At 37.1% G+C, this 72,089-nt stretch overlaps 2 protein-coding genes and 3 pseudogenes across 2 annotated transcripts in view; 3 read left to right on the top strand and 2 right to left on the bottom strand.

The window, feature by feature from the left end:
• Positions 1 to 26,042: 26,042 nt before the first annotated feature.
• On the bottom strand, positions 26,043 to 26,990 carry LOC104652626 (olfactory receptor 11H12-like; annotated as a pseudogene).
• A 14,730-nt stretch (positions 26,991 to 41,720) lies between these two features.
• LOC101050791 (cyclin-C pseudogene) lies at positions 41,721 to 42,379 on the top strand (annotated as a pseudogene).
• Positions 42,380 to 44,811: 2,432 nt separating this feature from the next.
• Positions 44,812 to 45,478, bottom strand: LOC101042200 (olfactory receptor 11G2-like; annotated as a pseudogene).
• A 15,562-nt stretch (positions 45,479 to 61,040) lies between these two features.
• On the top strand, positions 61,041 to 62,003 carry LOC101051110 (olfactory receptor 4Q3). The gene has a single exon (XM_010346271.2). The coding sequence runs from the start codon at positions 61,062 to 61,064 to the stop codon at positions 62,001 to 62,003; it is 942 nt and encodes a 313-aa protein (XP_010344573.1). The 5' UTR covers positions 61,041 to 61,061.
• Positions 62,004 to 68,155: 6,152 nt separating this feature from the next.
• The window catches only part of LOC101041889 (olfactory receptor 4S2-like), a 4,931-nt gene continuing 997 nt past the window's right edge, over positions 68,156 to 72,089 (top strand). The window contains exon 1 of the mRNA XM_003935821.1: positions 68,156 to 68,171. Coding sequence (XP_003935870.1) covers positions 68,156 to 68,171 — 16 coding nt within the window. The remainder of the gene's footprint in view (positions 68,172 to 72,089) is intronic.

Raw genomic sequence — 72,089 nt, 5'->3', positions numbered from 1 at the left:
GAAGGAGAAAAGAAAATGTGAGAGAAAGGAGCAGATTTTCTTCCAAATACTTAGCTGAGATACAACTTGGAGCTATTCTTGCTGCTCTTCCATCTGGATTTTCCTGATTCAGGAGCAGGCTTTTGCTCTTTGAGAGTGTTACACACTGAGGGCCATTCTCTTCTTGCCTTGGGTCATTGTGGATTGTACCACAATTATTTTTTTCTTTCACTGCAAATATAGGAATTAGAAAATCTTAATTATACTTAATAAAAATAACGGCCCATTACTTACAAATGTTTTCTCTTCTCTGAAATATATACAGCTCACTGGCTTCTGTTACCTTTTTATTTGGAAGAAAAGGCAAAACAGAGGTGTCAACTCAGATTTTTCTGATAGTGTTTTCAAGCAAGTATTTTCTTGATAGACATTTCAGATGCTTGCAAAGAGGAAGGGAAACCGTGTGAAACAATTATATATTATTTTATATACTACTTTGTAATAAATATATTTAGATAAATAAATACAAAGAAAACTTTGCACTCCTGTTTTTGTAGCAACATTATACACTCAGTGGAAATTGCAGCCAGCAGTCATGGGGCTCCCACCTATCACCTAAGTGTGCAGCATTTTGGATTCCTGGGGATACCTGCCACACTTTGAGCTTCATGAACAATTCTCTTTAGCTGTTATACAAAAAGGAGTGAAATGTCAGGAAACATTCCTTTCTTTTACTATGCATTCCTTTTTGGCCACGGATTGTCCCTAGAGGGCATCCCTCAGGAGCAACAGGGACAATCACAGTGCATCACTCAGTCGCCCAGTGTGTTTTACTTCCAGTGATAAACTCAGAGGTGAAAGGGCCTTCTTGAATCCATGGTGATACTGTTACCTAGTAATGGCCCTACTGGCTTGCTGCCCAACTGGCACCTCCAAAGTGGCTATGGATTAAAACAAAACAAAACAAAACGACAGACCCATATTGGATGTCATCAGGTGCTTCAGGCTCTTGGAGTTCCCATTCCATCATATGTATTTCATTGAGTGACAGTTAAAATCCACTAACAAATCCCCGTGTCCTGTGTACCTTCCAAATCACCCACTGAGAATTACCTCCCTGCCAGCTTTATCACTCAGTGTAGTAGTATTAAAAGTTGGTCTCCTGTACTCCTGCTGTAGACTTCTGGAGCAGGAACTGATGCCCACTGGCACTGCCCGATTGCTTCCAGACTTTGTGAGTATAAGAACACCTGGGATCTATTATCACATTCAGGCTTCCTCTCCTATCTTGTCCCCAGGAAGTCTATGTTCTTTTTAAAAGTTATGTTTTCTCTGATCCAATGGATATAAACACTCTGTCCAGGGTTTTTTTTTTTTTCATGTTGAAATGATTGTTTTTAGTTTCTATTATGTGCCAATTACTGTGCCAGTATATTCCACATGCATTATCTAATACTCATAAAATTCTTTTGAAGACAGCTTTATCATTTAAAAATGATTAAACAGAAGCTTACAGGGAGTAAGAATTTAGATATGGCTATAATTTAACTTGATTTATTTTCTTTTTACAAAGAGGATACCTGGATTCTAATATATTTAGTCTTCTGATGTCTTCCGCTTGTTATGTTTTTCTGGTCACTATTATGCCTTTTAGTCGCCATGGAAAACTTATATTAACATGATTTGGCTTCTTTTCTTTAAATGTATATTACTTTAAACATTGTTTGATTAATTTGTTCAATAGCTCTGTCTATGGCTTAAATTCCTGCTTATTCAGGTACAACAAATTTTGCTGAAAAAGGAGTCCTCATTTTGAACAAAGATTTATTTGAAATGACCATTGCCCACAAGGAGCTTTCAGGGTCATGAGCTACTTTGGCAACAGTTTCAGCAACAGCCTGTGCAAAAGAGTCTTAGATCCTTGTTCTCTGCTGTTTAAGTAGAACCATGGTAGTATCCTGCATTGACAATGATGTGCATTTGAACTTTTGGGCATAGTTCATAGAAAGGTGGAAGACATACCAGTTTCAGATGTCACATTCGTTAGACTCTCTATAACTTGCTTTATGTTCTTTCTTTTCCAAGCTTTGGTTATTTTAGCAGAGCTAAGAAGTGAAGTGGCAGGATGCAGCCAGAATGTATCTAATACAAGCTGACAAAGGCAGTGACACTGGAAGCAGTCTACTCATTCACCAGTTGCTGCTGGGAGCAACTTTTAACCGATAGGTCCTTGAGTAGCATTAGCCAAATTCTTTTACACATCCTGTGTTTTCTCCAAGTGGAAACTTGAAGATACTCTAATTTTCCATCTTGGAAACACCACTGAAAAATTTAGACTTTTTTGGGCCTGCTAATGCTTTTATTTTGCACTTGGAGGATCTTCTGTAACCTCCTTCTCCAATGACCTACTTATGAAAAACTTCTGTTGATTCTTTGTCACTTTGATGATGACTGTCTGGCTTCTTTGGCACAATTCCTTATGCACACACATGCACTGGCATATATGTAAAATTGATAATATTTATGTTGGGATTCCATTAGTACATGACTCCCCAAATCAGATATGACTATTTGTAATTTTGGAAAAAACTAACAATCTTCTCTGACATATCATCTGCTCCAAGAAGACATTCATTCTGGAAACAAAATTAGAATTTTCTCACTGTTTCAGTTTCAGATAAATTCTTCAAATATAAGTTTGAATCCCATATGTTTTTCTTTCTTCATAATTCTTAAATTTTTCTCTTTTTCCATTCTCTGCTTCCCTTTCTCTGTGTTCTCTTCCTGGAATCGCTGACATGGTAACCAACTAAGTTTCAGTGAGATCTCCGATTAGCTTATTGCCTCTCATCTCACTCATCAGTGGGCAGCTGAGCTCAGACTGTAAAGCTCTGGAGGGTACCCAAACCATGTCATTCTGGATGTCACAGGACAAGGCTAAACTCAGGCCAAACAGGATATTTTATTGCTGAAGAGAAAACATCCAACAGGCCCGGAAGTCACTGACTAAGTTAGGAGTACTCATGGGAAACCAAGTACTGATTAGGTTTCTGGCCTCAAAACTCTGGGAGAAAACTGGACATGGAAGTCATTGACAAGAAATGATGCATCTGGGGTAAACCTGATCATCTTACCCTCTTTGTCAACCAGTATGTTTTGGAAGGTGTACTGTGGCTAAGGCAGCATGACCCAGAAAACTTGGGCCCCTCTCTTTTCATAACTTTCCCCAGGCCATACGTAAAGGCTCTTAGGGTTACTATGAGCCCTGTGGAATTCAAGCAGGAGAAAGACGTGTGGCCCAATGTACAAATTTGTTGTGCCATAACTGACTTTATGGCAATGATGTTCAAATCTGGAGTTGTTGCAGGTAGTGCTTACTTTCAACATATTGTGTCTATTGTTCTCCCTAAACATGCTCTATATATTATATAACAAATTCCCAAATAAAAGTAGATTTAATTAATTTAATTTTCAGAATTTTCTGAGATTTTGAGAGTATCACACGTCTTTCTTCATTTACATTTTTATTGACTCATAATAATCATATTTATAGTGTACATGTGATAGTTTGATGTATATATACAATGTATAATGATGAAATCAGGGTAACTAGGACATCTGTCACCTCAAATACATCATTTCTTTGTGTTGGGAACGTTTGAAATGTTCTCTTCTACCTATTCTGAAATATACAATAAATTGTTGTTAACTATATTCACCCAGTATGCTATGCTGTCAAACACTATAACTTATTTCACTGGCTTATTTCACTTAATAAGCCCTGTGGAATTCAAATTTTTTAATGATTGCCATTCTAACTGGCGTGAGATGGTATCTCAATGTAGTTTTGATTTGCATTTCTCTAATGACCAGTGATGATGAGCATTGTTTCATATGTTTGTTGGCCTCATGTATGTCTTCTTTTGTAAAGTGTCTGTTCATATCCTTAGCCCACTTTTGAATGGGCTTGTTTGTTTTTTTCTTGTAAACCTGTTTTAGTTCTTTGTAAATTCTGGATATCAGCCTTTTGTCAGATGGGTAGCGTGCAAAAATTTTTTCCCATTCTGTTAGTTGCTGATTCACTCTAATGACTGTTTCTTTTGCCGTGCAGAAGCTGTGGAGTTTGATTAGGTCCCATTTGTCTATTTTGGCTTTTATTGTCAATGCTTTTGGTGTTTTGGTCAGGAAGTCCTTGCCTATGCCTATGTCCTGAATGGTTTTGCCTAGATTTTCTTCTAGGATTTTTATGGTGTTAGGTCCTATGTTTAAGTCTTTAATCCATCTGGAGTTAATTTTAGTGTAAGGTGTAAGGAAAGGGTTCAGTTTCAGCTTTCTGCACATGGCTAGCCAGTTTTCCCAACACCATTTGATAAAACAGGGAATCCTTTCCCCATTGCTTGTTTTTGTCAGGTTTGTCAAAGATCAGATGATTGTAGATGTGTGGTGTTAACTCTGAGGCCTCTGTTCTGTTCCATTTGTCTATATCTCTGTTTTGGTACCAGTATCATGCTGTTTTGATTACTGTAGCCTTGTAGTATAGTTTGAAGTCAGGTAGCATGATGCCTCCAGCTTTTTTTTTTTTTTTTTTTTTTTCTGCTTAGGATTGTCTTGTCTATGCAGGCTCTTTTTTGGTTCCATATGAAGGGTTTCTGCCAAGAGATTTGCTGTAAGTCTGAGGGGCTTCCCTTTGTGGGTAACCTGACCTTTTTTCTGGTTGCCCTTAGTATTTTTTCCTTCATTTCAACCCTGGTGAATCTGACGATTATGTACCTTGAGATTGTTCTTCTTGAGAAGTATCTTTGTGGTGTTCTCTATATTTCCTGTATTTGAATGTTGGCCTGCCTTGCTAGGTTGAGAAAGTTCTGGATAATATCCTGAAGAGTGTTTTCTAGTTTGGTTTCATTCTCCCCATCACATTCAGGTACATTGATCAAACATAAATTAGGACTTTTCACATAATTCCATATTTCTTGGAGGCTTTGTTCATTTCTTTTCACTCTTTTTTCTCTAATCTTGCCTTCTCATTTTATTTCATTGAGTTGATTTTCAACTTCTGATATCCTTTCTTCTGTTTGATCAATTCAGCTATTAAAACTTGTGTATGCTTCGTGAAGTTCTTGTGCTGTGTTTTTCAGCTCCATCAAGTCGTTTATGTTCTTCTCTAAGCTGATTATTCTAGTTAGTATTTTATCTAACCTTTTTTCAAGGTTCTTAGTTTTTTGCATTGGGTTAGAACATGTTCCTTTAGCTCAGAGACGTTTGTGATTTTCTATCTTCTGTAGCCTGCTTCTGTCAATTCGTCAAAGTCATTCTCTATCCAGTTTTGTTCCTTATTGGTGAGGAGTTGTGATCCCTTGGAGGAGGAGAGGTGTTTTGTTTGTTGGTGATTTTATCCTTTTTTGTGCTGGTTTCTTCCCATCTTCGTGGATTTATCTACCTTTGGTCTTTGACGTTGGTGACTTTCAGATGGGGTCTCTGAGCTTATGTCCTTTCTGTTTATGTTGAAGCTATTTCTTTCTGTTTTTTAGTTTTCCTTCTAACAGACAGGACTGTTAGTCCCACCCTCTGCTGTAGGACTGCTGTAGGTCCACTCCAGACCTTGCTTGCCTGGGAATCACCTGTGGGGGCCAAAAAGCTGCAAGGATTGCTGCCTCTTCCTTCCTCTGGTAGCCTTGTTCCAGAGGGGTGCTAGCCGGATGTTAGCCAGAGCTCTCCTGTATGAATCATCTCTCTGGATATACAGGGATCAAGGAGCCACTCGAGGAGGCAATTTGTCCCTTATCAGAGCTCAAGTGCTATGCTGGGAGCTCCGTTCCTCCCTGCAGAGCTGCTCAGCAGATATGTTTAAGTCTGCTGAAGTGGAACTCACAACTGCCCCTTTCCCCAGGTGCTCTGTCCTGGCAAGGTGAACCTTTATTTATAAGTCCTTGACAGGCTGCTGCCTTTTTTTAGAGATGCTGTGCCCTGCAAGGAGGGAGTCTAGTCACAATCTGCCTGCAGAAGCCTTGCTGAGCTGCCTGGGGGGGGGCTCTGCCCAGCTGCTCTATAAACTTCCTTGTGATTTTGTTTACATAGGCAAGATTAGAACTGCCTCGGTAATGGCGGAGCCCCTCCCCCCCACTGGGCTTGATCATCCCAGGTCAAGCTCAAACTGCTGTGCTGGCTGTGAAACATCTCAATCCAGTGGGTTTCAGTTTGCTGGTCTTTGTGGGAGTGGGATCCGCCAAGCCGGATTACTTGGCTCTCTGCCATCAGCCCCCTTTTTCTCAGGGGAATGGGCAGTTCTGTCTTGCAGGCATTCCGGGAGCTGGCTAAAACCGCCGCCCAGTTTTGTGCTGGAAACCGCAGTGCTAGCGGTGTCAGCATTGGTGGGAATCTCCTGGTCTGTGGGCTCTATAGACCATGGAAAAAGTGCAGTAACTGAGCTGGAGGGCTGGAGTGTCCGGAAAAGTCCCTGATGGCCTCCCTTGGGTAGAAGAGTGAGTCCTTGCACTTCCCAGGTGGGGCAATGCCCCACCCTGCCTTGATTTGCCCTTCTTGGGCTACACCCACTGTCCAACCAGGCCCATTAAGATGAACCTGGTACCTCAGTTGGAAATGTGGAGATAACTCGCCTTCTGCGTGGCTCTCGCTGGGAAGTGCGCTCTGGAGATGTTCCTATTTGGCCATCTTTACAACTCAACTTTAATCACATAAAAAGCTCTACACTTTTACTTTCCCCCCACTTTGTTGTCACAATCACTTATTTTATGTGTCACAATTAGTTCTTTTATATATGTATATCTACTATCATACTTCTGTAGTTGTAATAGTTTCTATGTTGTCTTGTGACTTTCATATTAGAAAAAGGTAATTTTCACACCATCATTCCAATGTCGCACTATGTTGTATTTGTTTAAATAACTAGCTTTTCCAGTAAATTTTATGTTTTAATATGCTTAGTTTTGCTATTTATCTTTTTATTTGAGTTTAAGAACTCAAATGTCATTTATTTTATAACAAATCTAATGGTGATGAAGTGGTCTCAGCTTGTTTTGGAAAGTCATTATTTGTTCTTCAGTTTTGAAGAACAATTTTTCCAGAAATTTAATTGTTAGTTGAGAATTTTCTCTTTCACAATTGTCTTGCTGCTTCAAAATTCACTTTTTTTTGGACTTTTGACCTTTAATTAAAATGCGCCTTTCTGTGGACTTCTCTTGAATTTGTTTTATTTGGGTTCCATTTGGCCTCATGTATCTGTATATCCTTTTCCTTCAACAGATTTGGCAAGTTTTTAGCCAGCACTGTGCTTTCCTTCTTATTTTTCTCTCCTCCATCTGGAACTTTTGTGATCGGTATATTATTTCACTTTACCATGTCTCGTAAGTTCATAGGTTCATTTGCTCTTTTTTAAAATTCTTCTTTCTTTTGCTCCTTTGTCTATGCGATTTCAAAGGACTAGTGTCTGGGTTAGCTGATTCCTTCTTTTATTTGATCAAGTCTACTCCTGAACCCTCCCTATTTCATTTTGCTCATAGAATTCTTATCTCCATAATTTCGAATTGCTTTTTATTTTTTATTTTTTATATATATATATTTTATTGCATTGTATGTTTTGGGGTACATGTGAAGAGCATGCAAGATTGTTGCAAAGGTACACACATGGCAGTGTGATTTGCTGCCTTCCTTCCCTTCACCTATATCTGACATGTTTCTTTTTAATACATTTCTATTTCTTTATTTCAATATTGTTATCTTGCTCATTTATCATTATTGTGATTTCATTTAATTGTCTCTCTGTGCTCTCTTCTGGCATACTGAATTATCATGGGGCCCTGGAGCTCTCCCTCCCTCATATGTGCTTCATCTTTCATATGTGATAATTAAAATGAACTTTAACAAATCTCCAATTTGAGAGCTGTCCCAATCACCTGCTAAAAGTATCCTCCCAGCCTCCTCTTATTCCTCAGATGTGGTGGTTTGAAAGTTGTTCCCCTTGATCACACCTACAGGCCAACCAGAGGGGACCCATGGTTACTGGCATAGCGTAGTGACCTTAATACTTCAGTGTGTGTAAGAATCACCTGGGATCCTATTTAGCATTCAAGTTTCTGAGCCTTCCCCTAGCCAGGCTCTGTGCCAGTAGATTTTATATACAAAATGTGAGGGAAGCATTACACTTTCTAAGTGGTTAAAAAAAAAATCAGAGGTGAAGCAATTAGATTTGGCTACACTTAATTTGATGTTATATCTTTCAAGAGATTGGGGTGGTTCTAGTGAAAATTATAGCTAACCTGAATATGGCTTCTGTTATTGAGTGTTTATGCTTTTTCTTTACTCTGGTCAAAAATCCTGGGCAGGTATAGTGGCTCATGCCCATAATCTCAGCACTTTAAGAGGCCAAGGTGGGAGGTTCTCTTGATCCCAGGAGTTCAAGACCAGCCTGGACACCCTAGGGAGACCCCCGTCCCTGCAAAATACAACAAACAAACAAACAAACAAAATACATAAAACTCCTAGCTGGTCTTGGTGGTATATACTTGTGGTCCCAGCTACTGGGGATGCTGAGGTAGGAGGATCACTTGAGCCCCAAGGTCAATGCTCCAGAGAGCATTGTGCCCCCGCACTCTAACCTGGGTATCAGAGGAAGACTGTCTCAAAAAACAAACAGTATATGTATTTTTGTTTTGTTTGCTTATTTCTGAAATAATCTTGTTAGTAAAGCATCATACTTGATAAACAGGCCGATTTAATGAACAAGGATTTGAACTTTAGACTTTGGAGAGACAAGATTAATTACTCTTTGATCACAAGGGGTTCACTGTGAAACAAGCTGCTCCGGCAGGACAAAAGTCTTAGGAGGGCTGTATCAGCAAAATCGCACTCAAGGGCTGAACTTTAAGCCCTCTTCACTTTTAGCTAATCAAGTGATGGGCAAGTTGGCTTCTATGGGGAAAGAGAGAAGAGCATGTGTTTCTGCACTTTCCTTCTTCAGTCAGGCAAGTCCGTGATTCCATCATTTCCTCCCTTCCTTCTCCAAGCCCTGGCATGTTGGCCCAGAGCCACAAGGTGGCAGGATAACCCTTATCAGTTCATTCTGACCAACTGAAGCCCTGCAGGGGCTCTGAAGTTCACACACTCTGCCCGCCTTCCACATACTGATGCTGGAAGCAATTTAGAGCAAACATCATCTAGCGTCATATGACTAGATAACTAGATTCCTTCTTTCTTCCCTCAATCCTACTCTCCTTTCAGTTCTAACTCAAGGAAATGCTAAGTTTACACTATGCAGGAGCCCCTGGAATATTTAAGGCTTAACACCATTTCACGTTCAACTCAATGATCCGTTACAGAAAATACTTGTTGATTTCCTGTCATTTTAATGGCGACCTAGTTTCCTTTTATAAATGTATTGGTATTACAATAGTCTGTGTACTTCCAAATCAGTCCCATGCCTTTTATTTTTAGAATAAGACAAAATGTAGCTCAGACACCTTTCTTCCATGTAACCACATCTCTCCAAGAAGATGCTGGAAAGTCTGTCTTTCTCAAAAAGCAGTTCTCCCCTCAAGTTTCAACACATTACTCTCCTCTAAGTTTAGATATTTATTTTATATATTATATATACATATATATTACTATAATATTATGCTTCAGCTTTTCCTGCATTTTTTTCTTTCCTTTCTCTTATCCTTGTCTATGATCTTGTCTGACAATCACTGCTATGGCAACCGATCCTCTGTGACATTTCCAGCAAGCTCACTGCCTTCTCTTCAATAAACTTTAGTTAGCAGCTGGTCTCAGTCAATAACACTCTGGGAGGGCTCCAACCACATCACCAAATGTGCCAGGATAGCCTTGAACTCATCGATTGCTGGGTAAAACAAAGCATTTTAATGCAATGGCAAACAGCCAATCAAACAAGCAAACAAAAACAACAAACCCTTCCTTGAGGACCAAGAAGCCGTTAATTAGCTAACCTAAGAGCTGCAGGTGGAGACCGAGGTCCTGACTGGGTTTCTGAATTTGACCATTTGGCAGAAACTAGCACCCAAAACCAGTTGGAATAAAATTGCCCACCCGCAGTGGAGCCAAGGCCCCCAGATCCTTTTTGTCAGGTAAGAATAGAAATAGCGGCCGGGCGCGGTGGCTCAAGCCTGTAATCCCAGCACTTTGGGAGGCCGAGGCGGGTGGATCACGAGGTCAAGAGATCGAGACCATCCTGGTCAACATGCTGAAACCCCGTCTCTAATAAAAATACAAAACACTAGCTGGGCATGGTGGCGCGTGCCTGTAATCCCAGCTACTCAGGAGGCTGAGACAGGAGAATTGCCTGAACCCAGGAGGCGGAGGTTGCAGTGAGCCGAGATCGCGCCATTGCACTCCAGCCTGGGTAACAAGAGCGAAACTCCGTCTCAAAAAAAAAAAAAAAAAAAAAAAAAAAGAATAGAAATAGCCCAGCTGGATGTGGGACAGGCCCCCTCTGTGAGCAGTGCAGTTCAGGACACCCAGACTGCCCGTTCACTCTGCCTTCCCTGTGTGATGTGTATGGCTCCTAGTCTTTCATGTCCTCTTCTGTAATTTGGTAGAAGGAAGAGAAGAGACTCACCACACGTATTGTGTCAGTTAATACTAACCTGAGAGCAATAATTTACCATCTTTGAAGTGAGGTTTGATTTTTACCATTCTGCTGTTCCTGTCTCCTAATATGTTGTATCAGATTGTAACTAATTCGAGATGAGAATGAATTGAGGAGTATATAGTTGAGACTCCTTAGAGTCTCATCCGCTTTGAGGCAACTTCAAATTTTAGGTTTTCTCAAGTCAGAGGCTTGAGTCCTTAAATCAGTGTATGTTGGGCAGTGAAAAACATTGGTACACTAAGGTAATTGCCTAAGCTTAGTGAACAGCAGGGGTGGGGGTGGGAGTGAGGCAGGACTTTAACGGTCTGTGGAGTTTTGTGCTGAAAAGGGCTTGAGGCTCAGACTCAGCCCACAGCTCTCTGCACTCCCTCCACCTCCCTTCTGCCCTTTCCATGCACAGCCTTCATAGCAATTATTTGTGAATTATTTCCCTTTTTTGAGCTCTCTCTTAAGGTTAATTTTTCTTAAGAAATATTTACTCTCAATATTATACAAGTGTAGACATTTATTGCAGAGAAATGTCAGAAAACATATTGGCAAAAAGAATATAAGGATAAAACCATTTAAGATTTTTTTCTTCCATCTATACTTATATTTATAGTCGGACTCATAACTGCATTCAAATGTAAAATTTAATATACATGTTTATATTTTTAATATTAATTGATTAGTTATTTTAACAATAATTGTTAACATTCCAGACACTACTCTAAATGCTCATGAATACAGCAGTGAACAAAATGGATAAAAATTACTGATTTGTGGAAGTTATATTCTAATGGGAAAGACAAGGTCAACTACATGGTATGCTGGGGGGCTGATGAGTAAAGATGGAGAAAACTTAGAAAGGTCAGGCCAATAGGAAGTGTGTGTGGCAGGCAGAAGTGTAGCAGGGGTGCATTCTTCCCTCAGTTTAATTAAGGTTTAAATGCAAAACACTGTATATATTTATGGTATACAAGGTGATACATATATACACATTGCATAATGATTAAATCATACTAAATTAACATATTTGTTGCCTCACATGCTTGCCAGTTTATTGTGAGAACATTTAAGATCAACTCTTAGCAATTTTCAGATATGCTGTTGGCCCTTGGTAACTGTGGTTCTGCATCTGCAGATTCAATCAGTCATGGATGGAAAATATTTGGAAAAAAATACAAATAACAACATAACAATAATTCAAATTTATAAATACAGCATAATTATTTACATAGCATTTACATTGTCTTACTATTATAAGTAATGTAGAGCTTACTCAAGCTACATGGAAGGATGTGTGTAGGTTATAGGCAAATACTGCGCCATTTTACATGAGGCGGTTGAGCGTCTGCTGATTTTGTTGCCTCCAGGGTGTCCTGGAACTAGTCTCCCCTGGATACCCAGAGACAACTGTACAACATGTTATTACTAATTACAGTCACCATGCTATACAGTAGATCTCCAGAACTTACTCATCTTGTTTAGCTGAGACTTTGAGCTCTTTAACCAATATCTCCCTATCTCCACTGGGTGTAATTTTCAATAACTAGTCAGGGAAGGCCTCACTGAAAAGGTGATATTTGGGAAAAGCAGGAAGCGTTGGGGCAAGAAATAGAAATATCTAGCCAAAGAGTGTTCCAGGCAGAGGAGATGGTATGTATAGGTGCCACAAGGCAGGGGTATGCCAGGCATGCTTAAGAGACAGCAAGGAAGCCTCACGTCTTCCTCATGCCCGCCTCACATTCAATATAGTTAAATACGGTTTTCTCCCACAACACCCCTGCAATGGTCATTGCAGAAATCACCAATAACATTCACGTCTCTAAGTCTTACGGCCTTTTTTTTTTTTTTTTCCAAGATATACCTCTTCTCAGCAGAATTCAGCACTGCTGTTCCAATATATATTTTTTTCCTTTGGCTTCAGTGACCACTCTGTTTTACTTTCTGATTTCCCAGAAAATCCCCACCTTTCTGGCTACAACTCCTCTGTTTAATTTGTGGGCTTGTTTTCATCTACTGGCCCTTAAACTCTGAAGTTCCGCAAGGCTGAGTTTCAGCCCTTCACATCTAACCTTTATGTTCTTGGATTCCTCATATGTCATATAGGATCACAACTATTGTTCTCACAATACTACTATTGTGAGGACCTCATGAGTTAAACTCTGAATTTGCAATTTAGCTTTAGACACTGACAAATAGCTCAATGATTCTTGCCTCATTCCTCCGTAATAAAGTAGCTTTTCATCAAACGAGTGAACACATTGCTTTCAATGGAGGCAGAAGGAATTCATTTTGAAAAACGCACATAGCATTCTACAAACCATTTTTGCACATTATTTTTTAAGGGAATGCCTTGTGTGAGAGGACTAGCAGGTATCAGAACTGTTTTTTGAATGAACACGTTGTTTCCAGGGGCTTTCAAATATGTTGTTTTCAACTATCATTTTCAGTGCAGAAAGTGGGCTTGGAGTAAGCCCTGCCTAAAGACCACCTGTGTGAGCCCTCCCTGCAGTGATGTGGTGGCCTCGAGGCTCCTGCTGGGAGAGATTTCTGCCTGGTTAAACCTCTCACACTCTCTGTTCCTCTCTTTCTCATATGGCTTTCCCTAGCCTTCTCTGAAGTGGCTCACCGAAGGCATCCCACTCAACCTCATCTTGTGGTAAATCAAAATCGTCCTCCTCTGAAGTTAGGCGGGAGAAGCTGTGCAGCTGCCGCTGATCAGTAGGCTTCAGACATAGCAGCAGGAAGTGAGCAGTCCTGGGGTTGGCCACCAAGTGGTAGGTGGCCAGCCTTAACTCCAGATTGCACCAGGGACTTCCCAGAGCCTGGCAGCTGAGCACACAGAGAGTGGCTCTGCTGCTCTCCATGCTGGCAGCCATTGCATCATCTTGAGCTGCCCAACCCCAAAGTACCTCTCAGGCAGGCAGAGTCTTAGGCCCTCACCAGCTGGGGGAGGCTTTTCCAGGGCAGGAACCAGTTTTTCCAGCACCAGGCTTGGTCTTGTTTAGGGTAGGATATAAAAACATCATAGTAGAATTGCCTTTTGGGGTCTCACCCACACAATTTCCACCACCGGGCATGAAAGATAGTCCAGGGATGGTGAAGCCACAGCCATTTGGGATAGCAAAGCAATGCAAGGATGGTCAGCAGAAGCACCAGACTGAAGTTGGCAAGAAAGCCCTGAAACTCAGCATTATATGGGTAGTGATCAGAAAGAAAGGAGAGCTGTGGACTCTTGGAGTAGTCCGAGGCATTGGTCACGCAGATGGATTTCTCCAGACCATACACAAAGGTGTTTGGGGCCCGTGTTGGCCAGGGTCCCACCCAAGAGCTTTCACACTGAAAGCTGAAAATGAACGTGACATCTGAGTAACAGACATATTGAGGCATCTGGGGGATTAGCTCCTGGAGGCTGCTGTCCAACCTCAGGGCCCATTCAGAGTTGAGCAACAACAGCTGGAGGCCCCTCAAGTTTCTAAAGCTAGAGACTGAGAGTTTCCCAAGGTTTGGGATGCTCAAAGCCATCACCTGTAACTGAGGTAGCTCCTTTATGAGCACCTTCAGTTTCACTAACCTTGACACATAGAAGTCCAGGTCTCGAAGCTTCAGCGATCGCAGTCTGGGAATCCCAAATAGACACACATTTTCTGTACCCTCATGATCAGACCAGAAGTACAAGTGCTCCAGGAGACGAAGCTGTGGGAAGAATCTCTGGGACTGATGGCTAAAGAAAATGGAGGGGCTGCACACCCTTGCAGGGTGAGGTAACGCAGGGAAGGGAAATGGACGGTTGTGTTGTTCGGAACTAGCAACACATAGGAAGTCTGTAAGGTAAGGTTCTCCAAGAAAAGAAGGGTTGTCCACTGGGGACACTCAACTGGATGTACTGCTTTTCTCATACCTCTAAGTTGAGTAGTGCTAAAGGGCAGGGATGGTAGATCTCCATCACCTCAGGAGAACCCAGATGCAGATGGCTAAACTTCTGGGAACAGTGAAGTCGCCTGCCTGAGATATGCTCTAAATGGGTACCCAGGAGGCTCAGTGAGGTGAGGGCCGGAAGAGAGGAAATCCAGCCTGAATTTAGCACCTTAATTTGGTTCCAACTCAGGTCTAGGTTCTTCAGTCATCTCAGATCCTTCAGGCTCTCACTGGATGAGGTGGAGATGTTATTGCCACTCAGCCAGAGCTCCTAGAGTGGAGGAAGAGAGGAGAAGGCCTTGTAGGGCAGAACACAGAGCACATGGTGGGACAGATCTGGCACACTCAGGTTCGAGCTTACCAGCCCTTCTGGGAGCAAGGTTGGATCCAGCTTATTCATGGACAGGTTGAGCCTCTGAAGCTGGGGCAGGGTGCTTGGGAATCTGGTGGAAAGAAACCACAGGCCATTGGCATGAGGCTGAGGAGTTCCAGGGAGCGGCAGCTTGGAAGACCCCCCTCCTCAATGTTCTGGATTTGGTTTCCCTCAAGGTTGAGTGCACAAAGCTCAAAGTAACTTGTCACATTCCCAGGAAGTATTTTAATACATGTACCCACAAGGGAGAGGGGGGCCAGGTGGACCAGTCCTGAGTCTAAAAGGCCTAGTACACCTAGTGGGGTGCCATCCGATCTCAGGGAATAGAGCTGGATGCCGTGCAAGGCTCTGACACCCACCTGGCTCAGCTGCACGTTGGCAGATAGATTCAGCACCTCCTGGAGGGATCTGACCATGGTCTGGGGCTGGCTGTGGGAGAGGAATCGGGAACGAGGTCTGGGAAAAGCCCTTGTAGTTCTTGCAGCCCTGCCTAACAGCTGGGCCTCAGGGTCGGATGACTAAGGCTGACAGGCAACTGGACGTTTTGGCTATTTTTCAGGCAGTAACCTTGAAAGGAAAGGCTGTTGAGGAATCCAAGGGGCTCCAGCACATCTGGAGAGAGGAACAGACTCAGGCAACAGGGAGCATGATGCTCAAATGAAAGGTGCTATAGCTGTTCCAAACCTTGAAATGCCCCAGATGTAATCCTGATGATGTCCAGCTGTAGCTTCAGAAGCTGTAAGGAGGGGAAGTGACCAAAGGCATCAGCTGGCAGGATGGGAACTGTGCCTTGCAGACATAATGCTTCTATATCCTGGGGCACTGCCATCGGGGTCTGAGGTAGGTCTTTAACACTGGAGCATGATGCAAAAATGTGCAGTCCTGTTGGCAAGGAGCAGAATGGGATGTAGCAGGAGAGGTTAGGCAACAGGGAGCTTTCTGCTATGGTGCAGTTAGGGGCAGTCCGTACCCAGCTCATCAAGATGAAGCTTATCAAGGCCAGCACTGAGAGAGGCAGGAGAGAGGAGGAGAAAGGAGGTCTTCCCATCCTTGGCACTGCTTTTAGAAAAAGAGGAGAAAGAATAGGGATGTCAGATCTCACAATAGCAGATAATCCCAGCTCGGGGTTTTCTTCTACACATAACTTCCTTGGGAGTCCTGAGACATATTGGAGAAACAGTTATGTGATTGCCATATGAGGAAGACATTTGGCCAAGTAGGGAACTCAGGTTGTACAGGTTCAGTTGTGCCTCCCTGCCGGTAGAAAGCCAGTGGAGACAGAACCATGGAAAGGGCAGCAACAAGAGCCAGATACTCATGACTCATGACAGATTCCAGAGACACTGGTGACACTTCCCTATCTTCCTGCTGGGGGAGATTAGTTCATGTTACTAAGCTCTTGGGAGGAGAGACCTCAGGTATTAAATTGGCTACTTCCAAGACTTGGCAACAAATATACTTGATTCATTGCACAATGAATTGGATGAGATAAAAATGGTAATGACAGAAACATAAAAAGACCGAAACATACACTTTTCTTTGATCCTTAATCAAGAGGCACACATTGGACCAATTTCTTGGCTTTATTTTGGGCCAGTTGAGGCAGTCAAATGTCAAAGAAGTTATTGTTTGCCTGAGGTCAAAGAAGTAGAAAGTGGCAGAGTTATGATTACAGTCTAGGTTTTCTGTTTCTAAGATTGGTGGTTCCATTATGAAGTTTTAAGGGAAGACTAAAAAGAACATTTAAAGTGAATTCTACCGGGGAATTTATGGAAAAGAAGAAGCTTCAAAAGTTCAGGTAAAATATCAAGAAAGTAGAGAAAATCAGTAGGGTAAAGATGAGGTTGGGAAAACAAAGGAAACATGAAATACTGATGCTTTTGTCTTCACAACTAGATCTGGAGGTAGAAGGTTGCTTTGACCCTTTTACCGTTTACTTACCCTCTCATGGTAAGGCCTCCAATTTCCTCTTAAGAAGTCAGCAGTAATCATATGATTCCTATCTGGGTCCCTGAAAAGATGGAAGGAGGCAGATCAGGCTGGTGCTATGAGAATGACAGACGTCAGTAAAACAAAAATGACAAGTATGTCCCTCCTGAGAGAGTTTGGACTTACTCAGTTACTCATACCCATGAGCAAAGGAGGATTTTCTATCAAAAGACATGGATTTCTCTGTCTTTCTCTTGAGATAACATGCGTGGGTGACCACAGAAAGCTGGCGCTGGAAGCACAGAAGCTGCCTTTCCTTGAATAATATCTCTTTAAAGGGATCTGGAGCATGAGAAGTGTACATGCCTCAGATTTCAGTGAAAAGTTCAGAGGAGGCCTGAGAAGAAGGACCTGGGAATGAATCATCTAGATGACTCAGCCTTGCAAAGCCATCCACCTCATTGTGGATATCATTCAATACAATTGGTGCTCCATTATTTCCATGGCTATTTCCTCACTTTTTTGAAAGTATGTTTCTTGAGCCCTGCCTGAATGTGTCAAATAGCATGCCCTGTTATTCCTGGGCTTCCCTCTCTATTGTAGTATCTATGGAGATTTCAGAGGCCGGTATAGATCTCAGACCAAGGAAACACAATGATCTCATGGGAGAGATCCTAGGAATATAGAATTCTGAGCTATGCAGTGGTCCTTTGCTTTCAGGAAATCAACTTTGATGATACTACCTAAGGCATACTTACATTATCCACACACAACAGCCCCTCATTTGACCAGTTAAATTGTGGCAAGCCTTAACACACAGATTCCTCTTATATGCCACCGAATCCCTGCCTGGCTTCAGGCCCCTGGCTTCCCTTGGAGAGGGGCTGGGTCTTTCTGTGGGAGAGATTCTTCATTTCTGCTTTCTGCCCTGTCAGTTTCTACTTACTTGCCCTTCCACCTTGTTCACAAGGCTTACCTGGCAGCTGTTTATCTCTGAGCAGAGAAAATGGAAGTCAGTGGAGATAGGGTTGAAATTTCTCAGGAAGGATTTTTTTTTTGACTTATCCTGGAGCAAGAGTAAAGCTGTTTTTTCTGTGATTCTTTCCTCCGCAGTGGCCAGTGGCTGCCCTCTGTCACACACAGGTGTAACTCCCTTGCTATTAACTGTCAGGTGGGAATTTCTAGGGAAGGAGGAGAGTGCTTTGTTAACCTCTTAACATCTCCCCAAATTGCATTATATTCTCTCCCTTTCCCCTCCCAGCTACCTTTTCTATGTCGTGATTTCTCTTTTTTCAGTTTGGTTTGGGGATTTCAGTTTTCACTAACTTTGTATCATATCCTCCTAATCTTTGAAAGAACAAGTTCCAGTTCTATTTCTAGGAGAGTTCTTTTCCTCGCACTAAGCACAGGCCACAATCTCCATCATTTTCAGCTCCCTACCCCAGTGCTCCCTTTATAGCGTACAATTGAAGAGGGACTCACAGTCTTGCCAACAGGAGCTCAACCTTCCCACTTAAGTTGGGAGTGCAGCACAGAAGGGAGAAGAGGAAAGGTGGATTTTTATCTGAATGGTCGGATCTTGTTTTCCAGAGGATACCGACTAAAAAAATCAAAGCCAGAACAGGGTTTTAGTGATTCAATCTCCCGAAGAGAGAAGGGTCCCCATACTCTAATTCATATTTTGCTTGACTTGACTGAAACCCTTTTTGAATATTTTTCCTGCTTCTGTTCTGTTCTTGCAATAACGATGACATAAGTTTGCTTCTGGAGACATTAAAATAGTTACCTTATCTCTTGTTCCAAGCATATATTTTTCAGTGACCAGGTGTGAGCCTTTTGTTCTATGAACTGGGGAAAGAAATTGAAATTTGTTTTTTTCCATACACATTTGCAAGAGTTTTTGTAGTCTCTTTTTTTTTTTTTTTTTTTTTTTTTTTTGCTTATCAACATTTTTGTTTTTTAAAAAACTTTCTATCCACCAAATCTGTCTCTTTTGCTGTTCATTGGGGTATAGAGATTTGTTTAAGAGGTGTCTCAACCCACAACCCTTGTGTATATGCAGCACAAGATTACTGGGGAGGATAAGGTTACTAAAATAGTTACTGTAATTAAAATGGTCTTGATATGGTTTGGCTGTGTCTCCAACCAAAGTCTGATCTTGAATTGCAATCCCTATAATCACAATAATTTCCACGTGTCAAGGGAGACGCAAGCTGGAGGCAATTGAATCATGGGTGTGGCTTTCCCCAAGATGGTCTCGTGATAGTGAGTTCTCACGAGATCTGATGGCTTTATAAGTGTTTGGCAGTTCCACCTGTGCTCATTCTGCTTCCTGACACCCTGTGAGCAAGTTGCCTTGCTTCTCCTTTGCCTTCCACCATGATTCTAAGTTTTTTGAGGCCTCCCCAGCCGTGCTGAACTGTGAGTCAATTAAACCTCTTTCCTTTTTTTAAAAAAACAAAAAAACCAAAAGTAACTTTATTGATATATAATTTGCACACCTTAAAATCAATCCATTTTAAGTGTGCAATTCAGTAAATTTTGGCATATTACAAAGCCTTTACTCTTATGTGTACAACTCTTATTGAGAACTCTTGATCTTATCTGTCTTACAGTGTTGTAGGAATTTAGACTCATTCATGAGTTCCAACTGTACACTGGCTGGTAAAACACAAAAACTGTAATTTGTGTTCCATTTTAAATAAAGAATGGAAATTTAAAGGAATAATAGAGAAATATCAGTGTTTGGGGCTGCAATAACATTATTATACATCATGTGGAATGAGGCAAATGCCTTAGTTGCTGTTGTAACTTGTACAATGGATGATTAATAAGCCACACTGTATAAATAAAAAACTTTTATTTTTTACTATTAATAATCTATATGTGGAAAAAAAAGAAAAACCTAATTGTAACTCATATAACCTCTCTTCCTTATCAATATATGTTATACATACAATCATAAGAGAAGGTATTTCAGTAACATAGGTAACAAATAATGTCTACATTAGATTAGATGGTAAACTCAACATACAAATAAGAAAATCAATTTATGTCATTTAGAGATGTGTAATTAGAAAAGTTACAGAGAATATATTGTGTATTTCTGGCTTAGAAACTGCTGGATCCAGTGATCCAATTCTGTTAAATTCCTTATCTCTCACATTTGGAAAACCTTTCTTTTTTATCCAATGCCAATTTCTAAAATGTTGTTTAAATAAATGACCATCCTTATTTATATTAAAAAAAAGAGGTGTATCAACCTCCTAGAGTGAGACTTTTGAGAAAAGGGGCTACTTCTAAACTTCTATCACTATGTCCATTTTCTAAATTTTATACCCAATACATGTATGGCAAAGTTTGTTAGCTGCATACTTAATACTCAATTTTATTATCTTCCTGACTAATGCAACCTCAATTTTGTTCAATTTGAGAATGTGCCCAGTTTAATACATTAGATGTTGCAGTCTCTCTTGTTTGTGATGGTTATCATTTGACAGGCTTATATTTAGAAATATAAATGGAATGTGCTTTTGCCTCTTTCTTGTTGTCTGATACTTCAGATGGCATCTTCAGATAATAAGGTGAGCCTAAGGATGGAAACATATACTACAAAAGGCTTGTCAAAAAGGCAGGGAAGCCTAGGTCCCTGATGACATCTTGACACCTCTGGACTGCAGTGGACTGATTATCTTTAGAAACACATATGAGAGAAGAAAACAAAACCTTTATGTTGCATGAATTACTGTTACTTGAGTTTCTATTATAGGCAGCTGAATATAAGTCTACTATGTGACGCAAATTTGAGTCCCTGGATAGATTTCAAGTTTCTAACACTTAGCTTGGTAAAATGTGGAGTAATTGAATTACTTAAGAAGAAGAAGTAATTATTTATTCCAACTATAGATTCTTTGCTTCTTTGGATATAATTTATTATCTTTTAAAAATGGTTCTGCTTTTATGAAGATGATTAATAGTAAACGTTTTGATAGATGAATGGTTTATGTTCTTTTTTATTTTTATTCTTTAAGTTCTGAGGTACATGTGTAGATTGTGCAGTATGGTTACATATGTATACACATGCCATGGTGGTTTGCTGCCTCCACCCCCATCAGCTACATTAGGTATTTCTCCTGATATTATCCCTCCCCAATCTCCACCCACCCCCGCTATCCCTCCCTTAGCACCCCACCTCCCAACAGACCCCAGTGTGTGATATTTCCCTTTCTATGTCCATGTGCTCCCATTGTTCAACACCCACTTATGAGTGAGAACATTTGGTGTTTGGGTTTCTGTTCTTGTGTCAGTTTGCTGAGAATGATGGTTTCCAGATTCATCCATGTACCTGCAAAGGACACAAACTCATCCTTTTTATGGCTACATAGTATTCCATGGTATAGATGTACACATTTTCTTTATCCAGTCTATCTTTGATGGGCATTTGTGTTGGTTCCAAGTCTTTGCTATTGTAAACAGTGCTGCAGTGAACATATGTGTGCATGTGTCTTTATAATAGAATGATTTATAATCCTTTGGGCATATACCCAGTAATGGGATTGCTGGGTCAAATGGTATTTCTATTTCTAGGTCCTTGAGGAATTGCCACACTGTCTTCCACAATGGTTAAACTAATTTATACTCCCACCAACAGTGTAAAAGCGTTCCTATTTCTCTGCATCCTCTCCAGTGTCTGTTGTCTCCAGATTTTTTTAATGATTGCCATTCTAACTGCCATGAGATGGTATCTCGATGTGGTTTTGATTTGCATTTCTCTAATGACCAGTGATGATGAGCACTTTTTCATTTGTTTCCTGGCTGTGTAAATGTCTTCTTTTGAAAAGTGTCTGGTCATATCTTTTGCCCACTTTTTTGATGGGGCTGTTTTTTTCTTGTATATTTGTTTTAGTTCTTTGTAGATTCTGGATATTAGGCTTTTGTCAGATGGGTAGCTTGCAAAAATTTTTTTCCTATTCTGTTGGTTGCCAGTTCACTCTAATAGCCAAGGACTTCATGACGAAAACACCAAAAGCAATGGCAACAAAAGCCAAAATAGACAAATGGGATGTAATTAAACTTAAGAACTTCTGCATAGCAAAAGAAACTATCACTATGTTCTTTAAAAGAGATGAGTGTCCAGTTTGATTGCTCATAAAAAATTCAAAAAAGATAAAGGTTTAAAATATGTTGTTATAATATACACAGACAAATAAAGGTAGGTATCCAAAACATGACAATTCAAACTCTCTTTTAATTAAGGTTGGTTCTTGTATTAGTGGCAGTCAGGGTGCTTGCAGGGAGAGAGAGACAAGTGTAGATGGGAGTTCCCTGGGTAAAGTTCTTGTTTGGGAAGGTTTTTGATTGTATGGCCTGTTCCTCCATTCTGTCTCGCTCTGCCTTTTGTTGTTGTTGTTGTTGTTCCAAGCATCTAGTATGAAAATCACAAGGCCAGTGTTTCCTACCAAGAACCACTCTCTCCTTTGCAGAAAGAGCTGATTCTGAGTGAAATAGAAGGACTAGGGTGCCAAATTAACTCCTCCCCACAAAGTAACCCCACAGGGAAAAGTACTTGAGAAGCTCTGTAAAGGCATGCTAAAGGCTTACCAAAGACTTTCTTTGGTAAGAAAGTCTTACCAAAGACTTTATCCTTTCTTTACACATAAAGCATTATCCTTTCTTTACACATAAAGTAGAGGGGAGGCTTGTGTAACTGGTGTGTCTAAAAGCATTGCTTTACATTATACCTCTTTTTAAAAAATATTAATCTTTCTTAACTCCACGTCTTTTGTAAATTGGATGAAGAATGCACATTTGTCATGGAAAAATTAGGAAATAAAGATGTTAGCATAAAAGAGGAAAAAAGGAATCTAAATTACCCATAAATCCATGACTCCATGTTTGTGTACAATTTAATAATATTGTTTCATGATCTGCCATTTTCACTCAATAACATATGTTGCATGTGGAATATATTTTACATAAATGTTTGTATAATTTGTGTAGTTATTACCGTAAGACTACTAAAAAGAAATCCCTTAGTTCTTCTACTGCCCTTGTTTCTCCTCTACAGTATTCCTTTCTGGGATAAATCCAGCTCTTTGTCTTGCATGGCCATGTAGTTCTGAAGTTAGCTATGTGGGACTTAGCCACATTTCCCAGAGTAGGATGTATGGTACAGCAGAATTCTTATTAGACTTGAATTCAGAGGAACTGTTTCCTCCACTTACTATGTGTGACTTTGGACAGTAAACTTGATTTCTTTGAACCTCATCTGCAAAATGAGTATGGAAATATCTCCCTTAACTATATGACTGAATTTGTGAGAATGAACTGAACAACTATGTAAAAGTGTTTGGGAAATGCTGAAGAGCTCTACAAATGAAAAACATTAGTAATATTAACTGAAATAGATTCCATAAATACTATGTATGAGATCCTATCTTGATTTACCTCATTTATTCATTAAATCCACTATCTGACAAAAATATGATCATTAGTTCTATTTTATAGTCTAAACACATCTAGGCAGAAAGATCAAATAATTTGCATAAGCTCACACAATTACTGACTTAGATTTTATGTGATCTATTTCATTCTATAATGCTGGTCCTTTCCCCCAACAATAGTAATATGCGTGGGCTCCATTGTTAGCCTGCCTGGGATCAGATACTATCTCCAACTAGGTTACGTTATGCTTTGTGCCTGTTGGACTCTTCATAAATTAGAGATACAATAGTACTGACCCAATCTCTTCAAGTTGCATAAGTAGGAAATAAAATTATACATAGAAAAGACTTGGAACATTGCCTTATACAAAGTAGGTGGCTTAAAATGTTATTATTTTCGATGTTGCCAAGAGAGCAAACCCTGTGGTGGTGAATTTGGATATGTAAATCTGTTAAACTAATGAGCACTCCTTTCTCATAATATTGTCGCACTTGCACGTTATGTCGTAAGTATGCTAGTAATCTTGACTGTACATGTTTGGTTGTACAAATAAATTTTGCTTTGTGAGGGAATTAGTTGTAGTTGAGGGGAGATTCAAAGTTTGCTCAGCTTAACAAGCATTTAAAGGCAGCTAATAAACATCATGACTTGTATTTGAAAGTAGAAAATACTGACTTTCTTTTTATTTTTAAACCTCACATTCACAAGTTGTCTCAATTTTATTTTTTTATTACAATTTTCATTTCTCCCAAGGAAACTACTAACCATCACAGTTATTTTTAAATATCAACCTGCTGTGTTCTTTTGAAAGTCTAAGTATTAAGGAAAAAATAACACTGTACTTTTACTGCTACCCGTGATATTTTTTCTCTCTCCTTCTCTCCCTTTGGGATACAGTTTGGTTTTGGAAAAATACGGTATATATGCAGTGTTTGGTCAAATAATTTAGTGTGATGGAAAATGTTGTGAACCAGTCATGGTATCTGAGATTGTAAGAAGAGGCATTGAAAAGCTAGTGGCTGCACAAATGTATTAACTTAGTAACACAAAGTAGGGAGTTCTGAAATTGTGGTGGAAATATTGCCTGCCTTGACTACCTGTTCTTGAGTCCATTTGCTGATCAGATCTCAGGTTACAGAAAAGTCATATACCCTGGAAAGGGGTATAGGTATGAAACAGGAAACATCCTCAGCAGTCTATACAAGTGAGAGATATGACAGAGTTCTGATAAGACTGACTAAAAACTTGATACTTTCTTATATCAAAGGAGCAAATAATTGTTTTACCTGGGATGTCCGGGCCCAAATTTATAATGCATTCCTACCTTTTAATAAGTGAATAATGATCCCTTTCCCAAGAAACTGTTCTGAGACAAAAAACCTAAAAGGGAAATTGTTATACACACATAATATTCTTACATTCTGTATTTTCTGGGATAGTCTGTTTTGGATTAGATGATGAGTCCTAATTTAGGCTTGTAAAATATTATCAAGGAAAATCTTTATGAAGATTTTATTGAGATATTATTTTGTAACAAAAATGGGATAACTGTAATGTTCAACAAAAAGATAGGTGGTAGAAGGAAGGAAGGTGTTGGAGTGTTCAGTAACCTTACCCCGTAATGCCTTGGTACAAATTCTGTGAGAAGTCATTCTTGTGTAATAGAGGCATTCATTTTTCTCCTAATGTCTCTTTGGAAAATTCCCTTTCTTAAATCCTTTACTAGTGAGCTCTTAGCTTCTTGGAAGGAAGGCCCTTTATCTAGGAGAGTGTTCATCTCGCCACATAAAAATTCACAGTTAATGGCACATTAGTTCAATAAAATACTGTGCTTTCTAAAAATGATAATTATAAACACTTGCTATAAATGGGAGGAAGTTCAACATTAAATCACATGAAACAGACATCTAAACAAAAAATTGCATTAAAGCAATTGAATTCTGAATGCTTTTTTCCTTTAAAAATTTTCCTTCATGTTATTTTCACATTCTTTTATCAACAAATGACAATGAACTGCCATTGATTTTATTTTATTTTTTGAACTTAGGCACTGTATCCACAAGTACATCATTGCCCTCTCCAATTTTTAGGGGAAGATATTCTATTAACTAAAACCCAATAAATTTTGACCCATTATGTTTTTGGCACTACCTTATTTAGGTAAAAATATTAAGCATTTAGAATAATGCGTTTCAGAATATTTTGACTGGTGTTACTATTCATCGAATTAGATAGAATCTGCCTTTAAGGGGCTCAGAAGGAGGTAATGTTTGGATGTCATGAGGGTAGAATATTTTATTGTCCTACAAAAATGTTGATCAATTGCTTATAAGGGCTCATTTTTTACTAAGGACCATGTCACCAAAATAATAAAGCCAAATATGATAAGAATCACAATCAGAAAATATATTTTTCTTCTTTTATTTACAACCTACCAAGCAAAATAACATAGCTCTAATTTTGTCAGTCTCAGAACTATAAATGTAATTCAAATAGAACATAAAGAATTTTTATCACAGATGAATCAGATGAAAACTATCCAGAAAATACCCAAATATGTACATTACTCAGTTAATAGTCTAGGTACCAAAGGGAAACCAAATGCTTCTATTTATCTCTCTATGTATAATTTGGCAATTTTAATTTATAAGGGGCCCAACAGATGTTTAATTTCATAGGCTGATATAGTCAATATCACTAGATCCATATTTTTAGATTTACTTAGCTATATAATTCTGATTTCTCTTTGTTAGACTGTACTGACCTGATCATGGAGAAATAATCTAAAATGCCTTAAATTATGTTGGAACTCCCCAGAACTTTCCTCAGGGTTGCCTTTATCTCTTTATTCTAGAGGCTATAGATGAGGGGATTGAAGAGAGGGGTCACCATAGCATAGAAAAAAGTTCTAATTTTCAGCATCCCCATAGAATGTCCGAGTCCTGGGCTCACATACATGACCATAAGAGAGCAATAGAACAGTGATCCCACAGCCAAATGAGACCCACAGTTAGAGAAGGCCTTGTGTTTCCCAGTGCTTGAAGGCATACTCAACACAAGTTTCATGACAAGAGTGCAGGATCCAATAATAAAGGGGAAGTTCCTAAAATAACTAATGAACTTACAGTGTAACAAAACAGTTGGGGTTTGGGGGCAGCGGCACATGCCAATGCAAATACTGGCCCTGGGTCACACACGACATGGTCAGTAATGTCTGGACCACAGAGGGGCAGCTGAGAGATAACAGTGGGGATCAGGAACCACAGAAATCCACAAACCCAGCACATTAGGGCCAGTTTGGCACAGAGATGCCCAGTCATGATTTTAGGATTGTGAAAGGGATGGTAGATAGCAAGGTACCGATCAAAGGCCATCACAATAAAAGCAAGCATTCAGATATACTCAAAGAAAAAGAAAAAGAATTGGAGAAAGCATCCAGCAAAGGAGACATTTTTTTTCTCTGAAAGGAAGTTGACCAACATCTTGGGAATTGTAGAAGAGACATACCGTATCTCTAAAGAGGAGAAATTTCCCAGGAACATGGGATTGTGGTCACTAGTCACACCACAGGGCACAAGCAATGGCTCCATTCTCTGTTATGGTCAGTGCATATGTTGTAGTGAAGAGTGAGAAGAGGAAGCTTTGAATTATCCACTTACAAGAGAAACCTTGGAGTATAAATTGATTTACAAAAGCAAAGCTGGAAATGGGCTTAGAGACATTCATTGGGTCAGTGACCAGCAAGGTCGAGACACATTATCAGTTAGGACTCTTTTACAAATTGTGTTTCTATTTTAAGAATGCAGAGACAATGAACATGAAGTCATTTTTCAAAAGAATGATTAGGAAGAGAATGTAGTTTACTTTTTCTTGGCTATATAGTAGATGAGATTTGGGCATAGTAGGTAGCTGATTGAAAAAAAAAACAAACTTCTGTCAGCTCCTAAATCTCTCCTTAATATGCAATCATAATAGAACTAGGCAAAGTTAAACTCCTTTCGTCAGCTCATTATTTTGGGACAGAAATGATTTATGATGGTTTCTGGATAGCATACGCCTCAAAGTTAGTACTTTGAGAAGGCACAAGTATGTTAGTTTCTTACTGCAAATCCAGCTTATAGTGCAATAGACTCAGTAAAGAAAGTTTTGACCATTTACATTTCAGCTAAACATATTACTTAACATTTACATATGCAAAAGAAATGCACATATTTTAAAATAAATGGGTAGTAATCACATTAAAGCCATTATCTCTGAATTTCTATTGCTGCTGTTAGCCTAAGTTATTGTCTAATGTTACTTACTAATATTGACTTTTAATATTAATGTGAAAATGCTGCAATGTTTTCTGTAGAAAGCAAAGACTTTAAGTTTTTGATTAATATTTCACCTTACATAAACTGATATCGTGATTATTGATAAAATCAGTATCATATTGATTTAGTCATTATGTACAAAAGTTTGCAGAGATGTAGACCTTAAACTTTATTTTTTGAAGTTTTTTTCGTAAAATTTTGAGATTGATTTTCCTTGTATGCTTTTTGTAAAACTGAAAATTTCTACTAAATGACAGAAATCACTTTTTTTTTGTTATATGTAAACTTCCTCCTACGTTCTGTTTTTTTTTAAAAAAATTATGTGTGTATATGTGTGTGTGTGTGTGTGTGTGTGTGTGTGTATATATATATGTATATATATATATAATTGCACTTTAGGTTCTAGAGCACATGTGCAGAACATGCAGGATTGTTGCATAAGTACAAACATGGCAATGTGGTTTGCTGCCTCCATCACCCCCATCACCTGTATCTGGCATTTCTCCCCATGTTATCCTTCCCAACCTCCCTAGTCCCCACTGTCCCTCCTCTATTCCCCCCGAACTGATCCACTGTGTGATGCTTGCCTCCCTGTGTCCATGTGTTCTCATTGTTCAGTACCCTATGAGTGAGAACGAGTGGTGTTTGATTTTCTGTTTTTGTGTCAGTTTCCTGAGAATGATGGTTTCCAGGTACATCCATGTCCCTGTAAAGGATACAAACTCATCATTTTTTTATGGCTGCATAGTATTTCATGGCATATATGTGCCACAGTTTCCTTGTCCAGTCTATCATCGATGGGTTTGGGTTGGTTCCAGGTCTTTGCTACTGTAAACAGTGCTGCAATGAACATCTATGTGCATGTGTCTTTATAATAGAATGATTTATAATCCTTTGGATATATACCCAGTAATGGGATTGCTGGGTCAAATGGAATTTCTATTTCTAGGTACTTGAGGAATTGTCACATTGTCTTCCACAATGGTTGAACTAATTTACACTCCCATCAACAGTGTAAAAGTGTTCCTATTTCTCCCCATCCTCTCCAGCATCTGTTGTCTCAAGATTTTTTAATGATCGCCATTCTAACTGGCATGAGATGGTATCTCAATGTGGTTTTGATTTGCATTTCTCTAATGACCAGTGATGATGAGCACTTTTTCATATGTTTGTTGGCCTCATAAATGTCTTCTTTTGAAAGGTCTCTGTTCATGTTGTTCACCCACTTTTGAATGGGCTTGTTTGTTTTTTTTCTTGTAAATCTGTTTTAGTTCTTTGTAGATTCTGGATATTAGCCCTTTGTGAGATGGGTAGATTGCAAATAATTTTTTCCATTCTGTTGGTTACTGGTGCACTCTAATGATTGTTTCTTTTGCTGTACAGAAATTCTAGAGTTTAATTAGATCCCATTTGTCTATTTTGGCTTTTATTGCCAACGCTTTTGGTGTTTTAGTCATGAAGTCCTTGCCTATGCCTATGTCCTGAATGGTTTTGCCTAGGTTTTCTTCCAGGATTTTTTATGGTGTTAGTTCTTATGTTTAAGTCTTTAATCCATCTTGAGTTAATTTTAGCTTAAGGTGTCAGGAAGTGGTCCAGTTTCTGCTTTCTGCACATGACTAGCCAGTTTTCCCAAAACCATTTATTAAATAAGGAATGCTTTCCCCATTGCTTGTTTTTGTGAGGTTTGTCAAAGATCAGATGGTTGTAGATGTCTGGCGTTTCCTCTGAGGCCTCTGTTCTGATCCATTTGTCTATATCTCTGTTTTGGTACCAGTACCATGTTGTTTTTATTACTGTAGCCTTGAGGTATAGTTTGAAGTCAGGTAGCATGATGCCTCCAGCTTTGTTCTTTTTGCTTAGAATTGTCTTGGCTATGCAGGCTGTCTTTTGGTTCTATATGAAGATTAAGGTGGTTTTTTCCAGTTCTGTGAAGAGAGTCATAGGTAGCTTGATGGGGATAGCGTTGAATCTACAAATTACTTTGGGCAGTATGACTATTTTCACGATATTGATTCTTCCTAACCATGAACATGGAATGTTTCTTCATCTGTTTGTGTCCTCTCTTATTTCTCTGAGCAGTGGTTTGTAGTTCTCCTTGAAGAGGTCCTTTACATCCTTTGTTAGTTGTATTCCTAGATATTTTATTCTCTTGTAGCAATTGTGAATGGCAGTTCGTTCTTGGTTTGGCTTTCTTTAAGTTTGTTATTGGTCTATAGGAATGCTTGTGATTTCTGCACATTGATTTTGTATCCTGAGACTTTGCTGAAGTTGCTTACCAGTTTTGGGAGATTGTGGGTTGAGAGATGGGGTCTTCTAAATATGCAATCATGTTGTCTGCAAACAGAGACATTTTGACTTTCTCCTTTTTGAATTGAATATCTTTTATTTCTTTTTCTTACCTGATTGCTCTGGCTAGAAATTCCTATACTATATTGAATAGGAGTGGTGAGAGAGGGCATCCTTGTCTAGTGCCAGATTTCAAAGGGAATGCTTCTGGTTTCTGCCCATTCAGTATGATATTGGCTGTGGGTTTTTTGTAAGTAGCTTTTATTATTTTGAGGTACGTTCTGTCCATACCTAGTTTATTCATAGTTTTTAGCATAAAGGACTGTTGAATTTTGTTGAAGGTCTTCTCTGCATCTATTGAGATAATCATGTGGTTTTGTCTTTGGTTCCGTTTATGTGGTGGATTACATTTATAGATTTGCATATGTTGAACCAGCCTTGGATCCCTGGGATGAAGCCCACTTGTTCGTGATGGAAAAGCTTTTTGATGTGCTGTTGCAAACGGATTGCCAGTACTTTCTTGAAGATTTTTGCATCTATGTTCATCATAGATATTGGCCTGAAGTTTTCTTTTTTCTTTTCTTTTTTTTTTTTTTTTTGAGTGTCTGTCAGGTTTTGGTATCAGGATGATCCTGGTCTCATAAAATGATTTGGGAAGGCTTCCCTCTTTTTGTATTGTTTGGAGTAGTTTGAGAAGGAGTGGTACCAGCTCCTTTTTGTATGTCTGGTAGAACTCGGCTGTGAACCCATCTGGACCTGGACTTTATTTGGGTGGTAGGCTCGTAATTGCTGCCTCAACTTGTTTATTTGCATAAAGTTGTTTGGAGTAATCTCTGATGGTAGTTTGTATTTCTGTGGGATTGGTGGTGATATCCCCTTCACTGTTTTTTGTTTCATCTATTTGATTCTTCTCTCTTTTCTTTTTTATTACTCAGGCTAGCAGGCTGTCTATTTATTGATTTTTTTCAAAAAGCAGCTCATGGATTTATTGATTTTTTTGAAAGGTTTTTTGTGTCTCTATCTCCTTCAGTTTTGCTCTGATCTTAGTTATTTCTTGTCTTCTGCTAGCTTTCGAGTTTTTTTGATCTGGCTCTTCTAGCTCTTTCAATTTTGATGATAGGGTGTAGATTTTAGATCTTTCCTTGCTTCTCATGTGGGCATTTATTGCTATAAATTTTCCTTTAGACACTGCTTTAAATGTATCCCAGAGATTTTGATACATTGTGTCTTTGTTTTCATTGGTTTTGAAGAACATCTTTATTTCTGCCTTTGTTTCATTGTGTATCCAGTCAATATTCAATAGCCAGTTGTTCAGTTTCCATGAAGTTGTGTGTTTCTGAGTGAGTTTCTTAATCCTGAGTTCTAATTTGATTGCACTGTGGTCTGAGAGACTGTTATGATTTCTGTTGTTTTGCATTTGCTGAGGAGTGATTTACTTCCAATTATGTGGTCAGTTTTAGAGTAGATGTGATGCAGTACTGAGAAGAATGTACATTCTGTGGATTTGGGGTGGAGAGTTCTGTAAATGTCTATTAGGTTTGCTTGGTCCAGGTCTGAGTTCAAGTCCTGGATATCCTTGTTAATTTTCTGTCTCATTGATCTGTCTTATATTTACAGAGGAGTGTTAAAGTCTCCCACTATTATTGTGTGGGAGTCTAAGTCTCTTTGTAGGTTATTAAGAACTTGCTTTATATATCTGGGTGCTCCTGTATTGGGTGCATATGTATTTAGGATCATTAGCTCTTCTTGATGCATTGATCCTTTTACCATTATGTAATGCCATTCTTTGTCTCTTTTGATATTTGTTCATTTAAAGTCTATTTTATCAGAGACTAGGACTGCAACCCCTGCTTTTTTTTTTTTTTTTTTTTTTTTTTTTTTTTTTTGCTCTCCATTTGCTTGGTAAATCTGCTGCTGTGGGACTCATAACCACCTTTTTTCCCAGGAACTCTGTCCTGGGAAGTTGGGGCTTTATTTCTAAGTTCCTGATGTGCTGCCTCCTTTTCTCAGAGATGCCCTGCCCAGCTAGGAGGTAGCCTAGTCACAGTCTGCCAGCAAAGGCATTGCTGAACTGCCATGTGCTCTGCCTGCTGCTGTTTGAACTTCCTTGTGGTTCTGTTTATAGAGGTATAGTTAGAACTGCCTTGGTAGTGGTGGTCTGCCTCAGTAATGGTGACTGCCTAGGTAGTGGTGGATGCCCTTCCCCCCACAGAGCTGGACCATCCCTGGACGGAGCCAGATCACATGGCTCGCTGTTTCAGCCCCCTTTTTTTTCAGTTGAATGGGTGGCTCTGTCTCCCAGGCATTCCAGGTGCCAATTGAAATGGCCACCCAGATTTCTGTGAGTTTTTGTGAGGAGACCTTCTGCACCAGCTGAAACAGCCTTGTTGGAAACTTGTGGTGCTTTTCAGCCCGGGAAGCTCCTGGTCTGTGGGCAGCAATAAGTCATTTGGAAATGTGTTGATCACTCACCCTCTGTGTTGTTCCCACTGGGAACTGTGCTCCAGAGCTATTCCTATTTGGCCATCTTGAATCTGCCTCCCTCCTACATTCTTGTAAAATTATATTAGGGATTTGTGTTACCTGAAAAAAAACCTTTTTTTTTTTTTCTCACAAATACAGAGGGATATGAGTCCTGGAAGTCATGAGGGCATATATTTTGAGCACAAACACAATTTTCAAAAGTTTTCTTCCAATTTACTCTCTACACCAGTGCTCTGGGAAGTCTAGAGCATGACTAGTTAGCAGCTATGTTTGTGCTTCTTTTAATAATATGTGACTCTTTATGATAGGTTTCCAACCAGAATCATTAATAAACCAGCATTAAGAAATTATGGAATGAAAAGGGATTGACACAGGAGTGTCATGATTCTTGGCAGTGCTCAAAAGGTGAAGTCATCGTCGTTTTGACATGAACCAAATCTCTAAATGATCTATTTTATAAACCATATTCTGCCTCCAGCTAGACAGTTTTACTGTGGCCCCAAAATTAAAAATGCAATTTTAAAAACTCATGGTCTCTTGGGATGTAGCCTCTATAGCATTAGAAAATTTATCTTCCAAGCCAATGAATCTTTAAAAAGTTAATGATTACACATGCTCTGAAGAATCAGCAAAGAGTAATGACAATTTTTCTAAGGCATCATTATTTTATAAAAAGCTTTCCCACCAGATGGATTCTAAAAAAACTTTTGGAAGACACAGTCTGAGGAGAAATAAGATACAAAATGTCACCAAAAGTTCTGACATAATGTTTAGGAACATTTCAAGTGTTACTATGGGTATGTTGGAGGATATGGAGCCCAGTGAGGAATATACTGAGGTTCCAACATTGTAGCATGTTAAATAGAGATTGATAGAATTTAGAAATAACTTATACAAGGATGGCACCACAGAGTTCTTTAGCTATGAGAAGAAAGTATAGGAAGTAACAACATTTACGTTAATTGACAGAAATACTTCAGAGGAACATATGACTTCCCAATTAATATGAGAGAGATACTTATCTTTATTGATTAGTGTCCCTTCCATTTTTACTTTATGGCATTTAGGAACCGACATAGTGTAACTAAACACTCACGTGGGAGTGAATGCTCACACCATGTATTGTGAAGTAGTTGAGGACATCAGGGGTGTATGTCCTAGGACCACAGAAATCTTATGTCTAAAATCAGACTTCCACTTTGAGATACTATGGAGGAAAATGTTTATTAAGAAGTTTATTATCACTTAGTCAGAATACTTAGGAACTCCTAAAACATAGCTTTAATCTTGTTGTCTGCTCAAAGGCCATCAATAATTTCAAGTTCCTAAGTTCTCCACAAATTGACTTCAAATTACTTTCCTGGTGTTATCTTTCCCTACTCTCTTTTACAGATAAATTAGATGGTAGACAGCATTTCATTCTTTGAATAGCTTCAGTTTCCTATGTTCTGTTCTTTACGATCATTTTCTGTATTTGGAATTCTATTTATCTCCATCTACACCTGTGAAAAACCCTCCTTCAAGGTCCAGTTCAAAAGACATCTTGTTTTCTCAGAATGCTTTCCCCTCTTCCCCTAAACAAAGCACCTTTTCCATCCTTGCGCTTTTTTGTTGTTGGTGCTTTTGTTTTTGGACGAAGTCTTTCTCTGTCACCAGGCTGGAGTGCAGTGGCGCAATCTTGGCTAACTGCAACCTCTGCCTCTAGGGTTCAAGAGATTCTCCTGCCTCAGCTTCTCAAGTAGCTGGGATTACAGGTGCATGCCACCACGCCCAGCTAATTTTTGTATTTTTAGTAGAGACGGTGTTTCTCCATATTAGCCAGGATGGTCTCGATCTCCTGAACTTGTAATCTGCCTGCCTTGGTGCTGGGATTATAGTTTTGAGCCATCATATCTGGCCCCCTCCTTGCATTTTAATTTTACCATCTTTGTGTCTTTGTCATGATACAATTCACAAGCTGTGATATCAATGCTCATCTATGATATTGTCCTCTTTGTGTGTGTGTCTGTGTGTGTGTGTGTGTGTGTGTGTGTGTGTGTGTGTTTGTGTACGTGTGTGTGTGTCTCCATGAGGTTTTGGCATCAGGATGATGCTGGCCTCATAGAATGAGTTGGGCAGAGGTCCTTCTCAATTCTTTGGAATCATTTCAGCAGAAATGGTACTGACTTTTCTTTGTATATCTGGTGTAATTCAGCTGTGAATTCATCTAGTCCTGAGCTTTTACAATTTTTTTTTGATTGGTAGGCTATTTATTACTGATGCAAGTTTGGAGCACATTATTGTGTGTCCAGGAATTTATCCATCACTTACAGGTTTTCTAGTTTGTGTGTATAGAGGTGTGTGTAGTAGTTTCTGATGGTTATTTTTTATTTCTGTGGGTTCAGTGGTAACATGGCCTTTTTCATTTCTAATTCTGATGTTTCTTACAAAAGATTAGGATGACTAGCCAAAATCATGCAATCTGAATATGTAAAAAATATGTAATCAGAATATGGCTTCTAGTTATTATTAAATGTGTTTGCCTTTAATTTACTCTGGTCAACAATGTGAGTTATCTTTGGGACTTTTTTCTTAAATAATCTAAATAAATAATACTAAAGCACTATACTTAATAAACAGCCTTGTTAAATGAACATGCATTTGACCATTAGACTCAGGAGAAACAAGATTAATTAACATTTGACACAAGCTGTGATATCAATGCTCATCTATGATATTGTCCTGAAGTTCTCTTTGTGTGTGTGTGTGTGTGTGTGTGTGTGTGTGTGTATGAGGTTTTGGCATCAGGATGAATATACAAAAGATATAGATAAATTAAAAATTCAGAAATCTCATAAAGATATTTGGATAAAAACTTGAAGGAAATGTGGAGGCAAGAAATAGAAACGTCTGGGGAAAGAGGGTTCCAGGCAGAGGAGATGGCATGTATAGGTGCCAGGAGACAGGAGCACCCCTGACATGATTGAGACAGCAGGGAGTCCTCATCTCTTTCTCACCTCCACTATATTTAAATATGGCTTCCACCCACCACACCTCTGAAATGGCCATTTCAAAAATCATGTAATTTATTTACGTAAATTTATCTTAACAAATACTTTCGATATTTTACAAGTATAACTATACTTTATTAGAGAAAATAAACACTTATTAAAGAAAAATTTGAGAAAACATAGCCACAAGAATACAATATCACTAACATTTAATGTTTTTCCTTTCATCATACTTTCATTTCATTTCATTTCTATTTCATTATTAAGAACTGATTAGTTAATCCAATAATAACAATTGATTGTGAATGTTCCAGTGACCATTCTAAATGCTCTTGCACATAGCAGTGAATGAAATGTACAAAAATCCCTATGTGGAACTTAGATTCCAAGGAAGGCAGGTGGTAAATACATTAGTAAACTACATAGTATTTTAGGGACTGATGAGTCAACATGGAGAAATATTAGAAGTGTAAGTCAATAGGGAGTGTGTGGGAGATGGCAGGGGTGCATTTTCCCCCCATCCTTATTAAGGTATAATTGACAAAACCAGTATATAGATTTACATGAGAAGAAAAAGCAATTCACAGAACTAGCATTGCTTTACTTCTGTCTTTTCAGAGATATATTTGGCTGTTTAGTGAGACATTCTGGAGTTTAAACCAGTTACAGTTTTCCATAGGGAGCTAGTCTGTCACTTGGGTCTTTTCCCAATTAAGGAAGACTACTTTCCATGGAATCACTATCCAGTATGTGAGGTTAACTTGGCATTTATTCAATATGCCTGCTTTATAATAGGTAATTTTTTATTATTTTATATTAAAAATAACTCTATGGCATACAAGATGGTTTTTTTGAATATGTATACATGGTGAAATGATTAGTTCAAACTAATAAACATATTTATCACTTCCACATATGTTTTACTGTTGTGAGAACATTAGATTTTTTTTTTAACAATTTCAAGTATACTTTTGGGCATATGTATCCATGAGTTCCACCTTCAGGCATTCAATCAACTGGACAGAAAATATTAGGACAAAACCCCCCACAAAAATACAATAAAAATGAAAAACAATACAAATAGCAACTATTTATAAAACATTTATGGCCAAGCACGGTGGCTCACGCCTGTAATCCCAGCACTTTGGGAGGCTGAGACAGGTGAATCGTGAAGTCAAGAGATCAAGACCATCCTGGTAAACATGATGAAACTCGGTCTCTACTAAAAATACAAAAATTAGTTGGGTGTGGTGGTAGGCACCTGTAATCTCAGCTACTTGGGAGGCTGAGGCAGGAGAATTGCTTGAACTCGGGAGGTGAAGGTTGCAGTGAGCCCAGATCATGCCACTGCACTCCAGCCTGGGCGAGAGAGTGAGACTCCATCTCAAAACAAAACAAAACAAAACAAAAAACATTTATATTTTACTAGTATTATAAGTAATCTATAGATGATTTAAAGAATATGGGAGAATGTGCATCGGTTACATGCAAATATAAAATAATATCATTTTATGTAAGGAGCTTGAGCATCCCAGGATTTTGGTGTCCTTGGGGAGTCCTGGAACCAGTTGCTCCCCAGATATTGCAAATATTTAGGGACAATGGTCTAACGTATGACTATTAACTGTAGTTGTCCTGCTGTACAGTAGATCTCCAAAACTCATTCATCCTGTTTAGCTGAAAGATTGTACCTTTTGACCAATGTCTCTCAATTCCCCTGGGTGGAATTTCCAATGTCTAGTCAGGAAAGGCCTCTCTGAAAAGGTGATATTTAGTCAAGGATTTGAAGGGAGTGTGGGGGAAAGAAACATGAATATCTGGGAAAAGAGCATTCCAGGCAGAGGAAATGGCATGTATAGGGGCCATGAGGCAGGGATGTGCCTGTCATGCTTAAGAGACAGTAAGGAGTCTTCATCTTTTCCTCATGTCACCTCCAATATATTTAAATGTGGCTTTCCCTACCACACCCTTAAAATGGCCGTTGCATAAATCAAGAATAACCTTTGTGTTAGTCCATTTTACTCTGCTATAAAGGAATACCTGAGACGGAATAATTTATAAGGAAAAGTTTATTTGGCTCATGGTCCTGCAGGAGGTACAAGCATGGCATCAGCATCCACTCAGCTTCTGAAGCCTCAGGAAGCTTTCACTCATTGCAGAAAGCAAAGGGAGAGCAGGTGTGTCACATGGTAAGAGAGGGAGCAAAGTGGGAGTAGGGGGCTGTCCCATACTCTTTTTAACCATCAGATCTGATGGTAACTCTCCCCTGGGTAGGATACCAACCCATCCATGAGGGTTGGTTGGATACCATCACCATCCCATGAGGGATTCACCCCCATAACCCAGACACCTCCCACTAGGCACTCCCTCTGACATGGAAGATCACAATTCAACCTGAGATTTGGAGGGTACATTGAGTATTATGTGAGCTGTAGGCTTGTCAGAGATGGTCTTTATTGTGTTGAAGTGTATTTCTTCTAAACCAACTTTGTTGAGAATCTTTTCATGAAACAATGTTGAATTTTTCAAATGCAATTTCTGTGTCTAATTAGATGATTATCTAATTTTTGGGCTTCGTTTTGTTAATATCATGTATCGCATTTATAGACTTATGTATGTTGATCCTCCTTGTATCCTTGGGGTAAATCCATTCAAGCATGGTAAATTATCTTTTTAGTGTGCTATTGAATTAATTGTGCTAGTATTTGATTGAGAATTCTTGCATCTATGTTCATCAGGAATATTGGCCTGTAATTTTTCTTTTTCTTGTTCTTGTCTGGCTTTGCTATCAGAGTAATGTTGGCCATATAAAAAAAGTGTGGAAGTATTCCTTCCTCTTAGATTTTTTGGAGGAGTTTGAGGATTGCTAATTATTTAAATGTTTGATAGAATACATCAGTAAAGCTATTCTGGGCTTTTCTTTGATGGGAAACTTTATTATAATTCAATATTCTTACTCATTTTTGGTCTGTTCGACTTTTCATGATTCAGTCTTGGTATCTTGTATGTATCTTGGAATTTATTTCTTCTACTTTATTCAACTTGTTAGTATAAAATTGTTCATAGAACCCTCGTAGGAACTTTTCTTATGAACTTTTATATTTCTGTGGTATCAGTTGTAATGTCTCCCTTTCACTTTTGATTATATTAATATTTGAGTCCTTTCTCTTTTTTTCTTGGTTTGGCTAAAGGTTTGTTGATTTGTTTATCCTTCTGAAAAACCACTATTTCATTGAGTTCTTTTCTGTTGTAGTTTTAGCCTCTATTTTATTTATTTCTGTTCTGATCCTTGTTATTTCTTTCCTTCTGCTGACTTTGGGTTTAGTTTGTTCTTCTTTTATTAGGCACTTGAGTTGTAATATCAGATTGTTATTTTATATTTTAAAAAATTTTTTTAAAAATTATTTTGGTATAGGCATACAATGTATAATAATTACATCAGGGTAAATGGGATATCCATTACCTCAAGCATTTACCCTTTCTTTGTGTTAAAAACCATGCAATTATACTCTTTTAGTTATTTTAAAATGTGCTATAGTCACCCTGTCATGCTATCAAATACTAGATCTTATTTATTCCATCTAACTGTGTTTTTATAACCATTATCCATTCGTCCCCTTAACCCTAGTATTCTCCCCAGTCTCTGGTAACCATTACTCTATTCTCTATCTCCATGAGTTCAGTTATTTTAAGTTCTAGCTCCCATAAATAAGTGAGAACATGGAATATTTGTCTTTCTGTCTCTGGCTTATTTTATTTAACATAATAACCTCCAGTTCTATTTATTTTGTTGCAAATAACAGGATCTCATTCTTTTTCATGGCTGAATATTACTCCATTTTGTATATGAACCACATTTTCTTTATTTATTCATCTGTTCATAGACACACAGTTTGCTTCCAAATCATGGCTATTATGAATAGTGCTGCAATATACATGGGAGGGCAAATGTCTCTCCAATATCCTGATTTCCTTTCTTTTGTGTATATACCTAGCAATGGCATTGCTGGGTCATACAGTAGCTCTATTTTTAGTTTTTATGAGAAACCTCCAGACTGTTCTCTGTAGTGGTTGTACTAATTTACATTCCCATCGACAGTGGGTTCCCTTTTCTCCATATCCTAGCCAGCATTTCTTACTGCCTGTCTTTTGGATATAAGCCATTTTAACTGGGGTTAGGTGATTCCTCTTGTAGTGCTGGTTTGCATTTCTCTGATCATCAGTGATGTTGAGCACATTTTCGCGTGCCTCTTTGCCATTTATATGTCGTTTTTTCTGAGAAAGATCTTTTGTCCATTTTTAAATTGGATGATCAGACTTTTCCTATAGAGTTGTTTGAGTGCCTTATATTTTCTGGTTATTAATCCCTTGTCAGACATATAGTTTACAAATATTTTCTCCTATCCTATAGTTGTGTTTTTCAACATTGATTGAAATGATTCTATAGTTTTTGTTTTTAACTTCGTTTATGTGATGAATCACATTCATTGATTTACATACGTTGAACCATCCTAGCATTTCTGAAATAAAACTCACTTGATCATGGTGAATTAATTTTTTAATGTGATTTTGGATTTCATTTGCTAGTATTTTGTTGAGAATTTTTACATTAGTGTTCAACAGGGATATCAGTCTGTGTTTTCTTTTGTTGATGTGTCTCTTTCTGGTTTTGTATCAGGGTAATACTGGCCTAATAGAATGAATTTGGATGTATTGTATGTTACTGTATTTTTTGGAATAGTTTAAGTAGGGTTGGTATTAATTCTTCTATAGATATTTGGTAAAATTCAGCAGAGAAGCCATCATGTCATGGGCTTTCTTTGCTGTGAGACTTTTTATTAGGGCTTTGATCTCATTACTTGTTATTGGTTTGTTCAGGTTTTGAATTTCTTCATGGCTCAAACTTGGCAGGTTGCATGTATCTAAGAATTTGTTTTTTCTGGATTTTCCAGTGTATTGGCATATGGTTGGAAGTGATCCTTTTAATTTCTGCAGTATTGGTTTTATGTCTCAGTTTTATTTATTTGGGTCTTTCTCTTTTTTTCTTAGGTAAAGTTTTGTTGATTTCGTTTACTTTTTCAAAAAACAAACATTTCGCTTTGTGGATGTTCTATATTGTATGCTTTCCTTTCATTTTATTTATTACGACTCTGATCTTATTTTCTTCTAATAATTTGAATTTGTTTGCTTTTGCTTTTTTAGTTTTTTAAGATACATCACTATGTTATTTTAAATTTTTCTACTTTTTTGGTGTAGGCACTTGTGGCTATAAACTTTCACTTGCCAGGTTTTGGTACCAAGGAGATGCTGGCTTCATAGAATGAGTTAGGGAGGATTTCATTCTCCTCATTTTTGGGAATGGTTTCAGTAGAATTGGTACTAGCCCTTCTTTGTATGTCTGGTAGGATTTGGTTATGAGACTGGTCTAGGTTTCTTGATTGGCAGATATTTATTGCTGTTTCTATTTTGGAGCTTAATATTGGTCTTTTAGGATTTTAATTTCTCCAGGATTCAGTCTTGGGAGGTTGTTTGTTTCTAGAAATTTAGTGAAGCTTCCTACAACAATCATTATTCTATACATATTCTTATCTTGCATAGCAAGCTATTTCTCCTAACACTCAAAGTGGACAACTAGGTATATTGCTCCCAAATCATTGGTTTATGAGGATTTCCTCCACCGTTAGCCTCTGGCTATCCTTGAGAGGTGTTAAGTTGCAGCATTAGTCAATTTTTTTCTTGCCAAATATATATACAGACAATCCATTTGTGAGCCAAGCCTGAGGCTCTTTCTTCCTTTATTAGGGAAATCTATTTCTCACCATGAAGCCATAGGTGAGATATTATGACAAAGGAAGAGATATTGTCACAATAAAGGCATATCTGTATCTCATAGAAATGCTTTTTACTGTATCAAATAGTTTTCAATTCATTCTATCAAGTGACAGCAAGCTCAGTATGAGATAGTATTTAATATTGGTAATATAAAATTGAATAATGATTAACTTGAAGACAATTACAAATATGGGCACTGTACATGTTTATAATAATTGACATTATATTTTATTAAGAATTTCTATCCCTGGATTTGATCGAGGAGTGCGGTTACTGGACGACTGGGTTTATGGTCCCTCCGAGAGCTGCTGCATCGGAGGGTGCTTTTTTTTTTTTATCAGGGCAAGCTGTGTTCCATAGCAGGGAACTTTTGGCAGAGCTCCCACTATTTGCAAAGGATTTTGGATAAATAAGATCTGTTGAAGGAGCACCAAAAGGATTTAAAGTTTCTCTCTGAAGGAGAATATTGGAAGCTACAAATATTTTTTACAAATGTTATCCGAGCATTAGGTGAACATCTTAAATTAAGACAAGTTACTGCCACTGCTATGGTATATTTCAAGAGATTCTATGCCAGGTATTCTCTGAAAAGTATAGATCTTGTATTAATGGCTCCTACATGTCTGTTTTTGGAATCCAAAGTTGAGGAATTTGGAGTAGTTTCAAATACAAAATTGACTGCTGCTGCTACTTCTGTATTAAAAACTAGATTTTCACATGCCTTTCCAAAGGAATTTCCTTATAGGATGAATCATATATTAGAATGTGAATTCTACCTGTTAGAACTAATGGATTGTTGCTTGATAGTGTATCATCCTTATAGTCCTTTGCTCCAGCATGTGCAGGACGTGGGCCAAGAAGACATGTTGCTTCCCCTTGCATGGAGGATAGTGAATGATGCCTACAGGATGGATCTTTGCCTACTGTATCCTCCTCTCATGATAGCTTTAGCTTGCCTACATATAGCCTGTGTTGTTCAGCAGAAAGATGCCAGGCAATGGTTTGCTGAGCTTTATGTGGATATCGAAAAGATTTTGAAAATAATCAGGGTTATTTTAAAACTATATGAACAGCGGAAGAATTTTGATGAAAGAAAAGAGATGGCAACTATTCTTAGTAAAATGCCAAAACCCAAACCGTCTCCAAACAGTGAAGGAGAGCAGGGTCCAAATGGAAGTCAGAACTCTAGCTACAGCCAATATTAAAAGATTCCGAAGAATTCCATAGTGGACCACTCGGGAAATAAACCACTGGACAGATTTCAGTAATGTCTTCAGTGGAACACAAATGAAAATGAATAGCTTGTTTCTGTCAAGCATATTGGAAAGTGATTTTATTTTTGCAAAATAAGTTTTTCTTTAGTATGATTCTAGTACATAATTCATTAAAATCTCTTGATTATAAATGCTTGGAAAGGTTCTAAGGGGACCTACAGACAGCCATACATAGATGTTTCAAAATTAATAGCTTCTGATTCATATAATATTTCTTAATTTGGATTATAGAAATTGTAGCTTTTTATTAAGCCAGGAAATATGAAGCATAATTTGTTTAAAATTCTCTTTAGCCATTGAGGGACTAAAAAAGGACATAAAATTTACAGTCAGTATATGAGGGATTTTTTCCCCTCCATAAATTTAACTTTAAAACTGCATTTAAGGAATCAAATCTTACAAAGTCCTGGAAGATTTTGGTAACGATGTTGATAATTTCAGGGAAATTAATCAAGTACCTATATTGATTTAAAAGTGCATTTTATTCAATAGTTTGAGGATCTTGCCATGGAAGATACTAGCCCAGCCTAGCAGAAAAGTGCAACATGTATAGCGTACTTTGACATTTTAAAAGCTATATTCCATAACCATTTTGAAAGACTGGGCAAACTACATGAAGTTATTTATAATTAAATCACAGCTCATCAGGCATTTTGAAAGCTTAATTGGATTAAAAAACCATATGTTGGAATTTGATAAAATTTTAATGTTGATTTTTACTGTGAAAAGTTTTTTATAAGATATACACATCCTAGTTTAATTTTGTGTCTTGGTGTAGATTTACAAATTTGCTACAGGTATTCTGAGCCAGGAACACAATCAGGTTTCAGGCCAGTTTGATACTGGCTGTCCTTAATTTTAATATGAGAGTAGGATATCATACTAAATGTTATGTCAGTGGGACATACTGTCAGTGGGATGTATTGTCTGTGGAACTTAGCAAATTAATCATTTTCTTCAGACTTGAAGGAGAGTGATAAATAAAATTTGGAGTCATAGGATATTGATGTAAATTGAAGAATTAAATATTTTTAATCGATTGTGGACAGTGGCTTATTAAATTGAATGTTGACTTCCTAGTATAAAACTGCAAGAATAAAAGTAAGTTCTCTAGCTTAAAAAAAAAAAAAAGAATTTCTATTCCTTTTTTTTCTCATGTAATTAAGAAAGATAAAACTGGCATGGACAGGTGAAACTCAGCATTAAATTTGTCAGCACTTTAAAGAGAGCCCACCATTGAAGTTAGTTTGAATGAAGTTCTAAATTGTTCATATTTTCTTCCTATATAAAAGAGTTTTCCAGGCAAGTACTTAGCTATTTAATTTACATTTCACATGTGAAGTATAATAAAACAGCCACTCTTTTTCCTAGAACTCACATAAATCCTGCCTTTCAAATTCAGAAAATATTCTCAACTCAGGTTCTTTTTGACACAAAAACTAACTGCACTATGAGGGCTTACAAATTAAAATTCTGTAAATTACATTTCATATTGCGATTCCTTTTCATTATGTTTTTGAAATTTGTATTTGAAAAAAAATGGCCATAGAACAAAACAAAAATCAAAATGAAAGCTATATGTTAGTCAAATATTTATAGAATGGATTTTAAGAATTTTATTTTAGTATTGCCCAGCAGTACTCACATAAGTCACACAGTATTAATGCTAAACTAATTACATCAAAACCTGTGTTTAAACTGGGTTTACAGCAAAACAAGCTGTATCCTGAGTCGTGCTCACCTTGTTGCTTAGGTCTTATCTGTGCTATATTCCAGGTAACTAATCTGCTTTAAATTCCTAATTCTAGTTTTGTGTTCTCTCTGAAAAAACACTAAATATCAAACTAAGGTTATTAGTTTATTTCCATAATGTAAGGACCACTTGCTACATTTTGACAAGCTGGACTTCTTAAAACTTGGCTTTTTCTCAGCCAGTATCTCCTACTGCACAATTACTGGATTACAGTGTTAATTGTGAGAGCAGTCTATATTATCTGTTACATGTGTTATCAATTACTTTAGCTCAATAATACAAAAAGGATATCTGTATTCTTTTTAAAAAGTTGAATTACATATAGAGGTTCTGACTAGCTTAGACATAGAATTTTACATACTCTTTATTCATTTCAACACAAAATAAGACCACAGTATTGCAAATTGTGATGAGTGGTGTTTAAGATGTTAATGAGTCATTATTATAGGAGTTCTTAAATGAATTTGTAGACAAATATTCACGTCTAATTAAAGTTATATTTGATAAATAGAAATTATCGCATTGATATTTTATTAACACATTTTCCAGTCCTGAAGGTTTTCTTCAGAGAATCTTTCATCTCTTTGTTCCTGAGACTATATATTAGAGGATTGCAGAGAGGTGTTATCACAGAATAAAACAAGGTAATGATTTTTTGCATTTTTGCTGGGTGTCCGGATCCAGGACTAACATACCTCATCATGACAGAGCCATAAAACAGGGTGACAACTGCCAAATGAGAAGTACAAGTGGAGAAAGCCTTTCGTTTGCCAGCCTCTGAGGGAACCCGCATTACAGCCAGAATCACCAGAGCATAGGAACAAAGGATAAAGAGAAAGGTGCCAATCATGAAGATAGAATTGAATGTGGAGTAAATGAGCCGGGTGATAATGTCTTCAGAACAGGACAGCATCATCAGTGGGACAGGATCACAGACAAAATGGTTGATAATATTTGGGCCACAGTAGGATAGCTGTGAAATGAAAATAACTGGAGTTAGGAAGATTACGAACCCACAGGACCACGCAAAGATGATGAGGCCAGTGCATAATTGTTTAGTCATGATGCGTGGATAATGTAGAGGGCGGCAGATGGCAAGATACCTGTCAAAGGCCATGATGCAAAGAAAGAAGCCCTCATCGCACCCAAAAGAGAAGAAGAAGTAGAACTGTGCAAAACAACTCATGAATGAGATGGACTTGCTTGTGAAGAGGAAGTTGGCCAACATTTTAGGAACAGTTGTAGTAACATAACATATTTCCAGGAGAGAGAAATTTCCCAAGAGGATATACATGGGAGTGTGAAGGTGCTGGTCGCACCACACAGAACAGACAATGGCTGCATTTCCCGTCAGGGTGAGAGTATAGGCTACTGAGAAGAGACTGAAGTAGAGGAGCTGCATTTCTGGACTTGAGGGAAAACCCATGAGGATAAAGTAGCTAACAAAGTTGATAGTTTCTATGCTGGACACATTCATTAGTCTGAAAGACATGGAGATGACAGAGGTCACTGAAACATGAAATGGAACATTCTGGAAACACCAGAATTCTTTACCATGTATATTATAAAGCGGTAAACAATTAGACTTTTGTTTAAACAACAAAACTATGACTTTCATGACTCAACTCCTAAACAGATTTATTTTATTAAATCACAGCAATAGACAGCGGAAAAATATGAATTGTGGAGAATTTCTTTTTCTTGCTAAGAACACTAGACTTGAAGCCAGGAATGCAAAGTTTTGTGATTCCAATAAATTACCTGTAAACAATTAGCCTACTCTTTCTTCTGTTTACCTGCATTATTGATACTGTATTTATCTGGGTATGACGTTCTTTCAACAGTACTATGAATACCTGATTCATTACAATTTGTTAATGATATAAAAATAAAATACGAACTCAAGATATTTAAAAATACTCTTTCTCAATGTAGTATTATGTCAGGGCACAAATTAATATTTACTTTCAATTTCAGCTACTCCAGGTTACTTATGGTGTTTTAAAGTGGTAATAAAAATGACCTCCGATATTAGAGGATATATGGTCTTTTATGCTGTTTCACGTATCTGTACCAGTGTTTAGCATAAATATACATTCTTTTATTTTTAGGCAGTTGGATACCCTACATGCTGTGAGGAGGTATGCCATACTTTGGCCCTTAAATTGCTCTGACTAAATATTTTTATATGCTTCCAGGTGAATATATGAACTACCTATGCCCATTGTGGCATTGACCTTAGGGAGAACAGCCGGTCTGAATGACTGTGGCCAAGTTCAATGTGCTTGTTATTTATAAGAAAGGCAGATCGAGTTTATATTATGAAAGTTTCCATGTTTTTTATTCACTGCTTTCTTCCACATGTTCCTTTTTCTTCCTTTGACTTTTGTTGTCATTTTGCATCTCACTGTGGTGGTTCCCTGAGGCCTTTCCTAGCTAGGCAAATCTGAAACGTGAAGCTTTTTTCCTGCTTACTGTCTGGTTAACTTCTAGCCCACATGACAACAACAAAAACAAGAAAAAGTCATATCAGATGAAGATTTTTGTTTCTCAAATAATAACTAATTTGTATAATACCAAGTCTTATTAATGTAATAGAACTGAAAAATCAGTATTTGGGCTTGAGAAAGAAAATATCACTGGAAAGAGAAATATGCCATATTTCTTCTACTCACCAAGCAACAAAAATTACCAAAATATACCCATCTGCAGCAATTCGTCAGTTAGTATACATCTTCACTTGAAATTCTATGCTTTTTGTATGTGTGGCTATTCATACTTTAAAGGGATATGAATCATAAGTGGAAAATATGCTCCAGAATTTAGGGAAATAAGAAGAAAAACTTATATTTTTCAGCTTCATTCTTTGCCAGCATTTCATTCTGAGATATACTTTTAGATTTCTCAATGACAAGAAGAAAACATTTTCTATTATTTTCTGCAAAAACACCCTGGGTGACTCACATGTTATATACTTCCCACTCGCTCTTTGAATGAATACTGAGAAGGTCAGGGACAGGAGATAAAATATTTTTCCGCAGAGCCAAAGACATGTGAAGAACTTCCAAGAAATGGCATGATCCTGTTTGTAATCTCTCACGGTTTGCGAAAAGTAAACTCTAAAAGATTTCTCCCACCTTTAAGGCATATGTTAATGGTCAAAATGCAAGCATGAGTGAGTGTATTATATATGTCTGTTTACTTGCATCATAGCCTTTTGGGACACGGAGCTTTGTCTCTCTTGTAATTATTTGATAGCATTTGTTCAAAAGAGGATCTCATTCTGAATTTTCACAATCAAAAGCCAGTTCTTACTATCCCCTAAAGAATAGTGAAAGTGTAGTAGATTTTATCTTTTCTTTTCTCTTTTGTGTTCATGTATTGTCAAAGCTTCCTGAGGAATAATTAAGTAGTTAAGTAGTAAAAGGGATTGTCATTATAGCCACAGTGATGTTTTATCATAAGACGATATCTATTTTGAAGAAGAAGAAATCATTCTCTGCTCATCAAATATTTGTACCTGCAGAGTTTATTAGAGATATTTAGGTTGAATTTTATATAGACCACGAGAAACTTAACTGGCATTTCCTTATTCCACAAAGAGTTACTGAATGCCTGCTGTATGCTTAAACACTATTTCAGATCCTATTGTAGAAAACAATTCCAAAACTCCTGCCTTCACCATTGTGTGGAAATAAAATAAATAATATTAATGAGATAATTACACAGTATATTAGAGAATAATATGGAGGAAAAAGAAGCATAGGTCGAGGAGAGAATGTTAGAATGGGAGATAATGATTTTAAATAGAGTAATAGGAAAGCTTCACAGAGAAAGTGACTTAGGCGATGTCTTGAAATGAGAGAACAAACTCTATGGGCTATCTGCAGAAATGGGATTCTAGGCAAAACAGTCAATTGTAGAAATTAGAGACAGAAGAAAGCTTAACACATTAGGGAAACAGCAAGCAGGCCTGTGTGGCTATAGCAATGAAAACAATGGGGACAGTAGTAGGACATGATGGCAGAGATACCAGGGTGATGGTACATTATTTAGGGTCTTGCAGGGGATTATAAATACTTTGGCTTTCACTATAGGAAAGGGTCAGTGGAGGGGTTGAGCAGAGAATAAAATTATCTGGCTTAAGGTATTTTTATGTGTTATTATAATCTTATACCTAAAAATATACATAGTTATGCATCTCACTGAATTATTAAAAATGTACATAACCATTTAACCACCACCTGGGTGGAAGAAATAGGACATTATTGAGTATCTCAGAAGGCTCTTTGTGAGCCTTCTGGTGAATGCTTCTCTCTCCAAAGTAATTACTATCCTTCTAATACTATCAATTTACCTGTTCTTGAAACATACATAAGGGAAATCATACATCATATGTTTTATGCGTGGACTATTTTATTCATAATTATATTTGTGAATATTTAGCTGTGGCTTTTCATATGATTGTAATTCATTTATTTTCATTGCTCTATAATATTCCTTGGAATGCATATAGTACAGATATCCACCCTATTGTTACTGGGATATTTGAATTTTTTCTAGTTTTCAGCTGTTAGGAATAATGCTGCTATGAGTAGTAGGATGCATATCTTTTGGTGTATAGTTGCAAAAATTTATGCTTTATAAATATGAGTTACTGGATCCTAGGGAATGCATACGTGTTCATCTTTAGCAGGTAATATCAAAGAATATTTGAAAATTTTATCCAAATGTACACTGTCAGAAGTCATATATGACAATTCCCAATATTCTATCTTTTGCCAGATCTTGGTTGTGTCACTTTTTAAAGAATTTTTTGGTAGGATATATAGTAGTGTCTTATTGCAGTTTTAAATTACATTTCCTTCATAAACAGTGTGGTTGAACACATTTTTCTGTTTTCATGGGCTATTTAGATATGTGCTTTTAAAATGACTTTACAAGAGGCTTACACAGTTTTCCATTTTGAATTTGTTATTGCTTTAAAGATTTAAAAATGTATTTTGAATGTCTTTGTCAATTATATATATTGCAAAATATTCTATCATCCATGTGGCTTGTCTTCCATTATCATATATTTTTTTTAAAATAGATACTCAATATTTTTAAAAATACAATTGCACATTTATAGTACAATCTAATTTCTGACATGTATATATTCCCTTCTGCAATCTTTTTAAAAATTATTATTATTATACTTTAAGTTCTGGGGTCCATGTGCAGGTTGGACAGGATTATCCAAATATTGAATCAAGTTTTAAAATAACTAATTCTTTATTTCAAAGTAATAAAAATATTCTACTTTATTTTCTAGAAGCCTTTTTATTAAATAAAATTTTAATATAATATCCAAGAGTGGCATTGTTATTTAAATATTTATTTATTTTAGAATGGACAGATAACATTCTATGGTTTTATTCGGTCAATATGATGTTATTAAGTACATATAAACGTGGAATCGTTAAATCTAACTTGTTAATCTAATATTTAACAAATTTATTATCTCACAGTTATTTCTGTGATGTGAACACGTAAAATCCACTTTCTTCACATTTTTCAAGAACACAATGTATCATCATTAACTATAGTCACCTTGCTGTTGAAATTTATTTATATCATTAATTTTAATTATGTATCCTTTGATTGATATCTCCCCTTAACCCTCACCTACTAAGCACTCTAACCTCTTATAAACACCATGCTACTCTTTAATTCTATGAGAATAACTTTTTAGATTACACATATGACTGAGATCATGCAGTATATGTCTCTCTGCTCCCGGTTTATTTCATGTAGCATAATGTATTACCTGTTCATCCATGTCACAAACGGCAGGATTTCATTCTCTTTATGGCTGAATAGTATTTTGTTGTGTATATATCACATTTTCTTTATCTATTCATCCATTGATGGACACTTAGGTTGATTCCATATTTTGATGATTGCGAAATAATGAAGGGGTTGCAGATATCTGCAATAAACATGGGGCTGTAGATATCTCTTTGATATATTGACTCAATTCTTTTAAATGTGTATCCAATGGTGAGATTGTTGGATCATATCCTATATATATTTTTAATTTTTTGAGGAAACTCCATATTGTTTTTCATAATGACTGTACTAATTTACATTACCACCAACAGTGTATAAGTGTTCCCTTTTCTCTGCATTCTCACCAACCATTGCCCTCTTTTGTCCATTTGATCATGAATATTCTGACTGGACTGAGATGCTATCTCATTGTGATTTTGATTGTATTTATCTGATGAATGATGCTGAGTATTTTTTCATATGCTTTTTGGTCATTTGCAGTTTATATTTTAAGAAATGTCTAGTCAGGTTTTTTTTGCCCACTTTTAAATTGAATTATTTGGTGATGGTGGCGGTTTTTGCTATTGAGTTCATTATATATTTTGAATATTAATCCTTTATAAGATGCATAGCTTGCAAATATTTTCTCCTATTCTGTAGGTCATTTTTTGGTTCTGTTGTTTCCTTTTAGCAGAAGCTTTTTATTTTGATGTAATCTCTTTTGTCTATTTTTGTTTTTCTTGCCTTAGGTTTTGCCTACATTAATGTGTAGTTTTTCCCTTATTTTTTCCCATCTAGTAGTTTTACAGCTTTAGGTCACATATTTCAGTGTTTAAACTGTTGGTAGATGATTTTTTATATGTGGTATAAGGGTATAAGTTCATTCTTCTGCATACAGATACTCAATTTTCCCAATACCATTTATTGGAAAGACTGTCCTTTCCCTATTGTGTGTTTTTGGCAGTTTTGTCAAAATACTAGGTGACTGTATATCACCTGTGGATTTATTTCTGGACTCTGTATTCTTTTCCATTGGTTTATGTATCTGTTTTTATGCCAGCATCATGCTGTTTTGGTTACTATGGCTTCATAGTATACTTTGAGGTCAGGTAGTGTGGGGCCTCCAAGTTTGCTCTTTTGGGTCAGTTACTTTGGCTATTCCAGGTCTTTTGTGGTTCCATACAAATTTTTGGATTGTTGTTTCTATTTCTGTGAAGAATGCCATTGGCATTTTTATAAATCTGTAGATTGTTTTGGGGTAATATGAATAGTTTAACAGTGTTAATTATTTGAATCCATGAATACAGGATTATCTTTCTGTTTATTTCTGTCTTCAGTTTTTTTCTTTAATAAATGTTTTGTGGTTTTATTGTAGCTGTCTTTCACCTCCTTGGTTAAATTAATTCCTAAGAATTTTATTTTTTATTTTATAGCTATTGTATATAAGATTGTTATATTGAATTCTTTTCAGACAGTTGATTATTACCGCATAAAAGTGCTACTGGTTTTTGTATGTTGATTTTGTATTCTACAAACGTATCGAATTCATTTATCACTTCTAAGAGTTGTCTTGATAATGTTTCTATGTTTTTCTATGGATAAACTCATGTCATCTGTAATGAGAAACAATTTGACTTCTTTTCCAATTTGAGTGCCTTTTATTTCGTTCTGTTGCTGATTCTTTGGTCAAAACTTCCAGTACTCTATTAAATAGCTGTGGTGAAAGTGAGCATCCTTGTCTTTTTGTCAGTTCTTAGAAGAACTTTCAGTTTTTCCTAAGTCAGTATGATTTTAGCTGTGGGTTCTCCTATATGGCCTTTATTATTATGTTGATATATGCTCCTTCTGTGCCTAAATTTGTTAAATCTTTATCATGAAGCAATAATTTTATCAGCTGCCTTTTTGGCATCTATTAAAATAATCATATAGTTTTTGTTTTTTATTCTATTAGTGTAATGTGTTACACTTTTTGATTCATATATACTGAATCACTCTTGCATTCCTGGAAGAAAATCCACTTGGTTGTGGTGAACTGTCTTTTTAATGGGTTGTGGATTCAGTTTGCCAGTATTCTGTTGAGAATTTTTGCTTCTATGGTCAAGTTATTGCCTTGTAGTTTTTTTTTTTCAATTTTTTTTTAAAAAATGTATTTTAAAGTTTTATATGTACGTGGTAAATGCATATATTTATGGAGCACATAAAATACTTTGATACAGACATGCAATAAACAATAATCACATCATGGTAAATGGGATATCCATTCTCCTCAAGCATTTTTATCCTTTGGGTTACAGATAATTCAATTATACTCTTTTAGTTACTTTAAAATGTACAATTAAATTATGATTGACTATAGTAACACTGTTGTGCTATTAAATACTAGATTCTATTCATTATTCCTACTTTTTGTATCTTTTTTTTTTGAGACGGAGTTTCGCTCTTGTTACCCAGGCTGGAGTGCAATGGCGCGATCTCGGCTCACGGCAACCTCCGCCTCCTGGGTTCAGGCAATTCTCCTGCCTCAGCCTCCTGAGTAGCTGGGGTTACAGGCACGCGCCACCATGCCCAGCTAATTTTTTTGCACCTTTAGTAGAGACGGGGTTTCACCATGTTGATCAGGATGGTCTCGATCTCTTGACCTCGTGATCCACCCGCCTCGGCCTCCCAAAGTGCTGGGATTACAGGCTTGAGCCACCATGCCCGGCTCTTTTTGTATCTATTAACAATCCCCACCTGCCTGCCCATTCCCCCAGTCACTATCTTTCCCAGTTTCTGGTAACTATCCTTCAACTCTCTATCTCCATGAGTTCAATTGTTTTAATTTTTAGCTCCCACAAATAAATGACAACATACAAAGTAGAATTTATCCCAGGGATGCAAGAATGGTTCAATATATGCAAATTAATCAATATGATACATAATATTAACAGTACGTAGGAGAATAACCATATGATCATTTCAGTTACTGCTAAAAAATATTTGATAAAGTTCAACATCCATTTATCATAAAAATTCTCAAAAAACAGAATAAAAGGAAAAAAACTGCAACATAATAAAAGCCAAATATGACAGACCCACAGCTAGAATCATGCTGAAGGAGAGAAACTGAAAGCCTTTAATATCTGGAGCACAACAAGAATGCCAATTTTTACCACTTTATTTACTATAGTACTATAAGTCCTGGCTAAAACAATCAGACAAAAGAAAGAAATAAAAGGGGGTGGGCGTGGTGGCTCACGCCCGTAATCCCAGCACTTTGGGAGGCCAAGGTCAGTGGATCATAAGGTCAGGATATCAAGACCATCCTGACTAACACACTGAAACCCCATGTCTACTGAAAATACAAAAAATTAGCCAGGTGTGATAGCACGCACCTGTAGTTAGTTCCAGCTACTTGGGAGGCTGAGACAGGAGAATTGCTTGAACCCAGGAGGTGGAGATTGCAGTGAGCTGAGATTGTGCCATTGCACTCCAGCCTGGGTGACAAAGCACGACTTATCTCAAACAACAACAACAACAACAACAACAACAACAACAAAAAAAAAAAAAAAAAAAAAAAAAAAAAAAAAAAAAAAAGAAAGAAATAAAATAAAAGGCATCCAAATTGGAAAGGGAGAGGTAAAATTATCCTTGTTTGCAGATTATGTGATTTATTTTATGTTTGGAAAAACCTAAAAACTCCACAAAAACACTATTGTAACTGATAATTTTAGTACAGTTGCAGAATACAAAAACAACATATAAAAGTCAGCAGCATTACCAGATGTCAATAGTGAGCTGTCTGAAAAATCAAGAAAGTAATCCCATTTATGATAGCTACAAATAAAATTAAATATCTGATAATTAACCAAGAAGGTGAAAGATCTCTACAATGAAAACTATAAAACATTGATAAAAGAAACTAAAGAAGACACAAAGAAATGGAAAGTATTCCATGTTCATAATTTGAAAGAACCATTGTTAAAATGTTAATATGACTTGGTTACGTTAAAAACAATCTACAGGTTCAATCTCTATCAAAATACCAATGTCATTCTTCACAGAAATAAAAAAAGTCCTAAAATTAATATGGAACCCCAAATGATCCAGAATAGCCAGAGATATCCTGAACAAATAAACCAAAACTGGATGAATCACATTACCTGACTTCAAACTATACTATAGAGCTATGATAACCAAAACAGCATGATACTGGCATAAAAAACAGACCCATAGGCTAATGGAACATAATAGAAAACCCAGAAGCAAATCCATACATCAACAGTGAACTCATTTTCTGCTAAAGTGCCAAGAACATACATTGGGGAAAGAACAGTCTCTTCAATAAATGGTGCTAGGAAAACTGGATATCCGTATGCAGAGGAATGAAACTAGACCCTATCTCTTGGCATATAAAAAAATCAAATCAAAATGGATTACGGCTTAAATCTAAGACCTCAAACAAACCGCTAAAAGAAAATATTGGGGAAAACTCTCTTAGACATTGGTCTAGGCAAAGATTTCTTAAGAAATACTCCACAAACACAGGCCACCAAAGCAAAAACGGACAAGTGGGTCACATCCAGCTAAAAAGCTTCTGCACATCCAAGGAAAAAATCAACAATGTGAAATTTCAATCTACAGAATGGGAGAAAATATTTGCAAACTACCCATCTGACAAGGGATTAACAACCAGAATATATAAGGAAACAACTCTACAGGGGGAAAAAAGTCCTCTAATCATTAATTTTAAAATGGGCAAAGGATCTGAACAGAGATTTCTCAAAAGAAGACAATATAAATAGCAAACAGATATATAAAAAGGTGCTCAACACCATCGATCATCAGAGAAATGTACATCAAAGGGGCAATGAGATATCATCTCACCCCAGTTAAAATGGCTTTTATTTAAAGACGGCAACAGTAAATGCTAGTGAGGATGTGGAGAAAAGGGAACTCTCAGACTCTGTTGGTGGGAATGTGAATTAGTACAACCACTAAGGAAAACAGTTTAAGGGTTCCTCCAAAAATTAAATATAGAGCTACATTATGGTCTTGCAACCTCATTGCTAGGTATATATCCAAAAGAAAGAATACCAGCATATCAAAGAGTTATCTGCATTCTCATGTTTATTGTAGCTCTGTTCACTATAGCTAAGATTTGGAAACAACCTAAGTTTCCATCAATAGGTGGATGAATAAAGAAAATGTGGTGTATATATATATAGATAGATAGATAGATAGATATATAGACAGCTAGATTGCTAGATAGATATCGATAGATAGATATAGATACACACACACACAATATATATATAGAGTACTAGTGAGCCATAAAAAGAATGAGATCATTTGATCTCATTTGAATACAATAGAGTACTACTGAGCCATAAAAAGAATGAGATCATTTGCAAAAGCATGGATGAAATGGAGATCATTGTGTTAAGTGAAAGAAGCCAGGGACAGATAGACAAACTTCCCATGTTCTCACTTATTTGTGAGAACTAAAACAAAACGATTGAATCTGGGGTCCATTGGGGTGAAATGGGGTAGCGATGGGGGAGTGGGGAGGTGGAGAGAGAGCATGGGGAGAAATGACAGATATAGGTGAGGGGAAGGAAGGCAGCAAATCACACTGCCATGTGTGTACCTATGCAACAATCTTGCATGTTCTTCACATGTACCCCCAAACCTAAAATGCAGTAAAGAGTAGAATGATGATTACCAGAAGCTGAGAAGGATAGTGTGGGTGTGGGATGGGGAAAAATGGGGATGGTTATGTCTACAAAAAATATAAAAACTAAATAATATCTAGTATTTGATAGCACAACAGTGTGAATAGAGTCAATAATGATTTAATTGTACATTTAAAAAATAACCAAAAGAATGTAACTGGATTGTTTGTAACACAAAAGATAAATGCTTGAGGGGACAAATAGCCAATTTTTCATGATGTGATTATTATGTATTGTATGCCTGTACCCAAATATACTCCATAAATATATACACCTACTATGCACCCACAGAAATAAAAAATAACAAAACAAAACAAAAACCATTGTTTAGCAAGCCCAGCTAAGGGTTAACAGACTCTTTAGCAAATGTGATTTTGTTTAACTTACTATATGATTTATGGAATCTCAGACATTGTATAATTACATACAGCTAGATGTTATAGAAAATCGCTAAATTGTATCTTTTTAGTGTGGTAGAAAAGGTAATCCCAAAGATTAAGGTCATATTGTCCCTTTTTATAGCTTTATGAAAGAATATTAATCTTTTTGTCTTGTTGATGACATTTGTTAACTTTCAAGTTCAGGGGTATATGTGCAAGTTTGTTATATAGGTAAGCTGTGTCATAAGACATTAATTGGATTGTGTCTAATTTAATAATTTTATTTTAGTGTTCAATTGTGCTCTGAAATGTAAAATCACACTTTTCATATTCTTTTTTGAACTGGCTTTGTTATCCTGTTGTCCCTCATTAATTAGTTAAATGCTGTTTTTGACATTTGTTAATTACTTATTTGTTTGGAAATAATGTTTTATGATATTTAAAAATTGTACTTTGACAGTCACAGTCTATAAACAAATTTAATTACTAAGGACAACAGCTGTGCTTTCTGGATACAATCAATGAATAGATGCCGATAGGTAAGCTGCTTGAGGATTCAAGAAATCAGGTGTTGTATCAAGACTCTATTACCTTAAAGGATAAATAACAAACTACCCTTGGAATTATTCCAGGGATAAATATCATAGCTTGGTATTTATCCTTCAGTTTCTGCCACTTCAAGGAGCATGACTGAGATAAAAACCAGTGAGAATCTTCTTCAGATACAGACTGAGGCATGAAAAATGGATGGCATATACAAATAAATCAATGGCAAATTGCCAATTAATCAATCCAAAGTAAGTAAAATAAGTGGGATCTGTTATGCAATAGGTCTAACTGCTTCAGATCCTGCAGGTCCCAAGGTCAGCTTCCTAGCAAGAACTAAATTTAATACAACTCAAATAGCAACAGCCTAGAGAATCCCAGGGCTACAACTCAAATAGTAGCAGCCTAGAGAATCCCAGGGCTCATTAAACTAAGCAGTGTTGTAAGAACCATCAAAACTTCAAATTCAGCCAGAGTCATAGGGACAGGAGATCTTTCCAGTTCATGCAGCCAGCCTTCAACTAGGGCTTGGCTTATAAATAAGCAGTTAAGGCATGTGTAGGGCAGCTGCTATGGTCATCTGAATATTGTCCATTTTGATGGCCTCAGAATGAAGAGAGCGCTGGTAGGATGAATGGGCGGATAATACCTTTCTTCCTTAAAACCACATAGCTTCTGACAAGCAAAGATGTAGGTTTCTCAGATATGTTTATTCTATTCAAAGCTTCCCTTCTCTCCCTGCTCCTCTGTCTTGACTCTGATGCTATTTTTATGTTTACTGTTGTCCTCATTCTTTTTTTCTATATACCCTGGTATTGATTGTTTTTAAATATAAGAGATCATTTGAGTTTTGTTGTTTTAAGTTTACTCTTAGAAACATTCACAGAACAATGGCATTCCTATAGCATCAAGGAATTCTAAGGCTAGTTGTGTCTTAGAAGATAGTTGCAATATTTGGATAAGATAGGACCAAATTCACATAACTGAAGGCACGGGTTTCATGGCAATATTGTCTTAAGACTACCTAATTCTGCTATAGTCCCTATTATATTCTGTTTTCTATTTCTTTAATTATTAAAGCTTCTTTTTTGCTAAAATCTTCTTTACTTTTCACAGGTGCAATTTAGAATGCAATGTTTCAAACAAGGCCAAAGAAGGTTTAGAGCAGAAAGCTTGTTCCTTTTTCAATAGGGAATTCCACTGTAGGTACTATGCTCAACTAATGGTATCCACTTCTTCATTTTCAGGAAAAATGTAAAAATGCACCAAATACCTCTAAAAGAAATTAATATGGAATTGAAACTACAGCTAGCAAATCATTTTCTGTTGCTGAGATGGTCAAATTTCCTCTCCTAATAATGCTTTTAGTTCTACACAGACCAAATAAATGCAAGACAAACATAATAGCAAAACATAATATACTATATGCTTAAAAACATACACATGCCCAAGTACCAGGAGAAAAACTTTCCTCCTTTGATTCATATTTTTCTCATAAAAATCTCTGGTTCCCTTTTTAGAAGACAGGAGACTAGCTGCTCAGCTGTACCCAAGTAGCCTGTGATTATTTAAGAAGCTTTAGTTTGTCCACTTGCCTCCAAGCAGGGCCCTTCCATAAAGACTTCCATTTTGCATTAAGCATTTTCAATTTCTTTGGCTCATTTTGTGTACTTAAAAATATTTTTATTGATGTTTTTCTACATTCTTAGGTTATTCTTAGGATATGAAACATGAAATTCTTGGTAGGGCTCGATCTTACTGTTAATGGGACGATGGAGTATTTTTGAATGTGGCTTTCTAAGCCCTGTAGGGCTTTGACAAGGGAAATTATCTTGTTATTGGGGGTAGTTTTGGGGTGTAGACATTTTTTCATGTTGATGGATATAGTGTTCTTTTCATTCTTCACAGACAGTCCCAGGTCTAGTTTCTTATTGTGATCAGATTTCAGAAACACACAAGCTGGGAGACGACTCTACCAAAAGTGGAAATATTATTAAACCTAAAGGAAAGCTTTCTGTATTGTTTAGTATTACATTTTATATTGTCTAAAGATTGCAAATTTATCGTCATTAAAAAAAATTCCAAGAATAATCAGAATCCAGCCCTTACCTTGATTAAAACTCAAATAACCAACATACAGGGCTGCCTATTTTTGTCTTATTTAATTGTAAAGATTTTGATACCATTATTAATAAAAATCTTATCAGAGTAATCACCTAGGAACTGTCCAAAGTATTTATAGTACTGAAATTTCCTAATATTAAATCTTTAAACAAGTAGGCCATAAACTTAGGCTTATAAATGGTTTGTAGTAATTTAGGTTATAGTATATTTTACATATTCTTGTCTTATTTAATCTTCTGACTTATTTAATTTTAATATTGTCTGTTTTAATACAATCTTTTCTTTCTTAATATATGTTTGGTTGAAATAACAAGTGTACAAGACACCCTTGGTATACTATGCCATTAGGAAATAATCACATTGTTTCTCTGTCATTTTGTGAGACTAAATTATAACAGTGAGTTAGATTATGTGTTTCCATTGTTTCCTGGTTTCTAGAAACCTTTCTTTAATTTTAAAAAATAACTTTGGTTACTCTTTCTCAGGCTTTTCCAGTTTTCCTAAGATTATGTTTAAAATTAGATTCATAATTTTAATGAGACTTGACCTCTGTTAATTAGACATTTTAGGTAACTGAAAAGAACATCCAAATGATGTTTTCTTGTGGACATTTATAATCTTTGGTGCATCCAGAAAAGATTGGAGAATTTTCAATATAGCAGAGCTCAAGTAGGGCTGTACATATAACAGCAAATTTTTCCCTAAATTGTATTTCTTGCTTTGTTTTATTTTCCAGTTGATTCTAGAAAGTGAGGTAATTCCTTCTATTAATTGTAAGACTATAGATTTAGATGCACTGTGAACCTGGCTAGATAGGCAGATGAAGAGGATGGTCACAAACACGGTGTGACAGAGGCATCCAAAGGTGGCCTGAGCCCCAAATGTCTCTCTCACTGGCTTATCTTGGAATAATGTCCTAGAGAAAGTTTTTTTGTCATTAAGCATTTTAATTTTTAAAATTTAAGTACTTTTCTGCATTGTCTATGTAAATACCTGATACCTAGTATGAATTATTTTTATTGGATAACGTTCTCTGAATGACTTGATAGAACCAAGTACAACATGAATTACATAACTTGACACGCAAAATAAAATCTTGTCTTCATAGTTTGCCTATAGCTGATTCTAGATAAAAATATTCTAGACAGAAATGTATCTACTAAGTTTTAACTACTTCAATGGAAGAAATGTATCAGTGTTCTCTGATTTTCTGTCTATAATCCAAGGTACTGTTTTCAAACACTGGGGATGAGTGTGAGTGTAGAGCAGGGGAAGATGGATCTAACGATATCTTAGCAAATCCTTTATTTTCTTAAGTACCTATGGTTGTTGAAAAGTCCAGAAGCAACACAATTCTGGTTTCTTTTATTATTCTTTCTTATGAAAGGGTCATGGTAAGCGTTGGTGCATGTTTCCATGATATGGGTGATGACCCTTGATCTCTTTTCTTGGTGATTAGTATCTTTTAATCATCGTCCTACTCATCCTGAGTCTGACGCTTCATCTTAAAGATTGAGACTATTTCTTCTTACCTCATCTTTACAAACTTTCCAATCTCTGTGACCTGGGAAATAAAGACAAAAAATATGAGCTGCTTTTTAATCCTTTCTAAATGATTTGTTTCCTAATGTATTCATTAATAACTACTAACCTTTGTAAAATATAGCAGTTTTATTGTTTACAACCCATTCTTCCTTTGATTTGATAAATTATTGAGCTTATGCTACACAGTAAGTATTGTGTCTTACATACAAAGATGAGTAAGAGATATTTCCTCATTTTGAGATACCTAATTATTTTTTTATGGTGCTCATAGGCATTACATTTGATTCTCAAAGTAATCTTGGGAGATATTATTAATCTGTATTAGATGTAATAACCAACAAATTAAACTCAGAGTTTATTTCCTTGCCTGAGAGTACTCCATTGGTAATGGTGGAGGTAGGCATTGGATCTAGATACTTCATTCCAGAACTTTTGTCCTTAGAGGATATTATTCTGAATATTAAAAGAAATGGAAAGATTAGCATGCTCTTAACACCTCATGTCCAGACACTGTTTTCCTTCTAGTTTATTGTGAATGCAATTTAAAAGTATTACAGGAATAAAGAGTTGGAAGAAATAGTTCCTTGTTTTTATCAGTATAAGAGTGTACTGCCTATACTACCTCAGAGAACTTGCTTAAATAATTTTTATATTGTTAATATATTATATACATATATAATTTATATATGTCTATCTTAAATCTCTCTTATTCTGATTTAATTCTTTTTTATCTAGGTCACTTGATATTCTTGGTTTGATGAAAAAAGGACAAGATTCTAACGTGACAGAATTTGTTCTTCTGGGCCTATCCTCTTCTTGGGAGCTGCAGCGATTTCTTTTCTTACTATTTTTGTTTTTTTACGTTGCTATTGTCCTGGGAAACCTTTTGATAGTGGTAACAGTGCAAGCCAATGCTCATCTGCTCCAATCTCCTATGTATTATTTTTTATGTCATCTCTCTTTCATTGACTTAAGCCTGAGCTGGGTTACCGTGCCAAAGATGTTAGGGGATTTCCTACAGCAGAACAAGACCATCTCTTTTTCAGGATGCCTGGCCCAGATCTACTTCCTCCACTTTCTAGGAGGCAGTGAGATGTTTCTGCTGACAGTTATGGCCTATGACAGGTATGTTGCCATCTGTAACCCTCTGCACTACCTTAGAGTCATGAACTCCCAGCTGTGCCTTCGGCTGGTTCTTGCCTGCTGGTGTGGGGGCTTTATCCACTCTATCATGCAGGTCATACTAGTCATCCAGCTGCCTTTCTGTGGCCCCAATGAACTGGACAACTTCTACTGTGATGTCCCACAAGTCATGAAGCTGGCCTGCATGGACACCTATATGGTAGAGGTGCTGATGACAGCCAACAGTGGTCTGCTGTCTCTTGTTTGCTTCTTGATCTTACTATTCTCTTATGCTATCATCCTGATCACCCTGAGAACACACTTTTGCCAGGGCCAGAACAAGCTCCTCTCTACCTGTGCCTCCCACCTGACAGTGGTCAGCCTGATCTTTGTGCCATGCGTATTCATCTATTTGAGACCTTTCTGCAGCTTCTCTGTGGATAAGATATTCTCCGTGTTTTACACAGTGATCACACCTATGTTGAACCCCCTCATCTACACACTCAGAAATGCTGATATGAAGATAGCTATGAAGAAGCTGAGAATAAAACCATGTGGCATTTTGTTGCCTTGTTAAAGAATGAGCAGAAGAGGTGATTTGAAAAGCATACTCTTTCTTGGAACACTCTTAACTCATCTTGTACATGTGTAAAAACCATATTGGCGACTTTGGTATAAAAGAGAAGACAGCATAAAGATTATAATGGATCACTCTTGATTATGGTTTAAAGCATAGGCGGCACTCTAGAAAGCCACTTATGTTTTTTGACTATAATGAGGAGAACTCAGGAACTCAGGAGAATTTACTAGCCACAAATGATAACAAGGGAGTGCTAGGGTTAGAAGACACCTTGAAAGATCAGCTTTATGTTTTTAAGTACCCTTTATTTATTCAATTTGTTTCACTTTTTTTTTTTTTTTTTTTTTTTTTTTTTTTGAGACAGAGTTTTGCTCTTGTTACCCAGGCTGGAGTGCAATGGCACGATCTCGGCTCACCGCAACTTCCGCCTCCTGGGCTCAGGCAATTCTCCTGCCTCAGCCCCCTGAGTAGCTGGGATTACAGACACGAGCCACCATGCCCAGCTAATTTTTTGTATTTTGAGTAGAGACGGGGTTTCACCATGTTGACCAGGATGGTCTCTATCTCTTGACTTCGTGATCCACCCGCCTCAGCCTCCCAAAGTGCTGGGATTACAGGCTTGAGCCACCGTGCCCGGTGCTTGTTTCACTTTTTAATTCTATTCAAATGAAAGAAGAAATCTTATCTCTTTTTGTGTTCCATTCCACCAGGGGTTGATGATTCCTAGTGTTAGGACGTTCCTTCTGGTGTCTCATCAGATCCTCTTCTGAAGTAGTATGAATTTATTTGTTCTGTTACAAACCATGCTGGGAAACAGTAACAACCACCCTATTTACTAGTATTTACCTAGGAACTGTGTTCCATAGTGTCCCAAATCTTAGAAATGTAGTCAAGCATCACTGTAATAAACATATGCTCTTCACAAAGTTTATTGCGAGAGAAAGGAAGTTCAGGAGTGCTGGGGTGATGGAAACTGTTAGTATTTTGTTGCATAGGCTTCCCAAGAAGAGGTATCCAATTTCACATAGAGTTTAAATGAAACTCTAAAGGTTTCACATATCTTTAAATGAAATTACAGTAGGGGCGAGCAGAGAGGCTGAATCTTCAACTGAACATAATGTTTAAGAGTTTTAAGCTCTAAAGGAAAGGACGAAGAAACTGGACTGTGGTTGAAAGCACTCATTGTTGGGATGTTCGCAGTTATTACCTTTGAGTCTCAAACATGTATTGAGGAACAAATAATATTACCTAACTTCATTTTTGAGAATGAACTCAGAGTTAAGTGACTTGCCGACAACCACTTAGAAAAAAAGTAATCAATCAAGAAAGGTAATAATTACATAATTAATTTTTTTTCTCCTTAGAGTATTTATCCCAACTCTACAGATTGATTGCTTTGTTCCTTTTCGTTCCGTTCTGTTCCTTTCCTTTCCTTTTCCTTCCTTCCCTCCCTCCCTTCCTCCTTCCCTCCCTTCCTCCCTTCCTCCCTTCCTCTCTTCCTTCCTTCCTTCCTTCCTTCCTCCTGACAGAGTCTCACTCTTGTCTCCCAGGCTGGAGTGCACTGGTGTGATCTCGACTCACTGCAACCTCCATCTTCCAGGTTCGAGCAGTCCTCCTGCCTGAGCCACCCAAGTAGCTGGGATTAGAGGTGCCCACCACCATGCCCGCTACTTTTAATATTTTTAGTAGAGACGGCGTTTCTCCATGTTGGCCAGGCTGGTCTTGAACTCCTGACCACAGGTGATCTTCCTGCCTTGGCTTCCAAAAGTGCTGGGATTACAGGCATGAACTACTGTGCCAGGCCGGATTACTTAATTTCTATAATACCTGTATAGGAGCTTCAGAGCTGTAAGATTCCTAAAAAGGTTAACTTAAACATTTACATTTAAGGTTATCTATCTCTGACATAGGATCCTTGCAACATTTCATGGCTATAAAAATGTCTTTATTTTTGTGTTGGGAGTTAATGACTTTATATTTAAGCAGCCATATGTATGTATGTGTGTATGTATATATTGCTACAGAAGGACTCCTCAGAGACTCGGAACTAGGTTGCCATTTGGGGGACTCTTAAATAGTATGAGTAAGGGTGAGAATGGCATATCTGGTACATCATGTTCTCCTCTTTTGCATCACTCCACTCAGCATTTTCAGAGTCTTTTGCATATGATAAATATCCTGAGGAGCAGTATGATATTCTGAAGATAGTATCTTGAATATCCTGAAGTGCAGGAAACTGCTGAGAGTAGTGTGTGAGTTAACAGGAAGATCTGAGTGGTTCTGTGGATTACCAGGCATGTTTCAAGGCCATAGAGCTCCAGCCTTTCTCTTAGTATAAGCTGGCTACAACATCCCCTTCTTCTGATGTTCCTCCTTAATAGCAAAATTTAGAGTCTTGGCAAATCATTTTAAATGTCCTGTTGACAGCTGGAATTGGTAGCATTATTGTAAGAAAAGCAAGAGCTTTTTGTATTCCCCTTTGCATTTTCAAGTCTCTTTGTTTAACCAATTATATATATATTAAAATTCTTTTTATTAATAAATGATAACATTTCTGTTTCTTGAGACTGCACAGGATTGATGTTATCTAGGTGCCTGGTCCTCCAGAGTTTCCTGTTCCGATACCATGAGCCCACTTTCACAGCTTGCCTGAGCCTCTTCTCTGTCCTCCTGAGAGTGAACCATACTGTGTATGCACCCCCAAACTGCAGAGCTGGTTGAGGGGCCCTGTGTGTAAAGCATGTGGACAAAGCCTGCACATTTGGGCAGCAGAGTCCACATTCATACCTGAGAGACCCCTTATGGTGGGGTTTGAAACTGAGAAGAGGTGGACTGAAGGTCTGAGGGTCAAAGGCCTGCTCTGCTCATGCTGACATGTTCCAGTGCTGAAATTCAAGGTGCCTGAGGATTTTCGATTGGAAACTGGCCTTCCAGTAATTATGAGGCTATGAGATTTTTTATTTACATTTGTTAGCTTGACATATAGCTTTTAGACATATGTTACATGGGCTTCATTTGTACTCTTGTCCTGGGCTCCATAGATATTTGGGATGGATTTTCCCAACAAATAGGAGAAACGTGCTCATCATCACTAATCAGAGAAGTGCCTACCAAAACCACAATGAGAGACTATCATGTCCAATCAGAATGGCTATTACTAAAAAGTTGGAAATGCTGAATATCACAGAATATAATTATACCTCATCCTATTTTCCATATTGTTGTATTACTGTGGTACATTTGTCAAATGAATAACCCAATACTGATGCATTATTATTAACTACATTGTACCTTTTATTCAGATTTCATTAGTTCTTCCTTAATGAAGTGGCTTACTCATGTCGCCTATTTTTTAATTTATCATGGCAATTATTTAATTTATTGTCCTTAAGTTCTTTATCTTCCCAAAAAGCTTTTTGTAATTATTCTGTAAATAAATACTTGAAAATACCTGGTGAGCTTCCATTACTTAGAGGAAATTCTGAAATCTATAGCGTAAATACAGTGCAGTTCTAGTGTTTAACTCTTTAAGTGAGCATTTGACTCCCCCTACTCTGCCCACATCTGTGCATGGTTCTTACTTATTTGTCATGTAAAACTTGTATATATTTGTCCTGTACAACAGGATGTTTTGAAATAAATACGTCTACATAGTAAAATGGCTCAATTGAGTCAATTAACGTATACATCCTAGCCCTACCAGTCTCTTCCCCTTATTTAATCAAATCTATACTTTATGTTTACATGTTCTATCCTACCTCAGATTCTGGTGGAAATATTATCACGAAATTCTGTAGGGGTATAGAGTCTGCATGGGGATAAGAAAATGCAGGATAATAACTAAGATTTTTCATACTACAGCACCGTTCTACACCTTAGGCCTTTTCTAGTAGAAACACTTGTTCCGAGATCAATTATCAATCCTAATTTCAATTTTTGGTCAGTCCTGTTCCACTGTTTGAACCTCTGAACTATGTGCAGTTTCCTCAAACTTCTATGCCTCTGAACATGCTGTTGATTTTGCTGGAATTATTGACCTACTTTTCACCTTCAATACTCTAATTAAAAGTCTTATTTTTGGCCAGCTTTCAGTATGGTTTTACAAGAAGTTATTCAGCAGAGAATACACTTGTACTTTCTCTGCCTAATTATATTCTCCAGCTGCTTGCCCAATCACTTGTCCATCAATTCCCTAAGGGCTTTGATGATGTGTAAAGATTGCTGAGAGTTTCTTCTCCTTGGCAGCCAGGAATGTAGAAATCTTTTGCATATTAAGATGAGAAGCTATGGCATGGCTGTAACCCCATAAAACACTATCTTTTTTGAGGGAGAGAGAAAGAAGAGAGAGAAAGAGAAAACAAACTCAGGGCCTCTTTTTAGGTTATAGAAGAGGAAATGTGGCACGTGCGTGAGAGAAGCATCATTATATAAATCTCAGCCTTTTAGTGTGCATATCTGGGTATTGATCGCATTTTTATTTCAGAGGCTTTTCTGATCCAAGATCTTGGATTATTCAAATCCATGTGGTGGGACCACATTCAAGAAAACAGCCAGGGTAAGCTTTCCGTCTAGAGTGATACCTTAAACCACCAGTGAAAGAGGCAAGGTTAATTGTCATTGATTCAAATTAAATTCAAAGATTAATTCTTTACTTCTGTAAATTCTTCACCCACTTTACAATATCTGTTCTAGTAATTAAATAATTTAGGAAATAGTATATTACAATTTAAAGCGTGTATCAATATAATTTCAATTGGAATTCAGTCCTAGGTTTACCAGGTTTACCACCAGCAGTAAACTTAGATAATTTAGTTTCCTCTCTGTACCTTATTTGTTTCCCAATGGTTAAATGAGTGGGATAAAATAAAATGATCTCTAAAATCCTTTATACATAGATAAGTATAGGTCTTAACGTAAATTATGCTTCAGTCTAAGATGATTTAGGGAGGTCATTTAAAACTGTTGCTCTAAAATAAATGGTTTTATGTCAGGAATTGGGTTGTATTCCTCTTTTTACCGCAGTGCAGTGCCAGACACAGATATGTTTAGTAAATATTAAGTGAAAGCATAAATTAATATTGGTACTTATGAAATATAAATCAAATAGATGATACCTTAAGCAATCATATATTGTGCTATACAAACTCATTTGCAGATTTTTTTCAATATTTTTTCTTATCTTTTAGCTCCACAAAGATTGGTAAATTGTTTCCTCAATTGGGAACAGTTAGGAGAACAGGATAGGATTAATAAGTAATAAAATTATGTCAGGTGACAAGAGATATAAAAACATGCACACATGTCATGATGTCTCTATGAAGGATATCGAAGTCAAGAGCACTGTTACAGAAAAAGTTTTCTGTGACATAGAGCCTGCTGTTAGGAAAGAAATCCAGAATAGTCTATGGCTGCCCTTTGTAAATCCCTCATGAGAGGAACTAAGAATATATCTTTCTTCGAAGATACCAAGAGTTGCATTCTTTGAAATTGTTCTATTGGAAATAATTTATATGGGCTCATGTAGTTAAATAAAGGAGGAAACTTCTTCCTTTAGCTACACAAATCCTATCTTAACTAATACATATTCTTTAGCATTGTCTTAGATCAAGTTTAACCTAAGAACCCAGGTAGACCAGTAGAAACAATCCATCCCATGGAGGCTCTTGTTCATAGAGTTCAGATGTCTGACTGTTCCTGAAATTCCACCACAAAAATGATGAAGAGTTTGTTTGGCAAGTTGTTTATTGCTTTTTTTTTCATTATCTAATTTGAGTCTTACCACGGGTAGCATTATCTCAAAGGGGAGATTAATAGATGTTAGAAAAATTATGTTAATGTTACACAGTCTGAAGAGGCAGAGCTGTGAGTTGGTCTATCTTTAAGTCTTGTGCTGTTTCTCCCAGCAAAGTTAGTAAAAAGATCCTGGGTCCTAGATTTTGATCAATTTGATGAACTCCTGAGGAGGATCATAGTTGTCACCACTTATGGTGAATAGTGCAGCTGCCCAAACATCTTTGGGCTTCATGCTTGAACTCCTAAATACATCTAGGCAAGGATATCAAATGTACTCTGTTGCTGCTCCAGTCAGAAGAATATATTTGAGAGGGTAAGTGTGAACAGTAGATACACAGTCTAAGATTTGGACAAGCATGAGCATGCATATAGGTGAGAATCAGGAGATGAATATAGTAAAGAGGTTAGTGTTCTAAGATGACTCCTATCCGGGCTTCTGTCCCTTCTCATCAGCATGTTCTCTGGTAGCTAAGATGGATAATGTTAATGCTATATTTGCTTAGAGTATGTTATGCACATAAGTGTTTTATATGTAATATATATTTACTATGTGTAACACTCTATATAAATGTACTATTCTTATCCACATTTTACACCTGAGAAAACTGAGGCAAAGGAAAGTGAAGTAAGTTGCCTAAAGTCGTACAGTTAGCAAGCGGTGAAGCCAAAAATTTGAACCTAGCTGGGCTCCAGGAATCTTCTTTTTCACAACTTCTCTCACTTACCTTCCACTCTCCTCCTGTGGTTGTGATCTTTATGACACCCCAATTAATTCAAGATCAGTTGCTAACTTTTAAGCATAACATACATGATTCTGTAATCTAGGCTTGTCTTCTTTTCAGCCTCATCTCCTGACACATCCCTATGTGGATTCTGTGCTGAATCATGTTAAACGTGTAGGCACTTCCCAGAGAGAATAGTGTAATGATTTATACCCTTTTACCTTCGTATATTTTATTTGCTAGGCCTGGAAAGTCCTTCCTGCCCTGTCTACTCTTTTGTGCCCACATCCTGCAATCCTCATCATCATCAGGTTAACTCTAACTCAGCTATCAGAATTCTACTCAGTGACAGCCTTTGAAAAGGCAATCCTGTCTGTCCTGGGTCTCCTTCCTGAGCCCTTTCACAGGAACTGTGATAATTTGCATGCTGACCTCCTCCACTTGATTGGCAACACTTGCCGAATCAAATAATGACTGAATTAATGATCAGTATCACATCACTTGTTATTATATCCCCACTGTAAACTTAATTTGAGAAAAGCTGGGCACAGACTGTGTGCCTTGATGATCTTACCAGTTGTAGCTATAGTCTTTGTCTCTAAGCAGTGTATATACTTAAAAAAAAAAACTTTTCATGGCTGGGCGCTGTGGCTCACGCCTGTAATCCCAGCTCTTAGGGAGGTAGAGGCGGGAGGATAGCTTGAGCCCAGGAGTTCGAGACTTGCCTGGGCAATATAGCGAGATCCCGTTCTCCACAAAAAGGAAAAAAACAAAAAGACAAAACAAAACAACAAAACAAACACACATACACACACACACACACACACACACACACACACACACTTTTCATGATTAGAAGAAAAGGAGTCTTTTGATTATTGCAGAAGGTTTAAGGCTTTCAAATGAGAAAGATATTTGGTAGCTTTGATGCCATCAGAACCAGGGTATGCATAGTAGTTAAGAAAATAAATCTTGAAGTCCTGTTGCCTAGGTTCAAATGTCAGCTCTGCCAATCACTAGCTTTATGACCTTGGGCAAGTTACTTTTTCTGTGCTTCAGTTTTCTCATTTCTGAAGTGGGAATAATAGTGATAGACTGCTTTGTAAGATCATTATGGGAGTTAAATGAGCTATAATATGTAAAACACCTAGAATCAAACTTGGCATATAGTAAGTACAATCTAAGTGTTTTTTATTTATCTAAACATTTTTCAACCCTTATGATTTTGCCAACTGCTGACTGAGCACAATTTGGCTTTGCTGGTACAGAGCATAGACAGTACAAAGATTTTAGGAATGTGAAACATATTCTCCAGTCGAAGCACTTTGCATGATAAGAAAACAATTGTTTAAATTCAGTTCTTTATGTGGTGGCAGGTGTCTGTAACCTCAGCTACTTGGGAGGCTGAGCCAGGAGAATCGCTCAAACCCAGGAAGCGGAGGTTGCAGTGGGCGAAGATCACGGCATTTTACTCCAACCTGGGCAACAGAGTGAGACTTTGTCTCAATAATAATAATAATAAAAATAAAATAAATTCAGTTCTTTTAATGAGAAACTTATCATCTGTCTGCCATCTATCTAGCTAATCTTTTTATCTACCTAACATTTATTTAAGGATATGTAAGTTATGTGTGTTCTGGAATAAGAATACCACAATTCAAATACCAGCCTTTTCACTGAAAATTATATTGGACAATTTGCCTCTTTAATCTTTAGTGCTCTGCTCTGTAAAATGGAGATAATAAAAATTATGATATTGTTGTGAGGATGGAACGAAGTAACATGCAAAGAGTTTAGCACATGATTCTGTACATGGTAAAATGCTCAGCAAATGTTAGCTACTATTTATGGTATTTCTTTCATGGAGATGGGCAGATAATATAGCTATTATCTCCTAAATAAAATTATATATGTTTCAATATTTTCTAGTAGTTACATTATATAGCTTTAATATAATAGCTAAATAGATCAAATTACAAATTGTGCTTGCTAGAGAGATTCCACTTTATAGATTCAAATTAAAAGGAAAACACCTAATAAATTAAGAACATGTTTTATAGATTATCTCATTTTAATTCTGAAACAGCTTCGTGAGATAAAAAATTTTATCATTCATCTATAGATGAGAAAACTGGGATTCAGGGAAGATAAATAGATTTACCCAATGTTATAAGGCTGATAAGGGCATTCAGACTTACATCACTCAGCTTCTGGGCAGTGCTCTTTCTGCTACCCATGCAGAAAAGAGGTATTTTGAGTAAAGATGAAGAATAGCTAGTAATTTCCATATTTCAGAAAAGCCATTTTTATTTCAAGAAACTTTAGATCTCAATGTCTAATAACCTCCTTTAATAATTTTTTTCTGATCATTTTTATCCAGTCTTTGTATGACATAAGCATTCTAATTACAGTTTATAAAATTGCTTTGGACACTTTTTTTTTCGAGATGGAGAACTATCATTTATAACATCTGTATGGAAAATTCATTCCTAATTTTTACCTATGAATACAAGGGCAGAGAGTTATCTGGGTCTTTTCCAAGGCAAAAGGATTGAGAATGATAGGGACCTGCAAAGAGACTGAGGGTGATAAGGAACTCAGTAATTTTTAAATGTTTCAACTCTACAGCAACATAGAAAATAGTATTTCTCTCTATAAGTTGTTTACTTCTCGTGTATTCCTTATTGGCATGCAAAATGGAATTTTCATATGCAAGTCAAGTCTTATGATTCAAACTTCCTCAATGTTCCTCAAAGTACTAAAAATGACTTAATTTTTAATTGAACTGAGACTTTCAATCTAATTGAGAAATTGGACACTGAGTCTTCCTCTCTTGATTAAATAAAATGTTACTTTTCCATAGCTGAGTAGTACATATTATATTTGAAGAATTCTGGAATTTTATACATCAGATCTTATTTATTTTTTTTTTTTGAGACGGAGTTTCGCTCTTGTTACCCAGGCTGGAGTGCAATGGCGCGATCTCGGCTCACCGCAACCTCCGCCTCCCGGGTTCAGGCAATTCTCCTGCCTCAGCCTCCTGAGTAGCTGGGATTACAGGCACGTGCCACCATGCCCAGCTAATTTTTTGAATTTTTAGTAGAGACGGGGTTTCACCATGTTGACCAGGATGGTCTCGATCTCTTGACCTCGTGATCCACCCCCCTCGGCCTCCCAAAGTGCTGGGATTACAGGCGTGAGCCACCGCGCCCGGCAACATCAGATCTTATACTCTGACTTCGTGCTTTTATTTAGAACTTCAAAAAATATTAAATGAAGTTTTCACCCAAAGCAAATTTCTGACAAGAGAAGTTGGAGGTGGGGGGAAAGAGAGCACTGATTAGGGAAAAACGTTGAATTCAATTGAAAGGTCTCAGATTTTCTAGGTTCTTGTAGGAAAAAAGGAACTGTACGACTAATTATAAAAGAAATTCAAATGGGAGTTAATAATATGGAAATAAAGTTAATGACAAGAAAAATATTCATGAACTATGTTCAAGAAATATGAAGAACTTCCTCTACCATATTTAACATCAAGGAGGCTTTACCATGCTTACAATGGTTTATA

Source organism: Saimiri boliviensis, chromosome 2 (assembly GCF_048565385.1).
Source record: "Saimiri boliviensis isolate mSaiBol1 chromosome 2, mSaiBol1.pri, whole genome shotgun sequence".
NCBI lineage: Eukaryota > Metazoa > Chordata > Mammalia > Primates > Cebidae > Saimiri > Saimiri boliviensis.
This window is presented reverse-complemented; position numbering and strand designations above follow the sequence as displayed.

Excerpts from the sequence above, each read along its gene's own strand:
- LOC101051110 (XM_010346271.2), top strand. The coding sequence starts at position 61,062 with ATGAAAAAAGGACAAGATTCTAACGTGACAGAATTTGTTCTTCTGGGC.